The sequence below is a fragment of the Chenopodium quinoa genome, unplaced genomic scaffold (assembly GCF_001683475.1).
Source record: "Chenopodium quinoa cultivar QQ74 unplaced genomic scaffold, ASM168347v1, whole genome shotgun sequence".
In the NCBI taxonomy this organism is placed as follows: Eukaryota; Viridiplantae; Streptophyta; class Magnoliopsida; order Caryophyllales; family Amaranthaceae; genus Chenopodium; species Chenopodium quinoa.
Window position 1 is genome coordinate 209,320 of NW_018745651.1, and position 68,735 is coordinate 278,054.

General features: G+C 36.5%; 4 protein-coding genes, 1 non-coding gene and 1 pseudogene across 9 annotated transcripts; 3 read left to right on the forward strand and 3 right to left on the reverse strand.

The window, feature by feature from the left end:
• Positions 1-9,259: 9,259 nt before the first annotated feature.
• On the forward strand, positions 9,260-12,964 carry LOC110717090 (BTB/POZ and TAZ domain-containing protein 4-like). 2 transcript variants are annotated; one of them, XM_021895735.1, is made up of 6 exons: positions 9,260-9,710; positions 10,147-10,415; positions 10,728-10,858; positions 10,977-11,283; positions 12,057-12,370; positions 12,765-12,964. In XM_021895735.1, the coding sequence occupies exons 2-6, from the start codon at positions 10,167-10,169 to the stop codon at positions 12,892-12,894; spliced, it is 1,131 nt and encodes a 376-aa protein (XP_021751427.1). In that variant the 5' UTR covers positions 9,260-9,710; positions 10,147-10,166; the 3' UTR covers positions 12,895-12,964. The 2 variants fall into 2 exon arrangements, with proteins under 2 accessions (XP_021751427.1, XP_021751426.1); XM_021895734.1 differs by having other exon boundaries at positions 10,150-10,415.
• Positions 12,965-18,001: 5,037 nt separating this feature from the next.
• On the reverse strand, positions 18,002-24,725 carry LOC110717105 (formin-like protein 6). The gene is made up of 4 exons (XM_021895752.1): positions 20,252-24,725; positions 19,951-20,153; positions 19,014-19,255; positions 18,002-18,939 (listed from the first exon to the last, which is right to left on the reverse strand). The coding sequence occupies exons 1-4, from the start codon at positions 21,826-21,828 to the stop codon at positions 18,148-18,150; spliced, it is 2,814 nt and encodes a 937-aa protein (XP_021751444.1). The 5' UTR covers positions 21,829-24,725; the 3' UTR covers positions 18,002-18,147.
• Positions 24,726-31,715: 6,990 nt separating this feature from the next.
• Positions 31,716-33,698, forward strand: LOC110717077 (glucan endo-1,3-beta-glucosidase 12-like). Its single transcript, XM_021895720.1, has 3 exons — positions 31,716-32,047; positions 32,149-33,261; positions 33,354-33,698. The coding sequence occupies exons 1-3, from the start codon at positions 31,987-31,989 to the stop codon at positions 33,383-33,385; spliced, it is 1,206 nt and encodes a 401-aa protein (XP_021751412.1). The 5' UTR covers positions 31,716-31,986; the 3' UTR covers positions 33,386-33,698.
• A 214-nt stretch (positions 33,699-33,912) lies between these two features.
• On the reverse strand, positions 33,913-33,984 carry TRNAM-CAU. The gene has a single exon. It is a non-coding gene; the product is annotated as a tRNA-Met (tRNA).
• Positions 33,985-35,018: 1,034 nt separating this feature from the next.
• On the reverse strand, positions 35,019-39,208 carry LOC110717089 (annotated as a pseudogene).
• Positions 39,209-44,994: 5,786 nt separating this feature from the next.
• On the forward strand, positions 44,995-50,931 carry LOC110717057 (BTB/POZ domain-containing protein NPY4-like). Of its 4 annotated transcripts, none has more exons than XM_021895693.1 (5): positions 44,995-45,268; positions 46,028-46,569; positions 48,046-48,115; positions 48,532-49,710; positions 49,903-50,931. In XM_021895693.1, the coding sequence occupies exons 2-5, from the start codon at positions 46,508-46,510 to the stop codon at positions 50,470-50,472; spliced, it is 1,881 nt and encodes a 626-aa protein (XP_021751385.1). In that variant the 5' UTR covers positions 44,995-45,268; positions 46,028-46,507; the 3' UTR covers positions 50,473-50,931. The 4 variants fall into 4 exon arrangements, with proteins under 4 accessions (XP_021751385.1, XP_021751388.1, XP_021751386.1 ...); XM_021895696.1 differs by having other exon boundaries at positions 46,478-46,569; XM_021895694.1 differs by lacking the exon at positions 44,995-45,268 and having other exon boundaries at positions 45,316-46,256; positions 46,478-46,569.
• The last annotated feature ends 17,804 nt before the right edge of the window (positions 50,932-68,735 follow it).

The window sequence follows — 68,735 nt, forward strand, 5'->3', positions numbered from 1 at the left end:
TAGTTGTGCGTATTTGTAAATGCATGGTAGACGGTTGGATTCGATATTAGATTTTAGTATTCATAATATACTTTAATACGAGTATGTATATTGCATCTTATGTTTAAAAAAGGAGAATTGCAATGCAGTGGTTGACTAATTCATGTGACTATTTTAGAAGTTCACTAATACTTGACACTATATGGTCAGTATTGAAAATAATTATAGAGAATATTAGCTATTAAGCTATTTTTAGCAAAGTATATAGAATTGATTTGGATTTTGGAGAATATCTACAAAGATAAAGCATGAATATTCATAATATTTTAATAAAAATAATAGATAAAATGAACTTCACAAGGGTTCTCAACTGAAAAACATGGCCTCGTCTCTTTTTGGAGCAAAGTCATGGAAATGGATAGTTATTACTTTATTAGGCCAGCATGAAGGGGAAATCATACAAATTACAGTAATTAAATCTATTTATCTTGTATTTTTGTTAAATACACACTAATCTAATCATCTAATAGGTGATTAATAAAGTTTGACGATCGGTCAAAGAGTATTTTTCTAACTTACTTATAAAAGAGTCTAAATTCAAAGATATAGTTGAAAATGGTAATTTAATTGTTTTTTTAATTCTTTTTTTTTTTTTACTTTTATTCAAAACAAAAATTCAATAAATTTACCATTTTCTGCTAAGTATATCTTTTCTAATGAAGATAACAATCAGATTCCTATCACCTTAAACAAACTATACTCTCTTAACCTCTGTTTTCTACTCCAAATACTATAATATATCCATGGATAAATTCGGATTTAATCAATTCTAATTAGTAAAAATCATCATGATTGGTAACTTATTGAAAAACACAAAAGCAAGGGAAATAAATAGTAAGAAAAATATACAAATTAATTAAAAAGATTCCTCTCAAGTTTCCATATAAAGAATATTGTTTTTTAGGATAAGAACTCGAGATGATTTCATGTTAGCCACATAGCTGGTATCTTAAAGCTGTATCATTTGACAATAAAAATATTTATTTGTTGATGTAAAATAAGAAAAGTTGATCAGGAAAAAAGAAAAGTTAATTTAATTATCTGATGATACATACCATTTAATCATTCATACATATTTATCGAATTCGAACCTATGAGCTATGTGCCTGAAGCATACTCCCAAAAAAAATCATAAGATTTGGGAAAGTATTGCATTCTTTCAATTAAACATTGCTAGGGGGCGTTTGGTATTAATATTGGAAATGAAGTAGAAAGGAAACAAATAAGAGGGATTAAAGGAAATAAATAACTCTTACCTTCATTTGTTTGGTTTTATCATGGAATGGAATCACTTAGGGGTCGTTTGGTTCAGGAATGGATTGGTATGGATTCTATATTTCATACCAATCTAAAGTTGTTTGGTTTAATCATGAAATAGATTCTCATACTTGAATAATAGTATGGATTATGAATTTTTAGGGAGGAGGTGGGTATGAGATTCCAATGGAATGGGGTGGAGTTAGAATCTCCCAGGTATGAGATTTCATACTTAAATAGCCCAACCAAACAAATAAAACCATTCCAAGAAGTTCAACCAAACAACCCCTTATACCTACCTCTTTTTCTTTTTTATTTAAGGAAGGTAAGGATATTTGTTACCTCAAGTTTTAGAGAGGTAATAAGTAGGTGGAAACCATTACCCCTAGATAATGGTAATGGTTACCTAAACCTTCAAACCAAACACTTGGTAACGGTAATGGTTTAATTGAATCCATTTCCACTCCAAGAAACACTCTTACCAAACATGCTTTTAGTCACTTTTTATGAAATAACGAGTAGGGGTGAAACTAATGCGGTTTAAAAGCGAACCAAATCGCAAACCAAACCGAATTAGAAATGTGGTGCGGTTTTTTTTTTTTTTTTTTTCTAATATGGTTCGGTGCGAATTGAGGAATCCCAAAACCGAATTAATATGGTTTGGTTTCGGTTTTAAGATTTGAAAACCCAAAAACCGAAATCCAAACTGAATTGTGGCCCGCATCCAAATTATAGCCTAACCCAATACTAATTTCTTTCCTACATATATAGCTAAAAAATAATAGAACTTGTGTATTTTTATATCCTAGAATGTCAACCAATGTGGGTGATGTGGAGTGAATGACCAACTAGATGGAGCAAAAAGAAGAGGATGAAAAATTTCGGTGTGATTCGGTTTTCTTTTGAAAAACCAAATTTAAAATGGTGTGGTTTGGTTCGGTTTCAATAGTAATATGGTGCGATGTGGTTTGAAAAATCCCAAAACCGAATTAATGTGATTTGATTTCGGTTTGGGCTATAAACCACACCGTAAACCAAACTTTCACCCCTAATAACGAGATGAAGAGATTAGAGCTACAATGAAAACTTGTATTGTAGTGATTTTTTAGTTGAGCAATTCTCTCAATAGATATAATAAATACTAATTTTTTTCTTATTATTTGCAACGATTATACATTTTTCACTCACACTTTATGTCAAATCGTTGCAAATAATATAAAACGTAAGTAGTACATTGATTTAACATTATTGTAGATTTTTTACTTATAAGTTGTGTTATGTAAAATACATTGTACTTTCACTAAATATAATTTTAAATCATACGCATATACGAAGTAGAAAAGAAATTCTTTATCGAACGCTTTTTAGAATGAATACACCAATTTCATTATTACCTATATAAAATGTAGATATTACTCTTATTATACGAGTAGTATTCATCAAATTATACTCTTATACGAGAAGCGAGCACAGATGAGTTTAATTAGCAAACACGAGCATCATCCCCGTGGGAAGAAAACAGAAAAAAGAGTGGGACCACAACGTCATTCCATGTTATAATTATTTTGCTTAATTTGGCGCCAAAATAATGGAACATTTCAACTATCAATATTGACTACTCTAATTCCCAACTGGCAAATACCCCTTATAAAAATAATCACACTTTGCCAGTTGGTATTTGTTTTCCTCTCTGGTTGGTTTGGGACTGCTGCTTCCACAATTTCACTACTATTGTGGACTTTTCACTCTATCTTTTACCACCATCCAAAATAGCATAATCCAAGAAGGGTGCATCTCATTTCCAAAGGTCACAAATGTTTATACGTAGTAAGATTTTTACTTTATGGTATTATGTGAGAAATTAACTGCTAACATTGTCATGGTTTGACCAAAAGTCAACCATAAACTATAAGTATGTAAGAAAATACGCATTTTTGCTAGCTAGTCAATCAATTTTGAACCGTGTATGCTATAAACGAAACTCAATGTTTAATTAATGTACCAATGAATTATGAATACATGTAGTTCAAGCCTACGTATATAAAGTATATCTCAACATTAACATGTCTTAGTAATTATTACGTCTATATCTTACTTTGCACAATCGTCTCCTGAAAAACTAGTTTTTATTGGTGTTTATTAACTGTAGGATGACTAAGGTTGTCGTTTGTTGTCTCAGTATGTGATATGATTATTCAGCTTGATTTATTGGTACCTTTGGGGAGAACACACAACCTGGACATGTGAGAATGTGGTTCAAGCTCCTTTTTTTTTTTTTTTTTTTTTTTAAAAAAAAAAAAAAAAGTGCAGTATCTACTCATCCCATAATCATATTTAAAGTTGTATGAACCAATGCCAAATAAAATGGACGAAATTCACAAAAGCATAATTACAGAGTACATCAAAGTAGGAAATATATTTAATATTTACGCATAACTATACAAGAAAGTTAATATGACAACCAATTAGCGGGGACATAACTCTTTCTCTACTAACATTCTCTACATTTAAGATGTAGTAAGACTTTTTAGTTCGTTAATCCTATGAAAAAGCAAGCCATTCACAACGCTTTTCTTACAAATTTATTTTGTTATACTAGCTTTTTCATTAAATCAAATGTGAAATCTACTTAGAAACCTAAGGATTTTTAAGGAGCACTAGTATTATTGTTTAGTAAATTTAGGTTCCATTTTTATAACTAGATCGAAAATTATCCCTAAATCGTGTCTCAATTTTGGCAACAAAACATTAAATTGTTACTTCAAGTCACCAACCCAATTTTCCAATTTCCTCCCTACTTAAATTTAGATGCTACACTATAATAATTTATTGCAATTTTATTAAATTAGTGTATTTGAGTCCCCATTTATCTTCCAACCCACCTAGCCATAAACGTGGCTGTCAATATATAAAATTAAAAAACATAAAAGTAATAAACGTGTGACATTTATACTATCACTCACTTCACAAAATCAATTTGCTGTCTACCTAATTCTTAAGCTACAGTATCTCGTGTCTACCTAATTTAACTAAATGAATATAATAATGTTAGTAAAAAATAACACAAGTATAAACACAAGTATAAGTCAATGACACAGTTGCTAGTTGATATTCGATCTGATAATTAAAGCTTATAGTAACTCTTAAGATTCCAAAAATAGAAGGTAACAATGTATATAGCTAGATTAGAATTAGGTGGGTAAACATAACACTAAGAAATATAAGGTAATTTTTTTATTCTTTTTTGGTTGTTTAGAGAGCCACAAGAGCGGATGATGAGAATCGATTATAGAATTCCCTGAAATCGAGATATTTATTTGAGCTATCACTCACTCTTTAAGAATATGATAATTTAAGTTATCTTTTGTTGAGAAAGTAGGTTTATCAAGAGATTCGAAGAGGAAAAGGTATGACTCACATGAGTGCATTGGATCCAAATTCTTCCAGGTATCCTAATCATGCCCCCCTTTTATTTTTCAGGATGTTTTCATTAATCATAATGCCTCTATGTTAAACAAAGATTAGAAGACATGTCATGCATCTATTAATGATCCCCTTGTTGAAATTTAATTAAGGATGTTGAAGGAATATAATTAATTGACGTACAGTTCGGAAAGGGATACAAACTTGGTCGATCTACCCTTATTTAATGATGTATACACACATTATTTAAGAATAATACACTACATCACATGCACCTATACGAGCACTATATATCACACCCTTATACGAGTTCTTGAAAAGGCATATTACAATAGTTCTCAAAAATTTAAACTAAAAAGACGTATACATTGTAAAAATGTTAAAACATATATGAAAAAACGATCAATGGACATGAAAAAATAGGATAAGAAACGTTCATGTAAAATGAGAGAACATTATTTACGAAAACAAGAACCTACTATAAACATTGTACTCTTGGATATATAATTTAACAATTTTTTTTTTTTCAATAAACCAATAAAGGTAATGATATATGTAGCCCTTAAGGTTACACATAAGACCTTAAGCATGTAATATCTTTCCTAATATGAAATTAATTTAGAGATAGAAGACAAAATTATGCGTAGATCAATGTAATATATGTAATTTTCATGTTTATTTTTTTATTTTTTATTTTTTATTTTTTTTTATTTAGCTTCTTATATATAGCCTTGAAGATTTTATATACTCCCTCCATCCCTAAAAGAACGACTCATTTGAGCATTTTTCATGGGTATTAAGAAACTTAAATGGGAAGTACAAGTGTATGGGGAAGCTTAATAAAAGTTTATTAAAAAGGTAAATTTACATAAGATTTGCCAAAAAAGTAAAGAGGGAAAGTATTAAAAGTACATGGAAAAAACAAAATTTACATGAATCGGAGAAGCTAATTTTGCACAAATATTATTGCAAATTTGAGGGTATTTTAATGCAAATGAGATGAACATTTTGGGATTAAAATTTAGCCAAAAAGTCATTCTTTTAGGGACGGAGGGAGTATCATTTTTCATATAATACTTATACACATCACTATTATTATTACTCCGTATTATTTATTTCTCTAATCTCTGACTCTCAGTAGTTGTAAATTGTAAAGTGGCGAAAACGATGCAATGTGTAACGAGCCCCGTGCATCGAACGGCAAAGATTCAATTGTCAGGTTGTCACCCTTGTAGAGTCGTAGTATCATGATATGGAGTTACTTGGGATTATCCAGGAATGAATGAATGAATGAATTCAATTACTGAAATACTCCAACATTGAACTATGCACCTTTGACTTGACCTTTTATTTTATTCTATTTTTATGTTGGAGATAGAGCTATAGTTGACCATAAATGACCTTACCAGCCCACATGTTCAGCGAAACCCATTAACGGCCCAATCCACCTTTCAAGTCACGTTCTTCAACTTGCCCCCCAGACTTTGACCCAAGCCTAAGTAAATTATGTATTCGTGATTAGGCTTTTAAGTTTAGGAACTTCGGCCCACCTGTAGTAATTGGGGTACACGTGCTCCTGGCCTTTTGGGCTGAAAACCAAGTATTTATGTTTCTTCATTTTTCTGAACAAAACTTTATTTTACAAGTTGTATCACTTGTATACCAAGCTAAGCTAAGCTAAGCTTGGTATAATGGAAAAGATTGCACTTCAATCTCTATTAAAGACACTTGAGGGTGAGAATCCCTTACCCTTTCCTTCTCACTCTCAAAGTGTTTGACCTGCAAATATCAGACTAAAAAAAAACCGTGAGGGTTAAGGTACGATCAGGGTTCTTCTTTTTACCTTTTAAAAGAAAAATTGTATGACTTGTATGTATATCAAAATATGTATATGATCAATTATTCTTTTTTTTTTTAAATAAAATTTATTTAAGCATATTTCAAATGACAGTCATATGTGTCTTGTAGGCCTTTTAGCTTTCAGTAAAACTAAGTCTAATAAGAGTTTAACAAAAAACAAGTTTAACATGGTTTAATCCTCAACTCGTGACAAAATACTAATGAGTAATAACTACTTCAAAATCTAGTTGACCACTAGACTACATGCTAATTAATCCCTTCTCCATTTTCATGTGGGGGTGTTTAACCTTAACTCACATGTTATTTTGTTAAAAAATTAAGACAATCAATATTTATGGAACATGGTTTAGTTGTTAGGACAATAAAGGAAAAAAAGAGTGACGATAATGTTAAAGGACCAACTCATTTAAAAGCTAAGCTGATGATTGAATCCCAAAATCAGTTCATATATTCTATCGCGCCCCCTTACATGAGAGCTCATTGGGTTTGAAATATGGATGCAACATGGGCCCCCATGTCCAACGCAAAATAAATTCCACTTAAAATGAGGGGTGGAGAAGATTTAAACACGTGACAAAAAACTTTTTTATCACGCTGATTTTTGAAGTTTAAGTTGATGGTTGAAACCCAAAATCAGTATATATACTTTATCGGAGACAATTTATGTCATTACATATTTCATCGGTTCCTCAATTTCCTTGGTACATTTATGAAAACTTAAATTTTACAACCATCTCAATCCAACTTCAATGTGGATGTTTAGGATGTATATATCAAAACCACCACCATACCTAATTTTTTCAAACACAGCTTCAATGATTTTGGTTGTAGTGACTTATAATTAAAAAAAAAAAGTAGATATATGGTGTCATCTTACGCAATTCTAATGACAAATCTCTCACGCTTACATCTATTATTCAGTTAACACGAATTGAAGCCATTCATACCTAAAGCTTCGACTTCTTTCACACTATTCGCAAAGCGACGTCTATCAAAACTGTCCAAATTAAAGATCTTGACAACATTTATGAATCTGTTTTTTGGAAATGCATGTGTTACATGAGGCAGGTGACCGTGTGGGCCAAGGGCAATCCCTAAGTAGCAGTGCAACGTAAAATACCTGTATGAACAATTGAACATACGTAAGGCGGTCGAACTCTCCTTTCCACCGTCCATCTTAAAGAACTACTTCTATTTAAAAATTGTTAAAAGTGCTGTTGTTATATACTAGTATAAAATAAATTTATAGCCCGTCTTGTGTGCAACTGGTCACACCATGTGGCCACTTGTAAAAAAAATAAAGTAACCCCCTAAAATACTGATTGAGTAACCCTTGTAATATTGACCGAGTAACCATATAACACTGACGAAGTAACTCCTGTAACACTGATAGAGTAACCCCTATAACATTAACAAAGTAACCCCCCATGATGGCTGGCCACGTTGTATGACAGCCACATATAAGAATTTGTGATATATCTAATATTTAAAAAATCTCAAAAGATAGCATGGAAATATTATTAGGTGTTGACAAAATAAAAATTGTAAGGTTGCAATGACTTGGATCCACGCCAACATGATGATGCTCAATTTCTCGTGTACTATCATACCAGAAATGCTATCCAGTATCCACACATACAAAATTAATTAATTATAATTAATCTTTTAGCTGGAGCAGCTTCTAACTATAAAACTTGTGACAAAAAAACTTTATAAAGTAGTTTAATTAATTATCATTTTTAATGGATAAACGTAATATAGATTATTTTGTCAATTTGAACGTACCTTTTCGTCTACTAATACGTGTACTTTACTACTTTAGCATACAATTTGTTCATGACTAGATTATGAGTAGGATAATCCTTTTTCTTATGTGGATAATGAGGACCAAGCACCTTTTGGAAACAAATTAATTTAAAATAGTATAGTACCAATAATAAGAATAAGAAAAGTAAATACTCCCTCCGTTCACAATTAATTGCAACACTCCTTTTATCACGCTTTTCGATGAGTTGATTAAATTAGGTAAACGAATTAATTAAGCTATGAAATTTTAACCGTAGCAACTTATCCCTTTCTTCTTATCGGTGGTAAAATTTTGTGATTTAATTTATCCGTTTACCTAGTATAATATTTCCCTTAAAATGCGTGATAAAAGGAGTGTTGCAATTAATCGTTAATGGAGGGAGTATATGAATAAGTCCACGGATAAATTATTGAAAAGTTCGTCAATTTTAGAGGATGAGACTTTTTGAATCTTTATGTCCATTATTGTGAAATTTGAAGTGCTCTTGTGAGTTACAATTTGAATTATCTATCAATAATTAGTTAATTACGGATAATGGTATAACAGGTCTATAATAAACTAAGATATATTAAATCTACTACTCCGTAATATAGATATATATAGGTTGGATAATTTTTTGACAATGTTATCCAAAAATTGGGATTAAATCGTGAGATACATTAAATCTAAAGAGATTAATAGGCATATCAATCCTTTCATATTTAAACTTAAGATGTAATAGTTTCACACTTAGTCCATTTTTTTAATACATACGGAGTACATCACAAAATTTTAACTTATTTTGTAAGTAAATCGAAGAGATTATCATGTTGTTGATTTTTTATGAACTTATTAACCCTTATCGTCTAAGTAGCTTATTCAATTGAATCACGGGAATACTATGAGTTAGGTTTTACAGCAAAAACGCAAAGGACAAATAAAGAAGCAGCAGTAAAATGTGTAGGAATAGCCAAAACAAAACCCAGAAACAGCTAAGAAAAAGGAAGCTGACAGGAAGTAGACGGGGATCATAAAGTTTTCTGATAAGTACCCTGTCTTATGACCTTTTATCTTGTATTTTCCAATTCAACAAAATGCTAATAATGGATTTAATTATTATTATTATTTGTTAATTACACAGTCAATTCATATCCATGACATGACCCACCATCACAGATTCAATCAACCCCACCCTCAAATCTCCCTCAACTACTACTCCGTACTACTTAAGAGAAGAATGAGGAAGAAAAGTAACATTACACTTTTATTTTCTGGGTTTATTCTTCTTCATCAAAAATAGATAGCAACTGTTCTTAATTCAGGGATTCTTTTTTGTCATCAAATTGTAAGTTTTCTTCTTCTTCTTCTCTGTTTATAATTTTAGTTTTAATGGGTGTTGATTTTTTTGTTTTAGTTGAGCTTTGTCATTCATCTGGGTATCAACTATCAATGTCTGTGAAATGAGTTTTGTTTCATAATTTTTGTTATTTTGGTGGTATGATCTTATATGAAGTAATTGTTGGTTCAATTATGCTTGCATTTAACCCAAAAGGGAATTTATTAATTTTAATAAAATTTGTAGATTTATAATTTGTTGGGTGAGAATTAGGGAAGGTGAAAATAAAATTTATGTTAGACTAAATTTAGAGATTGATTTTAGGTATTGTGTTTGATTGGAGCCTTATATAGTCAATATAAGTTGTAAGTAGAAGATAGAAGAGTTTTGAATTATGATTGAGAAATTGATGATTTACTAAAATTGAGTAATATTTCATTATTAGCAGGACTAGAAATTTCAAAAATGTGTAAAATGGAAGATGTGGTAGACAATTCAGTCAATGGGACTCCTCCACCAGCACCTCCATTGCCCTGTGCACAACCTAAGAGAGTTTTGGTTAAGTCTAAGGGCATTTCATCTTACAAAGACCAATGTTCTGTGAGCACTGCAACAACGGATTTGTATGACCGCCTTTTTGATGAAGCTTATCGAGCTGATGTTGTCGTTCATACAGATGATGGCGGCCAGATTTATGCCCATGCTAACATTTTGGTAAGATCTTTCATAACCCATTTGACTTTTTGCATTTTTTTTTTGAATGGAATTAGACAATTCTCTTTTCAGCTTTGTAAACTTTGATCTTTCAATATATAAATATTGTTGAAAGAACACGTGTTTTGTTTGATGTTATTGTCAATGCATGGTCCAATATATCCAAGTTTCCTTGAATTGCTATAGATTTAGTTTATCTTGATGGAAAAATGACTTTATTAGGATAAATTTTATGCTGTCATTCAAGATGTTGATGTTCATGATTCAACAAGTTTTTTGTAGCCTTTGCTGATGATAGTTGTCTATGGACAGGGCATGACATCTCCAGTGATCAGACACCTGGTGAAGGAATCCAAAGGCAAAAATCGACGAAGATCCATCACAATTCGTGGTGTTCCACATGACGCGGTTCGTGTTTTCATTAGATTTCTCTACTCTTCATGGTAATATATTGCAGAGTTTCATTTTTTCAATTGTATATAATACATAGTAATATTGAATCTCGTGAAAGCACATTAGTTTATGGATGCTGATTGCTGATTTTCTGCTGTCATTCTGCAGCTATAACCCAGAAGATATGGAGGAATATATTCTGCACCTTCTGGTATTGTCTCATGTGTATGTGGTTCCTCACTTGAAAAGAGAGTGTGAGGTACAGCTAGAGAACGGCTTGCTTAATATAGAGAACAGTGTCGATATTTTCCAGCTTGCTCTTCTATGTGATGCCCCAAGGCTCAGCCTCATTTGTCACCGGATGATCTTGGACAATTTCAAGGCTGTCTCCGCCACCGATGGCTGGAATGCGATGAAAGAGGCTCACCCAATCCTAGAAAGAGAGATTCTAGCGACTGTGGCCGAAGCTGATAGAGTAAGTATACAGCATACAACTTTATGGCTGATCAATAAATATTATCTTTAATCTTATATGGTGTGCTCCATATCTGTGTACCGTAATTTTTATGTATGGCTATATTTTCATTTTGTGGAATAAGCTCAAAGTTTGATCTCTTATAAGTAGTTAGTTTATATGAAGGGATCTGGAGAAAATGGGAGGAGAGGAAAATTAAGGGATCAATTTTCCATTGATTGGGATATTGTTCGGTTAGATAAGGGAAGGGGAGGGAAAGGAACGGGATGGATCCATTTTCCTAATTTAATAAACTAACATCTTCCAAACTTGGAATGACTTGGAAGTATATAAACACCCCTTCGGCATTGCCCATTAGTCCTCTGGAGTCCCATCCCATCCCCTCACAAAAAATTTATCCAAATATTGGCCTGGCAACTTGGCTATCATCCTTTTTTCTGATGCCTGACTTGAATAATTAGATATCCAGGCTGTTACAACCACCAAGTCGCCAACAATGAACAGAAAACATAACTATAGCATTGACTCCTCATAGATCTTGTCGTTGGAAATGTTGGGGAAACAGCTTTTCTCTATTGCCCTCAGTAAAACATTTTCAGTAGAAGGAAATTAAGCCTATAACATGTATATTAGGCTGTATTGCCTGTGTATTTGCAGCAGTAGCTACTCACCCAGATCAAAGCTTAGGGTTTTTCATTCGTAATTTAGTTTTGCAATGTTTTCACCCAGCTTCATGTCCTCAATTTATTCATTGTCATTATTTTCTCCTGCAGAGGCAAAGGGTACTCTGTAGAAAGAGGAAGGAGAAGGAGATGTATGTACAACTGTACGAGGCCATGGAGGCTCTAGTCCATATATGCAGAGATGGATGCAAAACAATTGGCCCTCATGATAAAGCACTAAAGGAAGATGAACATCCTTGTGGGTACACGGCCTGCAAAGGACTCGAACAATTAGTCCGTCACTTTGCTGCATGCAAGCTTAGAGTTCCTGGTGGTTGTGCTCAGTGTAAGAGGATGTGGCAGCTCTTTGAATTGCACTCCCGCCTTTGCATTGACTCTGAAGCATGCAGAGTTCCCTTGTGCAGGTACTTAAGATGTTCCTTTCCATATTCCTTTTCTTATAAGCTAGTTTAAAAGTAAAACTTGTTGGTTATTGTTAATTGTCAACGAATGCACTCTTTACATTGCACCTTGTTTGTTATAGCTGAAATAACACACTCATATATCAAGAAATATACAGTATCTGTTCATAACCATTATTCAGCTCATATTAAAAAATACTTATGAACCTACGAGCAAGTTTGCATGACCAACTGTGATTTTATTTCCGGGATTCAATAATATAGAAAGCAAAAACTATGATATATACATAGGACGGAGAAGCATTGTTCTTTTACTTTTCGATTGTTACTCTACATTCATGTTCATTTTGTAATTACCCACTGCTTTACTAATTAAAGAAAAATTTGGTGGTTTCAGGAACTTCAAGGACAAAAGTATGAAGCAAAACAAGAAGGAAGAAATGAGGTGGAAAATATTGGCAAGAAAGATAGTTAGGTCCAAGAGTATCTCCGGAGCGCCATTCTTTTCCTTGGCTAGCTCCACATGACAATGTAATGAACAACTTTCAGCTACTTGACAATTGAATATATAAAATTCTTTATTCTTTATTCTTGGCACGAATATTGTCTCTTTATTACGTGAGGGGTTAGAATATTGTTCATTAAAAGTGTCAACTTTATTCAAAGGGCGTGGGCAAAGATATGCTCTATTTTATTAATGGGCGTAGCTTCTTCCTCCTTTCCCCTCAGACCTTGTAGGATAGTGAGGGATTTCATGGTAGTTGGATGATTAACAACTGTTCACGGCTCAAAATCTTGTGTAGGAGCCTTTTGTATGTGAATGTATATGATAGAGCATCTACGTATCATAGTCTTAGTTTTCCTTCCTTTCCTTTACATAGAATTTTGTAGGGTATGTGCAATTTATTACTCCATAGCGCGGGATTGTGCATTTGTGCAAACAAAAGATGAATACTCCGTACTTGAAGTAATTTGAAGTTACCATGGTTGAGAATTAAATATGTAGTCACTGACAGCCAAAGTGCGCGCCGCATGATCCAGTGTCAAAACTCTCGGACCGTGACAGTTGGTATCAGAGCCAGGTTGCTCGAGATATGCCGAACGAAGATGTGCTATACGTTGGAAGAAAGACTTGCTTGGCTTGAAGGCAAGTCAGAACACTGGGCTATGCTGGAAGAAAGGATGCCCAAGCTCGAGGATATTGTAATAAAGCAAGCCGAGCAAATGGAGAGGCTCGAGTCGACGGTGGATGGGTTGACGGAGCAGCTTAACTTTGTGCAAGGCTTAGCTGATGAGGCACAAGACAAATGTGCCACCTTGATGCGTGCCCAAAGAGGGCGCGGGGATAATGGAGGTACTAAAATAAAACCTCCTAAACCTCGGACCTTTAATGGCACGAGAGACTCGAAGGAGGTTGACAACTTCATCTTCGACATGGAATACTTCCGTATATGTCGGTTGGAGGATGAACTGAAGGTTGATACTGCAACGATGTACTTAGTGGACAATGCTAAGCTTTGGTGGCGCACCAAGTACGCCGATATTCAAGCTAAGAGAACGTTGGTAGACACTTGGGAGGATCTAAAGAAAGAGCTGATGGCTCAATTTTACCCCGAGAATACTGAGTTTGTCGCTTGCACCAAACTTGCAAACCTGCAACATAAGACCTCTATTCGGGAGTATGTGAAGGAATATTCGGCGTGCATGTTAGAGATTCATGACATGTCAGAGAAGGATCGCCTATTCAACTTTGTGCGAGGTCTGAAAGATTGGGCTCAAGGGGAGATATGGCGCCAGAAAATTGATACCTTATCGGGTGCTATAGCTACAGCTGAAAGGTTGATGGATTACTCGTCAGACAAAGCACCCATCCAGAAGAAGGGAAATAGTGGGTCAACATCAAGCACCCCAAGGAGCACTAGTGGTAATTCTCGGGTTAGCTCGAACAGTGTGGGGAATAGGTTCAGGAATGGGGGAGAAGACTCGCGGAAGAATGTCTTCACCGCATCTACAAACAGAGGTGGGTCCTCAGGCTCATCATCATCATGGAACAAACCCCTCACCTGTATACTTTGTCGAGGGCCGCACAAATGGTTTGAGTGCCAGCATAAGTCAGAAATAGACAACCTCTAGAAGAAACTCTCCTCAATGTCCTCTGACCCTCATAAAGGAGATGACAAAGAGGAGGATGTGGGAAGCGAAGAAGAACCCTCTAAGTTGGGGGCAGTGTATTGCATGTACGCTATGGGAAAAGAAACGTCGGAAGATAAGGGTCGGGCTACCAGCCTGATGTACGTAGATGTCTGGATAAACAGGAAGAAGGCTCGGGCGATGGTTGATACAGGGGCCACTCATAATTTCATCACGAAGCGCGAGGCAAACAGGTTAGGGTTGAGAGTCGTGCATAGTGGTGGTCGCATGAAAGCGGTGAACTCCGAAGCACAACCAACTTGTGGCGTGGCAAAGAATGTGAATACAAGGATTGGGGAATGGAGTGGGGGTCTGGACTTTACGGTGGCAACCATGGACGATTTTGAACTGGTCCTTGGGATGGATTCCTGCACACCAGCAAGGCTGTTCCGATGCCCCACCTAGGGTCCTTACTTGTGACAAGCCACCAACCATGCCTCCTACGGACACACGCTCAGCCTGAAAAAAGGAAAGAGTTGAAAGGCCCCATGCTATCAGCAATGCAACTCAAGAAGGGGATGAGGAGAAATGAACCCACGTTCCTCGCCATTCTCTCGATGAAAGATGAGGAAGTCGAAGCTGATATCCTGGAAGTGATAGGAGAGTTACTTGGGGAATATGCAGACATCCTTCCTAAGGAGCTCCCAAAATCTTTTCCTCCTCGAAGGGCCATAGATCACAGCATCGAACTGGTGCCAGGCGCTAGACCACCCGCGCGAAGCCCCTATCGGATGGCCCCTCCGGAACTCGCAGAACTGCGTAAGCAGCTAGACGGGTTGTTGGAAGCTGGCTTTATCCGACCCTCTAGAGCTCCCTATGGGGCACCAGTCCTCTTCCAGAAGAAACAAGATGGGGGTTTGAGATTTTGCATCGACTATAGAGCCCTAAACAAGCTGACAGTGAGAAATCACTATCCAATACCGTTGGTGGCAGACTTGTTCGATCAGCTGGGGGACGCTGTGTACTTCACAAAGCTTGATCTAAGGTCTGGCTACCATCAAGTTCGAATTGCTCAGGGCGATGAACCAAAGACGGCCTGCGTCACCAGATATGGCGCGTTTGAGTGGTTGGTCATGCCGTTTGGGCTAACCAACGCGCCTGCAACATTCTGCACCTTGATGAATCAAGTATTCCACGACTACCTTGATAAATTTGTGGTCGTTTACTTGGACGACATTGTGATCTTCAGCAACACCCTTGGACGACTACACCCTTGGACAACTACCTTGATAAATCCGCCTCTTTCTCTATGTATCCCCCTTTCTTTTTCCTTGTATTTTCCTTATGTAGTGTCTTCTACGTCTTTCTTTTTGCTTTCTAGGCTCTAGGGGAAATTATTGTGTTACTGTAGTTCCAGCGTTCACTAGTATTTATCCATGTAATCAATATAAAGCTCTTTATGGGGCGAATGGTTGAATGAATGAAACCTCCTATCCGGGTTGCCTTTGCTTTAAGACTTGTGTGTTGATTTAAGCCTTTATAAATATTGTGCTTGCCTTGTTTTAAAGCCTCCCCACCAAACCAAGAGAACCTCAAAAGACGCCTTCCTTATTGTCAGTCCCGCTTGTGCCCGCTTCGAAATAAAGCCCCGACTCAGCACTCGTTGTTGACGAGTGCTTCGTTGAGATACCTTTGGTCCGTGCTGCTGTGTGCCACGAACCCCTTTCGCTCTAGGCTTGCGTCCTTGTCGTCAATAGACAAGTGCGCGTCGCACGATCCAGTGTCAAAACTCTCGGACCATGACACGAAGACAAATAGGGGCATTGTGAAAAGAGTACGGTGTACTATCAACTTATCAAGCAAAAATGGTAAACTAAGATTAATGAAAACTTGCGCATCTACTAGCTCATGTCCGTCTCACCCTCGAACTCAAGCAATGTGTATGTGTTCGTAGGTGCACATTACATTGTGAATTTGGGCGATTTGGGTATGTGATAGAATTATATTGTGCAAATTGGACCACAATGTCTTCAATCTTCATGCGTTAGTGCATGGAAGATATACGCCTCCTTCACTGGTGTGTGTGCGTCGTGCATTAACACATGAAAATCATGCTAGGTGTTTTTGGGTCCATTTAATAACTTATTCATTATAGTAGCATATGCTAAATTTTATGAGTAATTCAAGAATCAAGCAAGTCCACAAGGTTGTTGGGCTCATTATTCCTAATAATTGGATAAACCTACTAATTGCCTGAACTTAATTTTGCTAAAAAATAATTCTTCCTCTTTTCATTTTTCTCCCAAAAATTATACATGGTATTCTATACTTTAAATGTAATAAACTGAAAGAAAAAAAGAAAAAAAAGAAAAAAAAAAGAAATTACTCAGTAACTATAGTACAATACCAATCAACAAAAATGTTTTTGATAGACTCCCCACAGTCATCAGAACATCTGTATATGCACTCGGGTAAAGGTGTTAATTCGGATGTTTGTATCTAGTTCAGTAAGGTCGGGTTTATTTTTAAATTTGAGTCGTGTTAAATTATTGTGTATACACGAGTCAAAATCTGAATCGGATATAAAGATATTTTTCGAGTCGGTTTTGAATTGGGTCGAGTCGGGTGTGATTTTGATACCACTGCTCTCCGGTATGCCTAAGTTTAGGACTATAGGTGCACTCTCCACGAGAGGGTGATCTCATTCCCTTATGCATCAATGCATGTAGAATGTAATCCCAAAATAAATGGAATTTCGTTAATGACATAAAAGGCTTCATCAATTCATACCTAGAAAGCCAATCAAAGTGAAATCTTTCTTTTCCAAACCCAACCACTTAATTTGAGTATACAAAGCCTAAATTTTCCAGTTTCTCTTCGAAAATCCAAACAGAGTTCAAAAAGAAGTTGTATTTGAAAGCTCCCGCTAATCGGATCCAACTGTCACCGGCAAATTCCGCAGTTTCCGTCGCTATTTAGGTATGCATTTTAGCCTAAATTTCCTTAATTAACGTTTAACTTTAATTTTCTGGGTTGAAATTTACAGGTGTCTGATCTCAGAATGCAAAATTTTCAACTTTATTATGGTTACTTTCATATCTTTTGATTCACTGCTCATTCAGTCATTTTCACAAACATGTGGTGTGCACTTCTTTAAATACCATCAATCAATCATTGTTCATAAATTGCACTTCTTTATGAACAACTTTAGGATAATATTGTACAAATTGTAACAAATCATGCTTCATTTATTAAGATATTTTGGTAGAATAAAATTAATAATAATTTTACATGGAATAGGAGGAAGCAAACCTATTTTCAAAGTGTAGGTTGTAGAAAAAAAACACTAATTAACCTGACTACTGTATAATTCCTTTACTAAAGCTCAAAAAATCTGAAATTATTGAGCTTTTGATTGTTGGGTCTTTCCAGAAGATGCTTTATAAATATGTATTTTTAATAGATTCTTGTCAATGCCCCTGAAGAATTGATTTGTCGACCGACTTTTTTTTTGTTGTATACCGTTGCTTGCCTCTCAAATGGAAATATATGAATGACTTGTTGGGCATGGTTGCCTCGTTTTTATATTCCATTTTGATTATCTGACTCATATACAACCTGTGGTTGTGTGGAGGCATTGTTCTCTTGTATCATGAGGACATGCTTTCGTCTCCTGAACTGTCATCTCGTCGAACATTATACTTTGTGGGGACTGGTGCTGTTGCATATGCTGATATTCGGAATGATCTAGCCGTTCCCATTACACTTCTGCTTTCCATTGTTCCAACTTCCTTGCACACATTGTCCAGTACGGCGAGGAAGTCTCTCACGATTAGAAAGATTCTGAATGGGTGTGCTTCTTCCTTTGCTGTGTCACCGTGGAAGTATTGAGTCACTTCTCTGACATGAGCCAATGCTCTCCTTTCGTGAGCCTTGACTCGTGCAATTTGTTCTTCGGATTCCTTAAGAAACTTCTTCATTGACTCGAAGAATTTCCCTTGCATATCTGGTGTTTCAAGTTGCAATACTAGCTTGATCTTTTGGAGCCCCATTTCTAGCTTTGACACATAGCTACTTAGGACATCTGAGTCCATCCCAGCTGCACCTTTAACACTTCCTAGCTCTCTACTTAGTCCTGACACAATCTGCAATCCTTGCTTCCTGAACGCTTCTTCCTTCTTTGTGGAGCTCAATTGATCAGCTGTCTGAGGATTGACATCAGAGCCAATGCCTACAGACTTTATGATTTCTTGGACGACAAAGTGGAGCAATGTGGTCTTTCCATCTGTTCCCTTGATGTCTACTAATTTTAGGAGTGTATCAAGTTTAAAGGCCTTCACATCTCCACGATTTGTTCCTGCATTCATTCTGTTCCCTGTTTGCAGAACAGCTTCGAGGAGTTTAAGGAAGAGTCTGCTACTTTTCAATTCATCACTTGCTACCTGTAACATGTCATTTACTTAGGGCATTTGTAAAAAGGAGTCAAACTAGAGGGTAGAAATTTCTGGCACTTTACCTCAAGGGTTTCAAATGACTTTGTTAGGTACTTCACTTCTGAGTCAAAGTTAGCTCTGTAAATCATAGCTTCAACTCTTTTGAAGGCAAATGGTATCTCAAGTATACCCTTGAGAAATCTCTCAGCAGCACCTAATTTTGAGATGTCGCCATTGTAGTCTTTTAGTTTTATTTCTTCTTCCTTCGTAGGTGCCATCTTGACCAATGTCTCAAAAAGCTCCGCACCCAAGCCTTCTAAATTGCCTGCTCCAAGAAATACAGAGTTAATGTTATAAGGATTGGATTGCCAGGAATTCTTTTGGTTTAGTCATCTGTGATTAACTGTGATTGTATTTGGTGGGTATATCATGCACCCATTAATTGGATTATACTGGAGGTTCCTTATTTTAACCTCCCTGAGCTATATCATAAATACACGTAATCAATTTCATGCATCTCCTAATGTTGTGAATTACATGGCTGGTGTCATTTGGGAAGTATTTAAGCAATATAGGTAGAGAACTTGAGACAGTAAACAATTTGCAAAGCTCACTTGTTGACTTAGGAAATAGGATTTATGACTTGAAATACTTAGCATTTTCTAAGAATATGATCACTTATTTGCACTGTCATTAGGCATAATTAGAAAGAATCTCAATTATATGAGCATGATTATTGAGATTAGGCTCTTCTACTTCTGCGAGTATCAACAAATTCTGGCCCGTATATCTTCATCTCCGTGATTCAGCTAATGTAATCAAGGGATGAAGTTTTATATGACTCTATCAGACTATTAGGGCTCAATCATGTATGTGTTACTGCCAATTTCTCAGAAAGATACCTATGTGATCTAGTTAACCTACTTATTCTACGGGTAAGAACAAGAAAAACAATTAAGGTCTGGAAATAAGGCAGGATGGAATTAGCCCAGAGATTATTTAGAAAAGAGTTATTCATACCATCCATAAGTGCTTCAGCAACCTCATCCCGAGTCACATTCAATGCTCTTAATAAAATGGCAATGTTCTGGGACTTCTTTGGGTCTAAAACACGGTTCTCTTTCTCAACTGGAGGGAGAACTGATCTTCTACCTGTCTCTTTCTTAACCGTCGTAGGGGCCGTATTGCAGCCAAATAAACTCTCCATCATATCCTCATTTAACCTACAATGAATTGGCAAGATGGTGAAAGCTGTAAAGTTTGGAGTGAGTCATAAGATGTTTTGGAACCAATACACAAAAAAAGGATATTGTGGCCTTACTGAAAGGAGCTTGATTTCAGCTGGTCCCACACGGTAGCTCGATCCGAGGTTGCCCTTACTTTATCCCAATGCAAGGGCTTCAGCCTTGGTCTTCTTTCATCTAAGTCGTCTCCATTAGGCCTTCCAGTAGAACTGCATCCATTATCAAGCTCTTCACCTGTTTTTATTGTTTCTTTTCTTAGGCCATCTCTTGAGTTAGGACTTTCCAATTGTGCCTTCGGTGAAACTTGAGAAGCCCCTGTAGACCCATTTTCCATCTTATTAGATACTTTCTTCGGTGTCAGTGATTGTGCCCGTGGAGCAGGTGGTGGTGGAGGGGGTGGTGGCGGAGGAGGAGGTGGTGGTGGAGGTGGTGGATTAGCATTCTGATGAAATGGACTACTACTGCTGAATTTTCGGAGGAGTGCTAAATTCGGTGGTGGTGGAGGAGCAGCAAATTTAGCCCTCTTGGGTATATTTGACCTTGTTTCCTCCTTTCCTTGAGTCTCATACTCCTTTTCATAATCTGACTCCATCTCTGCTCGTGGCGGGGGTGGTAGTGGAGGGGGCGGAGGTGGGGCAGTGGCCTTAATGGATGGAATGATAGCATGCTTGATAACATCAGGAGATGATGAAGCTAAACCCCTTGATTTAGGTGAAGTCCTCCTAGAATGAGGGAAGGAACTTCCACCATTGGTTCTACTATTTGAACGTGTAGCTTGAGTCCAATACCCATCATCACCACTAGCAACCGAGCCATGAATCGAGCCATGAATTGAGCCGTATGGAGTATAAAACAGAGTATCACTTCTGTCCTCATCAGAAGAAGACATAGTAGCCGTTGGGGAACCCCTCTGTGGCACACTCCTTGGAGGAGCTCTATTCAACGGCGGCAATGGCTGCAAATCAGGACTAGGCCTATATCGATCTGACCTCTTCATTGAACTATCATTATTAATACTATTACTATTATTCAGCTTATGGTAAGGTGATCCATTGGCTATGTTATTCTCATTGACTGGTACTGATCTCTGATTTGAAGGCTCTACTGTCCCTATATACAGGAAATTTGAAGGGGGCACTCTTGGTTCTTCTGTATGCCTCGTCGAGTTATTCACACCACGGCCACCGCCACCACCACCAACCAACTTCTGAGTCTCAACAGGGTTCTTCACCCTGTGTTTATACAAGAAGAATGCCAATGCTGATAGCATTCCTAATGTTACTATTACCACTGAGACTGCAATTGCCACTTTCTTGGTAGGTTTTGCAGCTGGCTGTGTTGCAGTTGGTATCGGACTTACCCCATTTGACGCTACAGGAGGTGGAGGTGGTGGGTTCTGAGTTGGGGTTGACCCTGCTGGCACCTCCGGGAAGAAGGGTTGGTCCGGCGTGTCCCCGGAATTATCAGCTAAAGGCGGAGGTGGTGCCAATGATGACGAATCATCGAGTCCAGGCGGAGGCGATGAGCTTTCTGGGAACAATGGTTGATGCAGGATTCTTCTGATGACTTCAACATTCCTTAATTTCTCACCATTGGCTACAACAGATAAGGTTAGTGAAATGATCAATATCAAGTTTAAAGAATGGTTTTTCATTGTGAATTTTGGTAGGATTGTTTTATTATGTGTATATTATCCCACCAATTCATGTCTAAATTCATTGGCTATTTGGCTTTCCAATAATCTCGGTTTGTGGAGAAAGAAGAGAGAGAGAGAAAGAGAAAAGAGTGTGTGTGGAGGGAACCTTCTTTAGGCTGCAAGATCTGGATGCCCAGAACTCTGTACTGAAGTGAAATGATGTCATCAACTTAGCCGCAACCCTTTTTTTTTTCTCCTTTTCTTTTTTAAATTAATAAGCATCTAAATCTCGGTCTAAAAATATACGGAGTAATAATCATGTACTCGTATACTTGTATTATTTTAAATCATACAGAGTAAAAAACTAAAAAAGTAGACACATTATTTAATACGAGTACTCCAAACTGGATTTCTAAATTGATTACTCCTTCCGTCCCAAGGTCGTCCTATAATACTTGGGACGTTAGGTTGGATACGTAGTTTAAGAAAATTACAAATAGGTCTATTTAAAACATTTGTTTATTATATAAAAGATTCTTTTTTGTATTTTTATATTACAAGATAGCAACAAGTGGGGTGGGAGTGGGATAGGTGAGGAGAAAGAAAATGTAGGAAACTATTTTTTTATTAGTGGTCTCATTTTATATTTAATACGTGTTAAGTATTATAAAACGGACGAAAATGGGAAATGTGTCAAGTATTATGGAACACATTTTTTATAAACTTAATTTGGATCAATTTCATTAATATTACTCTTTATGTCACATCCTCAATTTTTAAAGTTAAACATTTCATGATTTTTGTTACTGATCTAGCGTAGATTAGTGGGATTGCTGATTTGCTGTTCTAAAGAGAGATCTACTGCCAAGTGGAAAAAGGAAGAGAATCTACTTTTTTTTTTTTTTTTTATTAAATTTGTTTCTTTTTCTTGTTTTTCTACAATGAAAGGAAGATAGTGAGAAGATAGTGCTAAAATATTTAAAGAAGCAATTTTGCTTGGTTGGTAGAACTGCTAAAATCGAAAATTAAATAAAGTTTATTCGTCCTTGCTGTGTAAAATATTCTTTAAAAAACTAATTTGTCTCTTTCTTTTTTTTTTCTCATTTAGTTATTCTTTCTTTAGTCATTAAATGCTTCGGGATCACTTCTTCATAGTATTCCTTGTATACTTTCAGTGGGGCGGCAATCTCCTGTTTTTATGCCTAGAGCTTCTAAACTTTTCCTTGACCTTTGCTGATTCATTCATTCCCTTTGATTATGAGATAACCCTCATCATCATGTTTTACCATCAATCGAACAGTCATAAACCATGATTCTATGAAAATGGCCATCCATATCGAATTTCCCAATATGAAGTTGTGGTGTTGGAGTAGTAATATTGCTTTCCACCTCATGTGGTTTAGGATCAAATCTTATAGGAATTATTTGAGGGATTTCCCTTCAATTGAGTAAAACTTCCCAATATAGTATAAGTGACTATAATCATGTAGAATATCAGTTTATCTTTAGGTCGTACTCTGTAGCATATAGGTTAAGAGTGTGTTTTATAATCCTAATTTAGATATTAAAACAATTCTCTATGTTTAAACATAAATAGTTAGTTTTGTGCTTTAGTAATACACCGTATAAAACTTCCAATGTACTGTCACTAACATGATTGAGCTCTGTCATATTGGACCCTAGTTATAGAAGTAAGGGGAAAATTAAATCAAAGAATAAGAACAAAGGAAATTTGGCCACGTGCTAAAGCAAAACGTCAATATTAGTACGAGTACTAATCAAAATTGATACCCTACTTCCTTCTCCCACGCTAAATGCTTGAGATCTAGCTGTTGTTAGTACACTGTCGCAGGTGGTGAAAAGGCTTTTATACCATTCAATGTGGGAGGTTTAGGGCTTTACATGAATTCCAATTATTAGGCCCATGAATTTATGGCTGAAAAAGCAAAAGAATCAGGGCCATTCTATGCACAATAAAGGACATGATCAACGTGAACATTAACATTATCTCAATACTCGAGTACTGAGTATGTTAGTAAATCTTTTTGGTACATAAGAAAGTTGTTTCTGATTGACCTTTAGTCCATAAATTGAGAGTAGCATCGATCCTTCTCTAGACCAATCAATGTTATGTAATATAGATGACGTTTGACAATTCTCTAAACGACCCGTCTAAACCGTTGATTGTATAATGGTAAAGTCGTATTTGTCAAAGTCTTTGTAGGAAAAAAAAGGGTGGTGTGCAATGTTGGAACATTATTTATGCCTTTTGATTTGATACCCTGCCTGGTCCAGTGAACCACCAAGTCATCGACTCATAAGACAGTATGACAAGATGAAGAGCATATTGTCACGTGCCGACTGCTTTGCCCTAGTCACGCACCGTGCGCCACCCGCTTACAGTCCGTCGTAAGCCGAGTCAGGCTTTCTCCTTGGCACTAACTCCTTGTGCCCACGTAGCACAACTCCTTGTGCTGTTAGTATAAGTTTGCTAGTACGATCCCTTTATGCTAACAAGTCCCCTTTAGTTGAACTAAGCACTCACCCTTAGTGCCTTAGTCCGAATTTACGACTAAGTGTCGTAGACAATTGAGCACCCAAGCTATCACCCTTGCTGGTATGCCCGATCACTCACTTGGCACCCTCGTGCCTTAGTTTTCCTCACACTCTCTAGGTGTTGGAAGGAAAGGATTGAGTTGCAAGAGAACACAAGTGCTTAAGAAAGGCTTTTTGTATTGCTCTCAACTTATAGCTCTTAACTTGTTGATCTCCCAACTTAAATGTACAAATGAGCCTTGGAGCCTATTTATAGTGCTCCATCCTACTTACATGCTTCTCTAGAAAATTCCTAACCTCCTCAAATGGAGGGTTCTAGACTACAACAATCTAGAGTGTTCCCACCTCCAAAGGAACATACATACAAGGAGGTTTCTACATACTTCCTACCTAGAATGCTAAGGACTAACCTAGAACATTCTTAGAACTTTACAAGAGTTATGTACATATATAGGGAGACCTAAAAGACTCCTAATATGTACCAGACCTTCCTTGATTATTCTAGAGTCATCCACTCTAGAATAGTCTTCAAAAGAACCTTGTAGATAGCTCCGGAACCTTCTAGAAGCATCTCGCGTTTTCCGGACTACCTGCTTCCAAAACTCGTATTTCGGGACCTTGTCTCGGAAAACTGACACCACCATCGTCTTCCTTGGCCCAAAATACGGTGGACCCCCAAATTTGGGCCCATTTGGACTTCATTTGGGTCTCCAAACGACCCATTATTGTGTTACTGTCAAGTGGGTGTTCACTAGGATTCTAAGCAAGGTGCAATATAAAGCTCTTTAGGGGGAAGTGCTTACCTGAGCACCAAGGCAAGCCCCCAAGCCCCGATTGTTGCCTTGCTGCCTAGTGACCCTCTTGACGCCCATCCTTGGTGTGGGAGATGACCCGTGACAATATGCTTTCTTTAGACGTACAGTACATATTTCTTGCTTTAATCTTTAACTTTTGTTGGTGTTGTTGGTACTTGGGTGAGTGTGAGGCTCAGTGTTCAATTCCAAAGTAGAGTGTAAAGACAATGCTATCCTTTTCCAACCCTTTAGGTTTAAAATCCTTAATTCTTTTTTAATCGTTTAATAAAAGCAATCTTTACTCTTTTAATATTGCGTGTTTGTATGACTAACTTTAATCATTCTAAAGCTTTTTATTGCTTTTCATCATACAACTTCTAGCTACAATAGCCTACAAATGACCGTTTTTAGATCAGGGTTTTAATTTTCCTTTGCTTATCTGGAAAGTTGTTGCTCATTATGAGTGTTTGCTACTTATTCTTTTTACTTGTTTTTCTTAGCTTAACTAATCTATTAATGAAGGTGGTTAACATGATCTACTTGTAGCTTTACCCGTTATTACCTTTTCTCGAAATGTGTCATACTGAAGCTTTAGAGCTAGATAAATTATCTTTTACTCCGTAATTTACTTCCTCCGTTCATAAATAAAAGTTATGCATATTTGGGTAGTAGTTCTTTTGAATGTTTATACTCCGTCTATAAAAGTTGTCATTATGAGATAAAGGAACATTTAACCAAGGATGAAAGAATAGTGATCCCATTTGTGGACATAAATGTACAAGTTCCACCTATCTTTTTACTTGTTTTTGCTTAACTAATCTATTAATGAAGGTAGATATTTTAATCTACTTGTAGCTTTACCTGTTACACTGTTAGGAGTATTACACTTTTTCTCATATCGGAATGTGTCATCCTAGAGCTAGATAAAATCATCTTTTACTTCCTCCGTCCATAAATAGAAGTTACAGAATATGAACTGTTTAGGTAGTACGGAGTCCGCATATAAGAGTTGTTTAACTATTTGCCATTCAGATGAAGGAATATTAATTTATATAAACTCTCAATCAAGGATGAAAGAATAGTGATCATATACTCATATAAATGTACAAGTTCCAACTTTGTTTTTGGGGGATTTCTTAAGCTTTTGTATCTGTGCTTAATTTGTCCTTTAGGTATAGAAATAGTTCGAATTACTTCCCAAATATGAACATAGGTCGGATCTTTTCAACGGGTGGAAATCAGGCCTTTGATATAAAATACTACTTCGTATATGCATGTATACATACTGTATAATTTTGTTACGGTTTTTATAATGAGTTGAGGTCATTTACATTACGCACATGCCACTAGTAAAGGAGTTTCTATTAGATGTTCATTACCAATAAGGATTATTATTGAGTCTAATCTCTTAGTATCTAAGGTGTTGTTTGGTTAGAGGTAAAAAGCATGGGAAATTCTATTTCCTAGGAAATGGATATAACATGTGTTGTTTAGTTGGCACAAATTATCAAAGTGGGGAAAATGAAAATTTCAAGGGAAGTTTCAATTCCCATGAAATATGGGAATTCACTTACCAAGCCCCCCGTAAGTCACAATTTCCATGATTATTGTGGGGCATACTTGCATTATTATCACTAATAATTTAATCTTTCTTTCTCTCTCCAAATTTGTTACCTTAGATAAAAAATTATCAAATTAACTAATAAAACATAGGAAATAAATGCCTAGGAAATCAAAGTTCCTATATCATCAAACCAAACAAACTTAATGAAGTATAATTTTCTATGGAAACTCATTTCCCATGTCAACCAAACAACACCTAAGTTAGGGTCAATTACTTGCCTTCTAGCCAAACTTGAAAAAATCTATTACAAAAACCGAAATTGGATTATCATCATAATTAACTAAAATGGGTGGTTTTCATGATTAGTACATTATTAATGGGTGATAGTGGCATGTTAAGTAGTAATTCTGAAGCCCCAAAGAGCAACATTAGAAGTGGTAGAGATTTTATGTCCATCACTAATAATAGTGGCATGTCAAAACCAATTTCTGCCTTTTCATGATTATTTTTTAGCAGGCTCTGAACTTCTATTTTACATTGCTGTACATATATAATTGCAGTACACTTCCATTAATTCTTTTTCTGTTTTATATAATAAATAAAGTTTGACAGTTAGGAGGCATTTTATGTAGAAATTACCTTACAGGCTATCAATCCTTAATTGTTTCAGATATAAATAGATATCAATAATCTTGTACAATTGAAAGTCAACTGTCAAAATTTCCAGGATTTAATAGATGAACAATTTGGTTGTCAGAAAATAAATAAATAAAAAATTGGATGAACAATTTGGTTGTCAAAAAAATAAAAATAAAAATGATAAATAAATTGGATGAACAAGAGCTGGTGAGTGGTGATAATATGTAAATAGTGTTTTAGGAAATTTAGTTTAGTAGTAAGTAGTAACAAATTTATCATACTCAATATCCCAAATGCAAGGAGTATTAAGTATTATGTATGAGTGTCTCAATATATTACTATTACAATATGTCCCTTGGCTCCTCCTTTGGCCTCTTAACTTCTTATAGTGAAGCATTGTTCTTTATGTTATTTTTTCTTTTTCCTCTTTTTATTTTCTTGCATTTGGTTCTAACTATTTGTAAACAGAGGGACTTTAAGTTGGATCTAAAACTTGTTAGATGTCGATTCATAAAGTGTGTCGTGTTAGACATGTGATAGGATTTTTATGCCCTGACCAACGTCTGTTGTGTACCATTAATGGACAAGGGGGTTGATTAAGTATTGTTTAAACGCCCTGTAAATTGTTTGAAGTTGAGATTTTATACTATTGATATGTGTTTAGATGATCGATAATTTACTGACACGGTAACACGTACTTATCACAATTAACATTCATCTTTGATGCTGATTTATACCTCCAAAAATTGGAAAGAAAAAAGGGAAATAAAATTTTCAATTTTTGTCAAACTTTTTCAATGTGAATTTCCATGCAGCACCTATTCTTACTCCTTTTGATCAAGTTTTGTTTTATTAAAGTTGTGAAACATGCCCCGTACTTCTCCATCTGTCGAAGAAAAAATGATAGTCCAAAATCTTAAAAAAATGTAATGTTGTGATAATGTTCCATGATTGTGTCTTACGCATTATTGGTTATAAGCTTGACAAATAAAAGACATGCTAGTAATCGTAGTAAACACCACCAATTAATTTATATTAACACGTCAAGTATCATAAACCTTACTTTGTAACCATGCAACCAACATTTGCCACACTTCATATCTTCTACATACGACTACAATACTAAGAAATATTCAATATACGAAGTATAAAAAAATGTTCTGTATTACAACGATAATAATCAAAGAACTAATTCTAAAAATGAAACCGACTACATAAACCAAGATTATATCTCTTGTACAATGTACTTGTCAACCATAATACTTTCTTTCTAGTTACTTTACTACGAGGTACTTCGTATAAAATAACAATAAAATTAAAATAATAATAATAAAAAAAAAAAAAATCAACTCCTATATTGGGACATTAGAGGGTGTAGCTTCAGCCCTCTACTGAAACATCTCATATTGGGACTATATAGGCTATATTACTTGTAGAAAAGATTGCCTGATTCACCCCACTATGAATCTAGTACGTACTTTGTATTATTCACCTTCCACCGACACTATAAGCCAAAATTCCAACATGACTTTCATGAGGGTTCAACTCTTATTTTAGTACCTGGCCTGAGTTGTTGATCACGTAAATAGATGACCATAATCTTATTATGGATTTGTCTGTTCCTGCTTACTTTTTTCTTCGTTTTCATATAGGGCATGCTCCCGTTATTTGGATTTAGTAGTCACATTGATGATATATATGTCGTAAACAATGACTACTTTTATTAATTTAAGATGTCTAAGAAAAGTTCTATTCATACACTTTAAAGGTTTGTAATTGACTTTTCCAAATTTCCTTACCAAGAACATCATAGGCTATTTGAATGATTACATTTTACGATTAATACATAAACTCCAACTTATTTTCCCGAGTTTGGTCGGAGACTGGCCTTCTTAGAGTCATGAATCAGCTAATCAACATAATTGAGAGGGAATAAAGCTTAATTAATACACCGTAATATACTAATATAGTGTTGCTAGCTTGTTACACGTTGGCTAATTTTGTATAACAGCTGACTAATAAGATATACGGAGTAGTTCATATGGAATATTACATGCAAGCTCTGGAAATCGACAAATGTACAGAAGAAGGCAGGGGAACAATTTCAGACCATTAAACTGAACAAAAGTGAGTAAAATATTCAACAACTCATATTACTATATTACTACGTACGTACGTATATTGCTAATGCTAACTGTATTATACATTTGTCTAATTTTCTGTTTACAATTGGACATTTTCTGTGCGGTAGCATCCTATGCTGCATTATTCATGTGCCACCTTATTACCATCAAGTTTAGGCCATTAGAGGTGTCTTTTCTTATTCATATGAATAGTATTATTTATGAAATTGGATTTGATTACTAAAGAGTCAAACACGAGGCATATTTTAGTGATTAGAACTGTATTGGACTTATTCCTACCTGCCTAATTGTTTCTCACAATTTATACTCCCTCTACACCTAATTGTTTGCGTCCATAAGAAACGAAGGTGAAACTCTATTTTGTGGTTTTCTCATACCCTACATACTACTCGTACATAATATTAGTTTACTTAGGCAATCATTAGAATTCTTAATGGAAGACAAAAAAATCTTTAAAAAACGGAAGGAATATGAGTAAAAGTCTACAAGACCTACAAGTGTTAACTACTTCCTCCGTGTTTTATTAGATGTATCACTTTTTAAAATTGAAAGTTTTAATTTAGATGTATCACTTTATAAAAATAAAAGTTTTAATTTAGATGTATCACTATTCCTTTTAGTTAATAAATTATCTCCTATCACATAGGTCCTCCTTATTTTTTCTTACTATCTCTCTACTCCAAAAATCGTCTAAAAAATTACAATTACAAATGTGATGAAATAAAAAAAACCGGAGGAAGTAAATTGAACTAAGAATAGCACTCTGCATTATTAGCTGAGAATTGGGGCCATCAGACCCACCCACGAGGTCATTACACTGCGAATTTGCAAAAATTGCAGAGGATACTGTTGATTGTTCTGGTACTAGTCAAATCCTTTTATATTTGACGAGATTGTCACCAAATTTGTACCGCATTTAAATTAAGGCCCGTGACCCATATACCAAACTTCCACGTTCGAATAGCTTGCTAAATTGGGTTACTACTTTATAAACTAAAAATAGTCACAAATATAAAAGAAAAACTATAAAAAAAAACAAAAAAAAAAACAAATGGGCTCCACAATTTAAATGTCCATTGGACAGGTTTGTTCCAATGACACCACGGGTTGTTGTAGCCCATTGAGAAACTACTAATGGGCTTATGGCATGTTTATTGATTTATCAGCCCATTCACCATATAATCGGGCCTATATGAACAAGTTGGTCAAGCTCATTAAGTACCTAGCACGATTGTTGACTGGTGAGGGTGTTTGACTGTTTGGTGTACGAAGATTGAGGTAATGAATCGATGAATGGTACTAAGTTTTAATCCGCTTGTAACATAACCTATGTTTGTTACTTGTATGATAGAAGTATAAAAAAAGGGGATAGGATCATAGGCAGGGGTGGTTCTGAGCATGTGTAGGGTGGTCGACCGCACGAGGCCCCTAAGTGAAACTACTATAAAAAGGCCTCGATTTTTTTAATTTAGTAACATACTTTTCCTTAAAAAATTAATTTTAGGTCCCTAATTTAACAAAATTGCACCGGGCCAGTTTCAGTATTAGCTTTTGTAGCCCCACCTCTGGTCATAGGAATATAAAATAATTTTGGATCTATTCCTGCCACTTTAATACAATAATGACCATAATAATTGGAGTATGGTTATATAGATGATGGGAATTGTTTGATGTGGGTTGACAACATTATTTTGCCATTAATGAAAGGAATGTCCGAATAAATATTACCAAGTATCAAGGATGAGCAACTAAAATTGTATTTTATCCCTTGCATCTACAAAGCTAGGGTGCATCCCTATTTTTATGGTATGTTAATAATTATACTGGTTTTTCATCCTTATACATCTATCTACTAAAGGGTTTTTTTTTTTTTCCTTCTTTTACTTTATTGTTTATTCTAATTCTATTTGTTTTACAAATTGTAAGTACATTCTTACTTCTACCTTTATAAAATTTTACTCCTTTTTTAAATCATAAAAAGTTTGCCTCGGTTTTCTTTAAAAGCCGACTTCAAAAGATATTTCGTAGTACATGAGAGACCATAGCTTTACACTCACAAAAATTACTTTAAGCTCACCATGTTTCTCTATTATTAATTTCACTTGATCAAAAGTTAATCAAATAAAATTTGACAATAGGGCAAACAATTAGATAAAACGGAGTACTAAATTGCTATCTATTGTATGAGCAGGAAAAAAAAAAGTCTCAGTAAAGCAACAATAGGAAAGGACATTTAGAGCCGTTGGTAAAATAGTAACTTGGGTAAAAGGACTACAGAAATGGACAGAAGGAAAATGACAGGGGAGAACCAAAAACGGTTGGCCCATTCTATGCACTCACTCACTTTACATATTTCAATGCTCACTTCTTCACTCTTCACCACTTCACACTTTCAGAAAGCCTTGACCAAGACCAACACTACTCAAGATTCTCACACACACTTAGTGAGTGAGTGAGTGAGAAACAGAGCACCTCAACAATGGTGGTGAAAATGGCATGCCTATTTCTCACTTTCTCTATCCTCCTCCTCTGTTTTACTGGTAAATTTTCTTCCTTTTCTCTCAATTTCATACAATTTTATGCTAATTATGTATCATAAAACTTAACTATGTACTTTATGTTTGTTTATTTTTTTCTGCAGTTGCAACCATAAATTCTGCTGAAATCCTGACAGTCCACTCAGACCTCAGTACTGCTGCTTCTGCTGCAACCTCCATGGCTGTTTCAGTCCACAACCAAGACCTCACTGAGGTTTCTAACAGTGTTTTAATGGCGGAAACTTGGCTCAGAAACCATGTCCTGCAATTTTACCCTACTTACAACATTACCCACATTGTTGTGGGACATAATCTCCTCTGTTCTTCCAAAACCCAGCAACAAAATCACAATCTTGTTTTACCTGCTCTCAAAAATCTTCACCATTCTCTCACTAGATGGGGTTTACACTCAGAAATCAAGGTTTCTACTTCTTTTTCTTCCCATTGTCTGGAATTAACCTCTGATTCTGCTTTCTCTCTCCTTCAACCTCTTCTACAGTTCATCCATTCCACCAATTCTTCTTATATGATTAACCCATCTTCTGATGAAACCCCAATTTTTTACCCAAAGTTTGAATCTTTAGCTTTATCCCACTTGAAATCTTTGAAAAAGTTTGGATTTTCAAGCTCAGAAGATCTCAATTTCATGGTGGTTTCAAGCAACCCAACTCAAAAACTCAACCCAACAATGAGAAAATTGACATACATTCTCCCAACTCCATCACCAGAAGAACTACCCACTGCCAGAGGCCCAGGTTCACTTCCTCCTCTAGTTGGTGTTCGGCCTACAATCTCCCCACCAAGCCCAAACCCTGGTACCCCACATTTTGGGCTTAGCCCAACCCAAAACCCTCCCTCTCACCCCCACCACCACCACCACTACATACCACCCTGCTACCCTGCACCACCGCAGGCGGCAACACCACCAGCACCGCCACAGGCTTCGGCACCAACTCCGGCTTTCGAGCCGAGAGAGAAACTGTGGTGTGTAGCAAAGCCAAGTGTTCCTGCAGAGACATTGCAGGAAGCAATGGATTATGCTTGTGGTGAAGGAGGAGCAGAATGTGATGAAATTCAACCAAATGGGAATTGTTATTTTCCTGATTCTCTTGTTTCTCATGCTTCTTATGCTTTCAATAGTTATTGGCAGAAGAACAAGATTAATGGTGGTACTTGTGACTTTGGTGGCACTGCCATGCTCATCAATTCTGATCCTAGTATGTTCAAGTATTTTTATTTATCAAATTATTACATTAGTTTCTTTTAATCTTTATGATGTTAACTTTAATTATTTTTTTCTTTTTGGCAGGTTTTCTTCAGTGTAAGTTCATTATGGTGTGATTTCAAGGAGCATTTTTTGGTCTGTCAGTGAAATATGAATGCCAAAGATGAACAGTTCTAATGGTGGTAGCATTATCATGATTATAGGTTAAGTAGAAAGTATGGTTAATTTGTGTTGATTAGGGTAGGAATTAGGATTAAGAAGGGGCCTTTTTTTTGTTAAATTGAAGGTTACTAAAGCTTTGTACTTTAGCAAGGTTAAATTACATGTATGGTGCTTGATGGACAAAAACTTTAGTGCCTTTTGAATTTGTATGGGAACAAAAGGAGAATTAAGAGTATCTAATTTATATAGAGTATCTATTTGCTAATACTTTTTGGCTCTTTTGTTGATTATTATTTTTAATTATGGGGTTTGTGTCTTTGAAATTAGGAAGTATTCACCTGAAAGGTTCCTTGAATCCAGAGTATCCAAGACAATTACTTTATGAACTTACTATTTTTATTATGTTGTTGAATAATGGAAAAGGTAAAGTTGATTGGAAGACACTGGAAAAAAAAAAGGTTGCAGGAAGCTTTCTCTAATTTATCAGAGCCAGGTTTCGATCCTGGGACCTGTGGGTTATGGGCCCACCACGCTTCCGCTGCGCCACTCTGATTTGTTATTTTCAGTGTGAAATTATAATTTATATACTATATGTAGTATGATATAAACACGCCGTACTATGTTCTCCTTGAGCAAATTACGAATAACATGGAAATCACCAACTTCATGCAATTCTTAACAAACTTTTGATTGAAATCAATGGGTAGCATGTCAAAAAAAAAGAATTAGAGAATTTTAATCAATAAAATTAAATAAAGCTACTACCTCCGTCAAATATTAGTTGAAACTTTGGAATATTTTATATCTCACAAATAATACCCCAAAGTTACAACTAATATTTAACGGAGGTAGTATATTGGTAGGTAGAGTATCAAATTCATTACTCTATAATCTATGTGATACGGAGTTTGGAACTTAAAATTATTATATAGTTATTTACAACTTTGGGCTCAATCATGTACATATACTCAGTTTAGTACTCGTAATGAAGATAAGAGGCACAATGAATAGGAACTTCAATGTGCCAGCAACTACCACATCTGAACAGTGGCTGATCTTGTTCAAAAATATTAAAGGGGTTGGGATATAGATATTTTACTTCTCGCTCAAAACTAATCACTATGTCCTAATATTTATAAGTAAAATGAGGTTATAAGGTTATTTAAGTTTATTAACTAATTAATTACAATAATTTTACCGGGGTCGGGCCCTAAATGACCCCGATAGAAGGTCCCCCTCTGCATCTGAACTTGGAAGTGGTAAAGATAATGAAACATCGGCAAACATACCATTCATGTGACTAGTAGTCGGTATAATAGATCAAGAGAATTCATGCCGCCTAAAAGACAATCTGTCGCAAACCATATGACATACGAAACCGAGTAGTTTGATTAGTCATACTAAGTATTACTTCTTTGGAAATGATTTGGTATCCCGTCGGGAGTGCCTAACCTAGGAAGTCCCTCCATTGATGGGAAACAGTACTTCCAAGAACGTTGCACTTGTGCTATTGCCAAACAAACTGCACATGTTTCTACTTATGAAGAAACAATTTAACTTTAATCTAGATTACAAATCAAATCGATGTAAGGACATTAGAAGCTAAAAGTTTAAATTTTATAGACAATGAATAAATCTCTCCTATAATATCCTGTTAGAGTTCCTTGACTTGACAAAGGAATTAGTATGCTCCTACGCCTATACAGGAAGCAAAGGGATAGTTTTGGGGGAGGGGGGGTCTAAAACAGCCAGTTGATGGTAATGTTGCCAAGCCACAAGAAGAGAGGAAACTGAGCTAATGCAATCAAGAGCAAAAGAACATGATGCTTGCCTGAGTTGTGACTCCTCACCTCTGCATACAAAACTCTCTTCATCATCTTCACTAAGAAGATTCCCATGCTAAGGTAGCTCAGGAGTAACACTATATAATAAGAGTGTCTCCAGAATAATTTTCCAAGTAGAGCCAAAGATATACCCGTAAATGCATAACCAGCGTATGCCACAATATCTAACAATGGTGCTTCCCCAATGCTGAGTGACATTAATGACACTTTGAGACCTACAACCTGAAAAATCCAGCCTACCAATCCTTTCATAAGCAGCCAATTCACCGTCTCTGGGTTAAACCTGGAAGATTTTGGAAAACAATTCTTCAGAAAAGTCTTCTTTTAAAGATTATAGCTACAGATAACAGCAGTTTTACCAGTTGAATTATCAACATGGTATAAAGTAAACACAGGCCTGAGGCCTCCATTACAATCAAGATACATTCCACTATGCTAGTCAACTCAACAAGTATCTAAGAAAACTAGTCTCACGCTCTCACTCACATTTTAGAAGATACCTCCAGCCCCAGGTTCCGAAGCTATAATTTCACCAACAGGTGTTATAAATACAAGCACTCTCCTTATTCCCCTTTAATTAACCTGGAAGACCTGGTCACTAATGACCTAACTGGTTGGGTTGCTACTTGCCAGAAAGTGATACAATCTTAAGGTGAAAACAATCTCAATACACTGATTCAAAATGAAAACTTCCAGAGATTTTCTGACCTTAGGTATAAAAAATATATATACATGTTAAAAGGTTGTTTCAAATGCTAGATAAAGAAGCAATATGTTGGCCATCTCAAGTTGTTCCCAGAAGTACCATATTGGTGATGAACCATTTTTTCTTCTTAAATAGGAAGGATTTGGGCTTCTATGCACAGGAGAAGGGACCAGCCCACACATGGAACTCACACCTCACAGAATCCACAATAACCCCCGTCTTACATCATATGATTTGATTGTAGAATTGTGGATCCCAAACAATCATATCATATTCAATGATATTGAAACATCAATAACCAAATGTATCATATTCAATGCTTTTACAGCAATTATACTGCATTCAGTAGGAGTCAAAACCTGGAATAGCAAACAACCATTGATCCAAAGCAAACTAAAGTACTTACTTTCCACTCAGTCCTAGGGAAAAACCAGCAAGCACAACGTAGGAAAGAAAGGCCATCATAGGAATGTACAGATCTGGTGCGTTAATGTTAGATTGGGGGTTTATAGGAAATTTTGCCTGCCATAGGCTCAGTTATCCTCGTCCAGTGTCCCTATAGCAAAACAGAGATTCAAAGAAACAGAATATAAACTACATTACTGACACATAAAGAAAATTTTAGAATACCAAGACAAAACAAATAAAAAAATAGAAAAAAATTAACAATGTGAGGAATGCTTACCCGATGCAGAAAAGGAGCCAGAACAATCTTTAACTTGTTCCTCACATAGTCATCACTCACTTGGAAATAATATTGGGGGTCAGCAAAATACCTACTTATCAGTGAGATTTCATAACCACGGAGAATAAAAATGAAAATTCTTTAATCCTAGATTCTCAGTGCCACAAAATCAACTCAAAAAAAGGACAACTGCAAAGCACCAGGGATGAGCCACGAGCCACCAAAATGAAAATGGCCCTAAGAATTACTAGTCATTAGGTAGCACATGTAAGAAAGAAATCAAAGCTGAGTAAAACGATAGCTGACAACCCCATATATACTTCATTCATTGATTCATAGTTGAAACACATATTTGTTAGTGTACTTTTGGGGGAGGGGGTCAAACGTAGAATATGAGGTGTCATCATATCTAAGGAACTCACACATACAGTGTGTTTGGATATTAAAAAGGGAAGGAAAAGAAGGGGAGGGAGGGGAGGGAAGAAAGATGAGTTTTCCTTCCAAATCTCTCCATTGATGGAGAGATGAATTTCTTACAATTAAATCACTCCATTTCTCTCCCCTCCAATTCCTTTCTTTTCTCATTTGTTATCCAAATAAAAGATAATCAATCCCTTCATTTCCCTTCTCTTCCCTTCCTTTACCTCCATTTCCTCCAATCCAAACACACCGTTAGTACTTATTAGACAACAAGTATTTTCTCAACGAAGACCAAGGTTCTCACTTCTTCAAATGATGAATATATAAATAGAAACAAAGTAATATAATATCTCATACTTGTACTTGCTTCCTTCAATATAATCATATATACAATAATGTCAGGAACTACTTAGATTGCCTAAACCAAGAGAATTTAGAATTCTGTAGCCAAAGATTTAAGCCAAGTTTAAGAAATTTGGATGCCAAATTATTACATTTAATAAATCACGTACATTTATAGGAAGTAGAAAAATTCTAATAAGGATGGTAATATCCATTTCAAGCACAACAGATCTATAAGATGACAGAATATTGGTATAGGGTACTTACATTGCTTTGCACATACTCAAAACTCGAACCGAATCTCCCTGTATACACTCAATCCACTGCTAATCAACCCAGAAGTTGCCCCAGAGAATGCATTACCAAATGGAATAGCTTGAGGAAAAGAAGTTTGTTGGCCCCCAGGCTGAGCTCCCACATTATTGTACATATTGATTATCTGTAGTATTTTGGCCATAAACCATCATGAATAACATGGACAGAAATGCTAGCAACATATTCCTATAATCTAATCTATTCTAACAATAAACTAATTCCTCAAGAAAATACAACAAAAAATCAAAAATCACTCCTGCTGAATCTGTATTTTACTATGCAATCCCATAAGTAACTATCTAATTCAATGTGTTATCTGTCTCCTAATAAATGTATTCTCCTTCCTTAATAGCTATATAAGGAGTGTTACTCTTGAGTTTCGAGCATCACTGCAACTGCTAAATCAATTTGCATACCTTTAAAAGGCACTAATTAAGTAATGTAGACATAAAGAACTTAGATTAAGGATTAACCAACACCATGTTCAATCTAACTTTTTCGAGTGACCGCCAATTGTAAATATCAATATCAAAGGATCACCTAGATTACTGTTATAAATTACAGTAGTGGCGATTTAGAAATTAGGATGTGGATACAAGATCGATACGAACATACACAAAATGCAGAATCCAAAATCAACAATTTGAATTAGAACAAATTTCTTCTTATTCAACGTACCAAAAATTCAGCATTTATAATCACATTCCTTTATAATACGAAGCGTCGGTAGTTCGATGATTATAAAACCCTAATGAAAATACAATCAGAAGCCGAAGTTATTAGCACCCATTAAGTTGAATTGTTGAAACTCAATACAATTACACGTGATAACCCATATTCAAAACCAAGACAATCCAAATGTGAGTGAAATTCAAGACTATTTGCAAATAGTTATATAATGATCCTTTTTTTTTTTTTTCTTTATTTGCCAATCAATCAAGATCCCAACTCACGAATTCAAATAGCAATGACATAGATTATAGATTTATAGGTCGCAGAAAAAAAAAAAAATTGTAAACGTTACCTAAATTACGAGGAATTCCAGCAACCTGGAACAGTCGGAGAAGTGCGGAACTGGTCGGCGGGTGCAGCGGCGGTCGGCTAGCAGCACGTTAGAGAGATGGGAGGGTCGGGCGAAGGTGAGGCCGGAATGTCTAGGAAGAATCATTATTGCCTTTAAAAAAAAAAATGGAAATTATCAATAATACCCTCAGGTATTGGCTTTTATCAATGGTACACATCATTAAACTTTCATTATCACCGGTACCCCTAAACTTTTTCCTAATTTACTACAGTAAGCTTGCCGTTAATTATACTCGTTTTTGGTTTGAATTTACTTGACTAAAATGCCCCCCATTCAATAATCCTCCCTCCAAGCCCAACCAACAACAATTAATACAAAAAATACGATCATTCATCTTCTTCACTCTCTCCCCTGTTCTACTTCTTCTTCTGTAAACCCTACTTGACGCCTTTCCCCCATTCTTCTTCTGGATTGAAGCAAAATCCTTGGAATTTTAGTGACACTGTGTGGAAATTTAAAGGTTAGTGCTTTCTGAAATTTTGGATTTTGATGGTTTAAATTGTTAGGTTTAAATGAATGTATGTATACATGTGTAGTTTGTTGTTGGATTTTGCTCTTACTTAATCTCGATTTCCATACGATCATGTTTGTGTGCTACATTTTGTATTTTTTAGACATATAATTCGATTTCCAAGTCAATGAATTTGCATGGTACAGTGTAAATGTTGAACTTTAGTGTAAATTTGTGTTGTAGTGTTTTAATGTGCCCTGCCAGATGAACCCCTGGTAGACGAAGCCATTGATTTTTCAGAGAAAAATAACTGGAATCAAAAGAAAAGAAGAGCGTTGATGGAAAGGTGAAGAGCAAACAAGAAGGGAATGTGTTATAAGTAGGGGAAATTTCACAAAAAAGGAGGGAAAATTGGAAGGGAAAATTGGAGGGAAATGAAATGAGAGGGGCAATGTTGTATTTTTAGCCTCCTGACCTTTAAAACGTTGAAAACAAAGTATAATTAACGTTTAATTAACGGCAAGCTTACTGTAGTAAATTAGGGAAAAGTTTAGGGGTATCGGTGATAATGAAAGTTTAATGATGTGTATCATTGATAAAAGCCAATACCTGGAGGGTATTATTGATAATTTCCCAAAAAAAAAACTCTATAATTACTATATTTTCCTACCTTTTAAAAAGTACTCCCTCCGTTTTTAAATACTTGCTCCACTTTTCATTTTCAGCTGTATATAAATACTTGTTCTATTTTCTTCTTTGAAAAGCTTTTACAATATTTATTTCGTTTTTATCAAATAGTGGACCCAACATAAATCATATTTTATTAATTTTATATTCTCTCCTCCCATTCTCTCAATTACTTTTGTTTTTTACAATTTTTTATTCTTTCACCTATCCCGCTACCTCTATATTTTATTACTTTCTCCAATTTATCCTAAAACTCCGCGCATGGAGAAATGAAACAAGTATTTAAAAATGGAGAGAGTATGAGATAACTCTTATAAATAGTGTTTGGACAATTATATACTTGAAAATGTTTATTTACTTATTTATCCTCGTTAATGTTAATTGCCTTTTTATTAAACCCTTAAGTATAGTGTACTAACTTTTAAACCCCTAAAAACATTTGTTTACATATTTATCCTCATTAATGTTATTAACAACTAAATTTGTGACATAAAGTCAAATTGAAAGAGCTTCCTGAATGTGATTAGGTATAGCGCGCAACACTAACGAGCCTAGTAATTTTAATAATTTTTTGTCAACACCCATATCAATAGGCCAAGAGGCCCAACCCAATTTTATCGAAAATGGGTTTGTAATTTTCTTACTGGATTTCATGGGCTAGTTAGTAACCTATTAAGTTTTTTTAAAAAAAAATTAACTATTTTTTTTTTTTATAAAGAGAGAGAGAAAGAATGAGGTTGTCACCAGTGGAACCTTAACTATCTGTTTGAAGAGGAAACAAGTTTCCAGAGAGTTGTAGTTAGATTTGAAAGTAGTTGTCCATGTCCCATAAAAATGCCAAAGCTGGCCCATTGCCCTATACAAACAGACCTAACTCTAGCTTCCCTACCTCCCACTTTCTTGCCTTTCAACACTATTTGACACCAATATATAGATGTGGATTTTTTATTTGTATCAAAAAGTTGTTTGTACTTCATTCAAGTTTGTTGTAGTGGATACGGATTACTTCCTCCATCTCTTCTCAAAACAAATGCGTCATTTGGGTTATATGTTTGTTAACTCATGAGTAATTCAAACGATTAATATCCAAAAATGTTTTACATAATGAATGATATACGAGTATTAGTGTATTACTATATTTATATAATCAGAGTGAAGTACATGAATATTTTTTAACAACAAAGGTTGTACTTCGTAATATCTTTGAAATATTAGCAATATTCTCGAACACTAAATATATCTGACATTATAACATGTATTGGATATCCACATTAACATAGGCCCTGTTCTTTTGAGCTGTTGTGGTTTGCTCTGCTCTGCTCATAAGCTCAAAGAACAAGGTCATACGCTAGACTTCTAAAAGGAGTCCAAATAGTAATATTTTGACAAACATATTATTATGCTTTTATGGGCACTTATCAAGTACTTGTGACATAAATCTTTGCTAATCCTTGGCATATCCCATGTATATCATATGCAACCGCACACAATTTTGTGAATGAATGATTGAAGAGGAGACCGTATCTTCCTATCATTTTGGAAAATTTACCATACTTTGCTAAAATAATTATTTTTTATATGAAAATTAAAAAGGTACTCCATACAAATAAAGGCAAGCAAAATCAAAGTGAGAAAAAGGTCATGCTGTCGGGAGTTTCCAAAAATAAGCCAAACGAAATATGGAACAACCACCTTCTACCATTGGACATTGTTTTTGACTTCTTCCTACTCATTTTTATTCCCTCATTCATCAAAACATTCATTATCTAGTTATTTTCGACATTATATCTTAGAAGAAATATATGTTACGAATCTTTAATTTCAAGTATAGCAAGATCAAGTATTATATTGTTGGTAGGTTGATAATTTGTTAAATACATGACCATCTAATTCCATGGCAAAAATAAAATAAAATAAAATACAAAATATATCCCTCTATATTGAATTAATAAATTGACTTATTTATAAAAAATAAAAAAAAGAAGACAAGGTTAATATTGGATTTTGTTTATCACATGGCATGCATGCGTAGAAGTAAGTGGTTTATGTAATGAGTGTCGGGTTACACACTTGTGTAAGTTGTGTTGTTACTTGTTAGGTCACATACAAGTAATACAACAACAATACACATAATATATTTAATTGAAGTATGATACGATTAGTATGAGTTGAGTCAAGGTTATGCTAATATCTTGGATTCAAATTACTTTGATCAAACAAAAAGCTAGGTTGAATGCTAATAATGCAATGATGGGATTTTCGTGCTGTTAATTACTTAATTGGGTAGGAAGAAGAATGGGAGCATCTCATGTGAACTTTGATACGAGTATAAGAAAAAGATTTGATTGAGGGAAATCGAGGAGATTACTATAATAGATTAATAGTTTATATTATTACTAGCTTGATGTGGTTATAATTTGTCCATTAGGTAATGGAAAGATATAGCATATAGTTTGGATTATGTATAATATTATTTAGATTTGGACGAGTCAAATTAAGATATGTGAACATCAAAACCAACCGGCCATGTTTCTCGATCTTTCAATTAGATGAAGGCAATCGTATACATTGTTTTAATTTTGTAATTGCGCCCACATTAGTAAAACACCAAAGATTTGTGGACTGATAGTTGCTTGCCTTGGACGTCAAGTGTCATTTAGTTTTTGTATCGTTGTGTGTCATTCAATTAGAAAGGCCTTAATAATGTCAAAAGGGGCCGAGATATATTTTTGAGATCGTACTATATGTATGAAGGTATATAAGTTTTAATGATTAAGTAGATGTCTGACACAAAATCATAATATGTCGTTGAATTTGACTCAAATCAAGTTTATAGTATGACTTTAGGTAAATAATAAAAGACGGTATGTTTATGCTTAGCTTGTTCGAGTACGATAAAAAATATACGAAGTATAAGTAATGCAAGTAATACATGTCATTAATCATTGATTAGCTTGAAATAAGTGGACCTCTTTTAAATTTTTAGGTACCATGTTTCAATTCCAAATCTTGGTAACTTTTAATTTACTGGCAAGTAAATTTATATAATTAGTAACTAAATTTCCTTGTCAAATATTATGTAAGTAATTATTTGATGTCTAGACATTGTCTCCATTTTGCCATAATCACCTTTGACTAATAGATGTGAAACCATTTTTCTTACTAAAATGGATAAAAATAATAATAGAAACTAGATATGGATGTTGGGTAGGCAATAATATGTAGGCTAGAAAATCACTTTTCTTAAACTTAATGCAAGTGTTAAACAAATGAATTTTGCACGTTTTATATGCATGTAAAAGCTTTACTAATCACTGCACAAATTCAAAATATTTGGTCGTAAAAAGGATAGCTATACATAATAATCAAACACTTTTATAGAAGAAAAAATGAAAAATCAATTATCGAAAAGTAACGTTCTCAGTTCTCAATGTGCTAATTAAATTATGACGAGTTTAATCCAAAATTGATTTATAAGGGGGAGAGGAAGGTTGAGAGGTGAGAGTGATGTATTTTAAGGGGATATTGCTACAGATTTTTTTTATTTTTTTATTATTTTTTTTAGAGAGTAATTTGAGTCAAGAGATAGACGTGTAGCATACAAAATTCATGTTATAAAATGCAAAACTACAATATAAACCTCGTGATTATGTTTTGATAGAGTACTCAAAATTTCATATATATTTTTCCTTGTACAATTATTGTAACTTTTGATACATCTAAAGTATGCATACATTATACTTAATCATGTCATATTGTCATAGTAAGTTTTTACTTTTTAGGTACATTTACAAGATAATCTATCATATTGAGATTAAGCTTTTTTTTCTTTGCCTGTAAGTTTAGATAATCAGGTTCATAGCCCATAATCAAAACTCAATTCAAAGATACATTAAATATATAGGTTTAAAGATGTTGCAATTGAAGGTTAATAGTTGAAATAAAAGTGAACTTTATGCTCTTATCTAAACTAAACTTAATCATCTTTTTTAAACTTATTTTTTGTAAAAATAATCTTAGATATGTTGAATTGAACACATCCTTCATCCTTTTTAAATCACTTGACTTGTTACAAATTGAATAGAGTAGTAAAAAGTGATGGAGAAGGATAAATAATATATACCAGCAAATGATGAAAGGGAGGAAGGTGGCCATTTAAAGGTTTTGTTCAATGAGGATAGTATGGTGGTAGGCCATGTGACACCTACACAAGTATATATTATGGTGTATACCAAAAAAGTGTTTTAATAAGTCAATTTATCATCTATGTTACACCTCGGTTTAACAATGAATCAATATCTGGTTAAGGACTTAAAACATTTAGACATGACACTTAACATGTCTCTTAAACTAATAAAAAAAAATACATTTATTTTAAAAGATTTTTCTTAATTAGACTGTTGTTTCATATAAAAAGTCAAAACAAAGACTTTTAGAGACGAATGAAATATACGAAGTATATAAATATATAAATCATCTTATATAAGATAACAGATACATAATAAGAAAAAATACTTGGTCATCTATTTTTGCACGACCCTATATGTGTTTTAATTTTTCATGCAAATATCCAATATATCACTGATGTTGTTAATCTACAACAAAACTAGTCGTTTATCCCAAAGCAATTCCCGCTTATTAAGACTTGAGTGCTTGTTTTTCCTTCTAACCATTCTTGTTAATTATTCCCGTTTTTCCTTGTAACCACTCCGTTATTTATTCCCGTTTTTACTTTCTTCCAAAAAAAAAATCCAAAAACAGAAACAGTTCCTCAGAATAAAATTTTATTTAATGAGTACAAATAGTAAAAAATGGCCAAAAGGAGGGAAAAACGAAATGGATTCCAGCAAATAAAAATTATCAAAGTAAGAGAGAGATGAGTCATTTTCTTTGAGTTCCATAAATCTAATTCACTAATTAAATAAATCAAGCATTTTTTTTAATATTAATTAATAAAAATAAAAAGAAAATGTATTTGTGAGAGGGAGCAGCCATGTTGATAATGTCAGGTTGGCGTGCCTATCACTGTGACTCTTCTTAGGAGAGAGAAAATATTTAGAGTGGGCATCTTCCATTTTTGCCCACTTCCCCATTTTTTCCTTTTATTTCAATCAACCAATTATATTCCTATTTCTCTTAATTTTGCTTCAAGTTTACATTTTTTTTAGATAGATATTCATACGTAGTATTTATTTTAAAAGGAAAAAAAAAAAAAAACATTCTTAGACATAGCTTTTCGTGTAGTTAAGGTGGCTGACAAAAGCTTAAAAAAACAACAGCTCATTGTTCTGATTTATGGAATGGTATACCATTTTTAATTTCTTTATACCATAATCTTTTGTTTCCATTTTCTTGATTTTTTTCTAGTGTTTTATACCATATGTTGTTTTTTGTTCATTAATTGTCGCTCGAATAGACATTCGAGTTGGAATTGTTCTTCGTGTCTTTACTTATGCTCGATTAATAAATCATCATACAAGTTCACTAGGAAAGAAAATCAGGCCGACAACTTAAATCGTGTTAAATTAGTAAAATTACCATACAAAGATTGATTCTTTATAAAGATAATGTTGGTTATTGGCTTTCACAAAGAAGAAAAATTTCTCTCTCTAAAGGTCAGTTTCAAACACACTTCACTAGACTAGCAGCCTTAGACCCTCTGCTTCTAATGATTACTACTATTTCCTCTCAGTTTTCTTCTTTTTCTTTTCCTCTGTTTTTCTGGGTTTAACTTTTTTTTTTTTTTTTTTTGCTTTCTCTAATAAGTTTAATATTTTTGGTAGAGTTGTATTTAAAAACCAATATTTTTTAGTACAACATTTTTAATGGGTTTCCATGAAAATTCGTGTCCTATGAATATTCTCTTCCAAATCTAATTCCAATATAAAAAAATTTATACAATAAAGTACTCATTTATATGTATAAAAACTGCAAAATCCTTGTATTAAAAACCTGCACATTATCAGTGAAACAACTTTGTTGGTAAGAGAGATTGTTTGTCCACATGAAAAAAGTGTGGGAGATGCTGATTGTCCACCCTATGTTTTGTGCATTTTTTGCAGGGCTTCAATTTCAATCTCAACAACAAAAAAGGGGGGTTTTTCTTTTCTGTAACCCTAATTTAATTTTTTAATTTCTGGGTTATTTTCCTTTTAATTTGGGGGTAATTAATGAAAAAGGCGGTGTAATCTTTGAAGCAAGTGGAGGAGAGAGAAAATAATGTTATGGGTATGTAAAAATGTTACATTGGGTTCCCAAATTATGTCCGGGCTCAGTGCACTGTGCTGTTGAGTAAGGAAGCATAATCAACTTAACCTCCACCCTTTTCTTCATCAATTACTATACTTTTGTTTTCTCTCTCTTCATTTTCACTTTCACTTTCTCTCTCTTAAACTTTTGCTTGGAGGAAAGAAGAAGGTGTTTGAAGGAGGGTCGTTTTTAGTTTTTACTTTGATCTTTTAGTCTGTTTTTCATTTTTACCCAGATTTCTGTTTCTGGGTTTTTGATTTTAGTTGGTGGGTGCTGTTTAATTCTGGGTAAAGATGAAGTTTATGAAGCTTGGATCTAAACCTGATTCATTTCAGACTGATGGTGATAATATCAGGTCAGATTATTTCCTCTTTTCTGTTTTTGATTAAGCTGTTGTTATTACTGTTTGATTAGAAAGCTTTGATTTTTGTTATTTCTTGTTTCAATTTTTATTGTAATTTCTTGATATAGTACAATGAATTCTAACTTTCTTATTATAGAAACTTCATTATCAAGGAGTACAACAAGGTTTAGTCTTGTTGCAAAAATGGTGATTCAATGTTTGTAAAATGGGGCTTAGTTATTTACTTATTTGTTTCAGAGAAATGTAAATAATTTTAATGGGTGTGTTTCGGTTATTTCTGACATTTTAGAGGCGAAAGTTGGTAGTATAGTGCTGATGTTTTTGATTACTGATAAGCTGCCTACACTAATTCATGTTGATTGTTCCTTGATTTGGAGGTTTGCTCTGACATTGTGAGCTGGATTTTGTAAATTTGTGGGGTCCTTTGGGTCGTTCTTGTAGCTAGCTAATGAACATGAGTTGAAGATCATTCAATGGATTTACCGCAACTTCATAATAATAGTCTTGTCCCTTTGCCATTCATAGAGACATTGAATGAGGTTTGAAAACACTGATTGCTCTATTATCTGGTCTCCTTGTCTCTGCTTAGATAGCTCTGTGTTATTCATACTCTGTATCCCAAGACGGGTTAGGAGCAATGTTCTATCTATCTCTGAGATGCGACGAAAAGGTCCAACATCGGTGACATTACATTTTTTATATATCCCGTGTATAAATTATTGATATTTATAATGATGTTTTCCGGGTTTTCTTGAGTGATTAGAGGGCGATTTTTAATAGAAAAATACGAGGTTGGATTAATTTCAGATCAATCTCCGATATAGGACTCTAATGTTCCTCTGGGATGTTAGTATAGAAATAAAGTTTTGCACTTGTATAATCGTACTGAAATTAAATTTGGGGTTGTAGCAACATTTGCCGAATTCTATTACTGTCTTAGTCACTGATTCTGTTACCTGTGTTTATGCCTACGGAGTAGTTGATATTGTTAAGCTTTTCTGCTTATATGGACTACTTTTGTTATTGTCATAATGGAAACATAAGTCTCACTCTGAATACTGGGAAGTCGGATGCTAATCTCATTGAGTTACTAAATTTACATGGACATACACCAAGGCAATATATGGAAAGTGCCCTGCTTTGATGTTATCTTTTCTGTTACTCATTGTGTGTGTGTGTGTGTGTTGGGGGGGAAGGGGTAAATCCGGGTGATGGGGCTAATTGCTATTCTGCAATGATTGCTAAGATAAAATAATCAATTGGTATATGGTTAGAGTCCATCAGACATTAGTATGTAACTATGTGTCATGTGGAGTTCGTGACTGTTAGATTTATGATCTTGTGTGCATCGTTTAATAGAACTTTTTTTTTTGTTATGCTTGTCCGAAAAGCTTATCCTTTAATATTATTTAGATTGGAATTTATATTCTATTACCATGGCTTAAACTTGAGAATCCTCGCTTTCAGGTATGTGGCAACTGAGCTGTCAACCGACATAGTTGTCAATGTTGTGGACGTCAAATTCTATTTACATAAGGTATGAGAATCTTAGAAGTTTCACATTTGTAAAATATAAGATTGTATAGTAATACAATGGTGCTATATATCCTCTATTCCTAGCTAGGTTGCTTGTTTCCCTTTTTTTCCTCTGACTTTTTGGCCTCATTACTAAAAAAGAGGTCGGCATATGAAATTCTTGCCTGTTGATTACAAGTATTTCTTATCTTATGTTGTCATCAGTACATGTCGTAAACATATTACATGCTTTGTTTATTTAGATGACAGGAAGTAGCAAGGTGATTTTTTTTTTTTAAAAATCCATAAAGATGTCCCAAAACAAACTTCCTTGAAAGCATAACTTACACAACAGAATACATTACCAATAGTCTTCCAACTTGCTTCTATTGTTATGCTTATATTATGTGCTATGTTTTTTTTTTTTTTTTTTTCCAGTTTCCCCTACTGTCCAAGAGTGCTCGTTTGCAAAAGCTTGTTGCAATGGCAAGTCAAGAAAGTCAGGACGAAATATTCATCGAGGATATCCCTGGGGGACCTGCTGCCTTCGAAATATGTGCAAAATACTGTTATGGGATGACTGTCACACTAAACGCCTACAATGTGGTTGCAGCTCGATGTGCAGCTGAATTTCTCGAAATGTACGATACAGTTGAGAAAGGCAACCTCATTTACAAAATTGATGTCTTTCTCAACTCTAGTATCTTCCGAGGTTGGAAAGACTCCATCATCGTTCTCCAAACAACTAAGTCTCTACTTCCATGGTCTGAAGAGCTCAAAATAGTTAGCCACTGCCTCGATGCAATAGCTTCTAAAGCATCCATGGATACTTCCAAAGTTGAGTGGTCGTACACCTATAACAGGAAGAAGAACCCATTGGAGAACGGAGGGGAACAACATTACAATGGTGTGAGGAAACAGCTTACAGTTCCTAAAGACTGGTGGGTAGAAGACTTATCTGACCTTGACATGGATCTGTATAAGCGGGTAATAATTACAATTAAGGCAAAAGGAAGGGTTTCAAGTGATGTCATCGGTGAAGCCTTGAAAACTTATGCATTGAGAAAGTTGCCTGGTTTCAGTAAGGGTTTGGTTCAAGGTGGTGATATGCAGAAGAACCAATCATTAGTTGAGACTATAGTTAGACTTCTTCCAAAAGACAAAGGCAGTGTCTCTTCTAGTTTTATGCTTCGATTGTTGAGAGCATCAATGTCTTTAGGTTGTGGAGAAATGGTTAGGATGGAGTTGCTGTGGAGAATTGGGTTACAGTTGGATGAGGCTTCAGTGGCAGATTTGTTGATCCGAGCTCCGCCTGGTGAAACTACTGTTTATGACATTGATTTGGTGGAGAATCTGGTTAAGGAATTTGTGATGCAGGATCGTGTTGTTCAGAGTAATTCTCATAGTGAGATAGATTTTCAGGAGCTTAAGAAGCCTGTGGCCATATCAGATGCTTCCAAGGGAATGGTTGCTAAGCTAGTTGACAGCTACCTGGCCGAAGTTTCAAGAGACCCCAATCTACCACTGTCTAAATTCATTGGTATATCAGAGCTTGTTTCGGGATTTCCAAGATCAACCCATGATGGGATTTACCGTGCTATTGATATGTACTTGAAGGTAAATTAGAATGCTGTTTTGAAACCAGTTTCATTCAAGAATGTTTCTACATGTTAGTTTAGAAAACTTTCTAAAACAACTCAATCACAATGTCAATTTGTTGACAATAATGACAAATTGACAACCACTCCTGATTGTCAGTTCTTCATTTTTGTGCTATTTGTTACTCAAATGAAATTTGATATTCTGCAGGAACATCCCGCTATAAGTAAGAGTGAGAGGAAGAAAATATGCAAACTGATGGATTGCAGAAAGCTCTCAGTAGAGGCCTGTGCACACGCTGTGCAAAACGAACGCCTTCCCTTGCGAGTTGTAGTTCAGGTACTCTTCTTTGAGCAAGCACGAGCCACATCATCGTCCCCAGGAAATCGGACCCCAGACTTGCAGCGTCCTGCCCGAGCATCCCTTCCTGGTGGATCACACGGAAGCTCAAGGTCTGCAACCACAAATACGGAGGATGACTGGGATGGGGTCCCCACGACAGAGGAGCTGAGGGCTCTGAAAGGTGAAATAGCCAACCTTAGACTAGGGGGTGGTGAAGGGACTAGCGGTGATGGCCCTAAGAATGATATCGAGAAAGCTGCTGCCAACAAGGTCAGAGGCTTGCTAATGTCAAAGAGGCTATTCTCAAAACTGTGGTCCAGCAAAGAGAAAGACGGAGAGAACAGTAGTTCTGATACCTCTGAAAGCCCTGCATCGACGAATAATGCTGAAGAAACTAGATCTACCCCTACCAGAAATAGGAGGCATTCACAACCTTAATCACAATCTTGTTCAAGGTTTATAGTCAAGAGAATAACGGTGCATTTTAGTGTGCCCCAACAACGTAAAATTAGCTCACTTTTTTTATTTCCTATGTAGGAATAGGTAGGTCGACTGACAAATTCTATCTCGCCATGTACAATTCCAATGGACCAAAGTGTTAAGAGGTTACCCCTCTGGTTCGTCGGTATAGGAGCTAAGGCTCGATGCAAGTGTCAAGGTATTCGAGTTTAGGTAATGTGTCAGTTTTAGGTTCTAACACGAGATTTTTCCCTATATATGAAAGCGGAAATGTATTTCCCTTCTATCAGTTTGTTTTTTTGTTGGCTACTTTAAGCAACAAATGAAATCTTATTGTAGATGCTGAAATTTAGATAGTTTAGGATGACTGAGCTGTAATAGTAGTAAAATGTTCGCTACTCAATCACTCGTATATCATATGGAGCCGCTGTTACAAGAGTTGAGTTGTTTAAAGCGCTATATATAGGTAATACTTAAACTTTTTACGAGTGATTTTTTATGAATTGCTGAGAAATGGTCTTAAGCTCTCAAAATGTAGTTTCTTATGTATATTCATATATATCATCAATATATTTATTTACGTTGTATTCCCTCCGTTTTAAAATAATAATTTGTGTTACCTGCTCGTACAAAATACTCCTCCTGCAGTCCAGCTTAAACTTTTAAAGCCGACAGACAGAAAGTGGGCTTCGAGTAAAAGTAGTGGGTAAAATGTGCAGAAACTAAAATGCACGTGTTTTATTTTATGGTAGTAGTTGAATACAAATTTTTACGGCAAAACTCCCTACACCCCCTCAAAACGGCGAACTCACGTTCGCCTCGCTATTTCTAGCTTCACGATAATATCTTAATAAGCAATTGATGATCCTAACTCACAGAAGTCACAGGCAATCAACTCACTAAGCAAATTGCTAGCCTAATCAAATCAATTACAAACAAATTGCAATGATGTTGATGTTGTTGTTGTTGTTGTGGCAGCGGTGATGGCGAGATGATGGTAGTTGTTGTGCAGTGGTAGCGGCGAGACAACAGTGGTCATGTTGGCAGCGGCGGCAACGAGAAACGATGGTTGTTGTGGCTAAATTTGAGTGGGTTAGAGAGGGAAAATGTGAAGGATTGAGAAGCAGAGAAAATAATAAAGAGTGAAGCTCGATCAAATTTCCATTAGTGAAGTCTGTGATTTTACCAGGGATTATATAACCCTTCTTTTTTTTTTCTTTTTTTTTTTTTTTTTCTCTCTCTTCTTTTAATATACTACGTATAAGGGTGTATAAATTTTACATACAAATGAACATATAACGATTTGTAAATGAACATTCAAGATAATCCTACTACCGGAGGAAATATCATTCAAGGAATAAAAAATTATCAATTCAATTTGCTACTCATGTTCTTTTTACTAGATGATATAGTGTTTGAGATTTCAATGAACTAGTAATGATCGATGTGATAATGAACGCGGTCATTTAATATAATTTTATATAGTTTACAATTTTATTTTACTTTTAAACAATTATACAATAATATCTAGCAAACAATACCTACATATTAATGTATGGATTATGACATATGAAGTATAACTTGTTTATCGAATATTAATATAGTCAGCGGAGGTTTTAAATTGACAACTTATGTTAATGATCAATCACCAATGCAAATCACGTTTTGAACATTTAGCTTTTTATTCATGAACATGTTACTTTTCTATTTTCTAATATGAACACTTTATATATACTAGCAAGATGTATGCATCTGAAGGATGTGATGATTCATAGTAGTACTAAAGGAAAAATAAACTTCCGTTTTCTTCTTAATAAAAAAAAAAAAAGTGAAATTGTAAATGGCGAAAATTGAAAGATTAGATATCAAAATATACAATACAATTCCGTATATATATAATATCAAACACGATAAACTTCTCGATCCAAATTCGAAAAATTCAAGCTTATGTTATCGATTCATGTTGTTTGGTGACTCCATGTCTTCTTAGTTTATTTTCTTTTTGTCGTCTTCCTTTTTTCCTTGTTATTGAGTGGTCCAACTCACTATATCCACGATTCTTTTTCTATTTGATAGATAAAACATATAAAATATTGGATTTGAACCAACAAAATAAGTGTTGAAATGAACTGATTTTCCTATGAAAACGAACATGAATTTGTATAACAATCAACACGAATACATGATCGAAGTAATTTAATATGGAAATGATCATATATAATTATATAAATGAACATTTATCAATTTGGAAATGACCATGGCAGATAATGATCGATGAACATGAAATATATACGTGAGTAAAATTGTGAAGCTATCATTAAGTGATTGTCATATATTCATATGAGATTGAACATACGTTGAATTTCAAACTTATTGAAATGAACATTATTTTTTAATGTGAAAATGAACAATAATCCAAGTGAATATATATCAATATGTGAATGAACATTTTTTTAAATATGAATAAACAGATAAATATATTAAAGTTAAATTGAATAATAATTTAATAATATGTGAATGAATATATATTAATGTTGAAATGAAGATCTAACTAAATGGGAATGTGCATCTATTAATAGATGAGCAATCAAAACATATATCAGTATTGAACATTTTTTCTAAAAGAGAATGAATATCTAGCAATAATTGACTATTTACTTATCAAAATCTAGACAATTGTACTCAACCTTTTATTTTTAGGCAAACAATTTAATAAAATAATAAGAGCACACGACAAATTAATATAATTCAATTGTGATTGTAAAAAGAATCACTTCCATGAAAACTATAAGTAATCACAAACTCTTACTAAAATTTCCTATTACATCTATGGAAAATATTAAAAGAAGATGGACATAAATATAAAGACTTATCAAAATTCTAATAATCGTATGTTAATGTGTAAATGACCGTATACCAGTATGTGATTGAACATTTACCCATATAAAAATATACATTCATACAAAGAATTTTCCATTCTAAACAATAAAAAAGAAAATATAATGAACATTAATATATATGTGAATGCCCATGTACTAATATTTTTTTTTATTTTTTTTTACAGGAAGAAGAATATTATCATTAATAATAAATAGTCATACGACATCTACAATAATAATAAAGATTTGTAAACCACATATCTAGGGAAAATAACATAACTTTTACAATCAAAATCATAACTAGTTTGCATATCGAGCATAGCTCACACTCCACCACTTCAAACTTGACGTGAGCAGTGATTTTCGATGTCTTTGCATCTTTCTAAGTAGAGAGACCTTCGCAATCTGCATTGATGTTTTGATCGTAGAGTTGATGACGAACCCTAAACCCATATGAATCCAAATCACCTTCTTAATTATTATTAAAACCCTAAAAATAAAATTCTCATCCATAGATGAGAATTAAAATCCCAGAAAATTGGGACACTCTCACAAACGGAGAGAACAAAACAAATCAAATAATAAAAAAGCGAATTAAATCAAAGAAAAAGGGTTGGAAATAGGCTAATTTCCGACCTAAACGGCCAAGAAAATTAAAACCCTAAAGAGAGAAGAAAGAGAAGAGCATTATTATTTGCCTATGTACTAATATACAAATGAACATTTATATTAATCATTGATTAACATGTGAATGACTTTGTGCTAGTCAATATATATATGAACATTTATCAAATTGAAAATGAACATACGTAAAAAAGAACTTTCACTACTATTAACTAAATTTATCTTTCTACAGTCATATGAAACTGATCAAATCATTAGAAAATTGCAGCAATTGAACTTTGTTTTCAATTTTTTATCCAACAATATTCTTATCTAATAACACACCAAAAAAATTAATTCGTTGCAATTGCCTCTTATTGACACATATTCAACTGATCGAAAAATTCGTAAAAAAAAAAAAAGAAAAAAAATTGATTGAAATCGAAACTTTATTTCCTAATATGAATTAAGCCTCGAAGAGAAAAAATGAAAGAGAGAGATAATGATGGTGATTGTGAATGTATTTTTTTTTTATTTTTTTTTTGTAATTTTATGTGGCTTGGGGTAGGTAGCAGTTGGGTCACTTGGGTGCGGGAGAGTGTAGATGAGGCCCATGAGGGGGGTAGGTAGATTTCCCTAGACTTGGGTGTAGGGTTAATAACTAGTAGTTGTAGGCCTTGAAGCTTCAACCAGATTTAGTGGGCCAGCCTGTCTTGTCTTTTATGTGTAGAAGATGAGAGGCCCAGCCCATTATTTCCATTGGTGTGGCCCATCTAAAATATTTGGACTAGTCGGTCGGTCTCGGAGCCCCTGTTCAAAATCAGGTCTCGACATAAAACACAAGAATGAATCTCGACCACAAATTATAAAGTTTGATACCATTAATTAGCCCAACATAAGCAAGCCCAGTTAGACCCACCAACTAATGGTACCACAACTCATTTTGCATTCTTCCATTGGTTGCTTAATGTAAAGAGTACTAGTTAAACCCTGTTTTTTGAATAATTAAATGATGATTATCTTAAAGCAATTTTCCACAATCGTACTTATATACTCGTATTAATATATGTGTGTACGACAAATATTTGCCTATGTATTAGTCAATGTGTTCCATACTCAATATAAAGTGAGCAAACAAATGAAAACAGATACAAAGCGCTCCTATGAGTTAAGAATTAGGATATAGTCATGTCCGTCAAGAGCATAAAGCCTATATTCCAATTGATATTCTATATCAAGAACAATAGATAATGAGAGAATAAATATAATTTTAATCAAGGCTAACTTACATGACGAATAAGTACACATATAATTATAACTATGAATTTCAATCATGCTATTGCACTTATGCTAAACTTCAATTGTTAAGTTACCTTCCTTTTAGGCTTTTACTACTACGTCATCTCATACGTACAATGAGGGCAATTGTTGAAGTGTGCATGATGGCCAAACAACATTTTTTAATTTTAAAAAAAAAAAACGCATGCAAAGCTTAATTAATCATTCATTACTAAAAAAAAAGAAAAAAAAAAGGAAAAGAAAAGTATAATTAATCATTTTGTCTTCAACTATATAGTTGATTGATTTGTTACATATATAAAAATGCGTGGCACTTCATTATCCTTGATTAATTGATTTGATCAATATAAACAAGAGTGATTAACAATAATACAAGTGCGATAAGACTAGCTTTAATTATGGAGTATATGACATTTACCTACTTAATTTTGCTTAATATGACAGAAAATTAGGCTTAGAAATGTTACCAATTAAAGAGGTGCAATTCATTCCCAGATTTTTTGGGATAGGAGAGGTAAGGTTACCAACAAAGAAAGTGTGGAGACCACTAAACTTTGTGCATTAAACATGTAGCGCAGGCAATACATTAGTTAAATGGTCCCCTTAGATTGTTTCTTTTAATTATTTAATTTTTGTATTTTTGTTAGCATCATGTCTTGATAATGAGATTTCAACTTTAATCCCAAAGCTAGCACCATTAAGTGCAAAGTGACTTGTCCTTTTACATATCATATTTTAGACTTCTTCCATTTATAACTACCCAAGTGGAGCTTATTAATAATTATCATCACCACTCAAACATCATTATAATTGAGATTACTCACACTTAATTATGGTAAGTGATTAAGTATTCATTTACAACACATAATTAATGTCTATTAATGATATGAAAATTTGTTTTTATGGTTGATTTTTGAACCGTTTACAATCACTAATACAAATAAAATTGCGAAAAGAAATGAGACTATACAAAGTCGATCACTTTTTACTTTAAACAACACAAAAGCGAGGAGATGCACAATGGTATAACTTGGAAATAATTAACAAGACAGGTCCGATTTCAAACATGTTATATTGATTAAACAAAAGCAAAATCAATACATATCAATCACGAAGTACGTTACAAGTCTATCTTATTTATATATATTCTTATTGAATAAGAAAACTTAGCTTGGACACATTAAGGTGTTTCATCTACTTCAATATAATAATTTTCTATTTATAGATAATCAAATGATTGTATCAATACTCAAAATAGTTAGTACACCAAAACAATTAAGAGAGTCAAAGTGAAAGAATAGGCGGTGAGGGTATTGCCGTATAACTGTATAAGTCTAAAGTTGTAAAATACTGGACTACAATTGACCGACTTATCAACCTGGGCCCAAATACAAAAGGGGCAAGCTTGCAACAATTAGGGCTGAAAAAAGTGAGTTTGTGGGAGGTAAAATGGGGCCCACAGGGCCCACATTAAGCAACCTGACTCACAAACCCAAGATGAACTAAAAATATGTAGGACCTAGCTTTAAAAGAAGAATATAGATATACATAAATAGACCGTACCAAAGTTTAATTTGTCATTTAGTGATGGCATAGTATTATAAATTTATAACACTTTGATCATCACTTGCAAAAACTTTGTTCCATTTTTGTCTCATCTATGATTCATACTATGAAAAATCCCCCAATATAAATTTATATTATAATTACAACACTTTGTGCCGACTTACTATTGATAGGTGGATTTAGTAAGGAGTCTGGGTGACACATGCTCCACCATTTTAAAAATAAAAAGTGTATCTAATACAAAAAAAGAATATCTCATACAAAGTTAAATATGCAAATTGCAAAATTAGTTTATTTCATTGATTTAATAATCCTAGATTCATGTTCATTGTTACTCCTAAGTCCTAATAATTTTATATCAAGTGCTCCATATTTGTAAATACTTGCGTCAATAAGCATCATGCATGTACATCATATAATTTATGGACAATATGGTGCATATAATCATATGTTATCATCCCACCTATTGTAGCAAGATCAGTGCTTAATCCATGCATTGATTTAACTGCGTTTACTTTGTTTGATTGTATATATCATGCCTACCTACTTTCTTAAAAGATAATAGGCCCCCTCCAAATTCAATTGTAAGGCCCAAACTTTATCATAAAGGTATATTCTACTTTCTAATACCTCTTACTATTTGGCATAAATGCATAATTCATAGACTAACCAATGTAATAGTACAATACTTTTTCCTACTACGTACAAAGTTTGATTAAATAACTTTGCAACAAAAAAAAAGATTGATTATATATATTAGCTTGACTATCATAAATATACATTCAAACAAATATTTTCTTACTCTCTTAATAACACGATAGTTCATTTCAAGTCTAGAGTTACACTATATTTTAGAGATGAATATATTGTTTTTAGAAAATTTCTCCGCATGTAATAGAATTCTTTCCTTTTCTACGTTTTATCAATTGACCTACCACAACTTTTTTACGATTTGACCCTTTGAGGAGTAGAGAGATGGATAAGGGCAATCCCATATATCACAAATAATGCTTCTAATCACAATTAAGACCCACAAAATAATCATAAAAAATTGCCACCCTAACTAACACTAAGCAAAACAAGGGAAAAAGGAATGAATGTTAAATATCTAAAAAATGAAATAATGTTGTTGTAAGACGCCACTAGCTAGTAGCTACAAAATATTGTGAACCACTACTTAACCCATTCAACACCCCCCCCCCCAAAAAAAAAAAAAGAAAAAAAAAACCAAAGGTGCATAAAGTTATAAACGGGCTAGGGCAAGTGGAGGAAGTGCAAAGTAACGTAGTTAGTTGTATACTTGTATGCTAATTAAGCTATCTTGAGATATCCAACTAAGAGATTGATCATTAACTTGGCCCTTTTATCGAATTACGTTAGCACTAACATCATTAGAGTGCTTTTAATCTACACGAGGACCATTTCTTTTTATATAAAATTTAAGGTAAGCCGTGTTTAGATCAATTCACCTTAATTTTTTATTTTTTTTCTTAAAGATGAGTTTAAATGAGTTTTGATAGGTTAAGGTTGGGTAAAAATAAGTTCATATTGGTTTTATTCAAAGAAAAACCAAAACTAATTCAGTTTAGAAAAAACTTAGGGTACTCAAGTTCGATTTTCACCTAAATGTTGGTAAGTTCGGTTTTGAAAAAATTATGCATGTTATATAAGAAAAGTCAATATGTTTATCATACGGAGTAAAGCCAAAAACAAGTTCAAAATTATGCATGTTATAAAAGAAAAGTCAATATGTTTATATTAGTTCACTTCAAGAAAATTTAGGCGAACAAGATGAAATCGGTACGGTCTAAGTTCAATAGTAGCGTAGTACAATGTTGGCAAAGGTTATACTTCTTCTAATTCGTTATGAATATTTGCTTTGAGTTTCTTCAATTGTGACTTACCATTTTCACATTTGACTATAATATAATGATCATGAAAATAACCATATAAAGTTCGCGAGTAATAGTAGCGTTGACGACCAATCAATGGTCGATTGTATTTCGCCTAAAAATATGTGGAGGTATAACGTGAATCATAAAGATTTTTCAAACACTAGTGGAGTGATATTGAATGAAATGATTAAACACTTTTGGTGAAACTACCAACGGTATTTTATATCTAGAGATAAGATTTTCTTTTTCATGTTTAATCGTGTGGTCATTATCAATGACTTGTTATAGTAACGAGTGTACATGAAGAGTGTTTGGGATTGAGACGGAATGGAGGGAAGAGATCAAGGACATGTGTTGTTTCGGGGTTTTCTGATGTCCTGCGGGAGAGCTACAATTCCGAGACTGGAACCGGACGCCTGTACCTGCAAAATAACGGAGACTCCTGAGAGCTCCGCCTCCAACGGTCAAGTTAGTACCTGATTAAGGAGTAATTAATACAGAAATTAAAGTAATAAGGTCTCTCTAGGTGAGAGTATTTAATGTAGGTAATCTGCTTTGCTAGCGAGATCAGCCGGTTATTAGTGTGTTCCGTAATGTTTCTCCTCCGTTCCGTTAATTATTCGGTCCCTTGATTAATGAGGATTAATCGAGTATTTATAGCCTTGGGAAGCGTGCAACTCTCTAGGTTTAAGGTAAACCTAGGGCCGAACGGGCTTCTAGACTGAAATGGGCCTTGATGGCCGGTTGTCCCATTTGGCATGGGTGGACACGTGGCGTGTCTTAAGTGGTCCGTGGAGGACGCGTGGCGGAACCTGGTTGGTCCACTTGTCAAACGGCGCTTGGCGGATAAAAATCCCCTAATCATTTGCCCCTCACAGGTGGCACGCGACTGGTCACGTGTCGCCTGTGACAGGCGTCGCACGGTGACAGGCGACGGCCCGTTACAGGTGTCACCTTGCAGACGGCCGGGAGATCCTCCCGCCCAAATTTGAATTCGGAAGCGACCCTTCGCCTTCTCATTTTGCCTATAAAAGGAAGTGCTGACTTCGGTCATTTTCACATTTGAGAATTTTTGCGAGAACATTCGGACCCCTGAACTTGATCTGACATTTTCGGACTTTTTCTGCCTACCGCCTGTTCTGACAAGCCGACTGACCCGAACTTTCAGGACTTCATCAACTGTCATCCGTTCAGGTAACTCAGTTCTCTTACTCTTAATTTTCTTTTTATTTTTTGAAATGGCACCATGGAAGCACACGACACGCCCTAAGTTAGTGATCAGCCGGTCACCGGGGACGGCTGAATCTAGGACTAGGAGTGCCGCCTGCCCTTTTCTGGACCCATCTTTGCCCTTTATACAAAGTCCGACTGAATCTGTGTCTATGCAGAACGTGATGGCCAGAACAAAAAAGACTGCTAGAATATCAAACTCAGACGGCTCCTCCCAAAGGGTACTCCTTAGCGAAACATCTGACCAGGCGCCAGATGTGGAACGAGGCGACTGTCAAGCTGACAGTTCTGAGAGAGGGACCAAGGTGTTCCCTTCTCATCTAACCGTGGACATGTCTAATTTACCTTCTGCTCCTTCTAAGGGAGAGGAGGCGGGCCCCTCTAGGAGAGGGGAGGCGTCGTCCTCTTCGGACTCGTCAGGGGACGAGTCCGATTCCAGCTCTTCTGACCATAGTTCTTCTGACCATAGTTCTTCTGACTCAGAAGAAAAACATAACCGCCTACAAGAGGCGAGAAGTTCCCATGCAGTGGAGAAGGGGGATAATTGGGCAGAGCCGTCCGCCTCTTACAGAGAGGAAAACACCCCCTACTACTGCAGGGTGCCCCGGGGCCGGATCGCAACCATGCGAGACAACGTGGCGAGCTTTATTGCTAACCACAAAATGGGCCCGGAGTATTTACTGTTTGTGCCGGATCCAGAAGATACTGTCGTCTGGCCGGCTGGTACCAGCTATGGTGACGGCTGTTTTGGCTGCTATGTGGCGGCCATCAAAGCTGGTCTGCGCTTCCCATTACATCCGGCTGTTCAGCGGATTTTAGATGGGTATGATCTGGGGTTATGGCAGTTAGCCCCCAACTCTTGGGTAAACGTACTCGGCTATGTGGCCGGGTGCGAACTGAACGGGGTGGAGCCAAGTTTTGAGGCTTTCGCCCACATGAACTATCTCAGCCGGACCCCTAAGTCGGGAGGTACCGGCTGGTATCAACTAACAAGCCACAGGGGTTACCTCATGACGAGAGGTAAGGCAAACAAATGGAAGGATTGGCGGAACACCTTCCTTATTATCGAGAGTTCAGACACGGAGCTGAACAAACGTTTTAACAAGTGGAACAGGGATCCGCCTCTTCTTGCAGGCGGCCGCAGCATGCCGCCTGTTCCCCCAAAGGCTAAAAGAGAGATCCTAGACAAAGGACTCTTCAAAGTAGAGACTAGGGTGAACTCTACTTCAGGGGTACGAGAGCAAGTACCCCTACACTGCGTCCCGAGCTTCAAGTGGCTCTATGATGAGTACTTCTTGGCCGCCTGTGGCCTCGGCAGTCGGTGCTCTAGAGGTAGCCGGCCTGACGAATACTCTGTTTTCTCACGCCTTGTTTACTTGGGATTTTTACTAACTTTGCTGTTTATTTCTTTCAGCCGACGCCATGAGTAAAATAACAGCATCTAAGACTGCGGCGGCCATGCTGCGGGTTTCGCTAATGAAGCAGTCGTACGCCGACTCCCCCAGCAAGGAGGCACCCTTGGTAAGCTTTGAAAACTCTTCCCCTTTAAGTTGTATTATGCATATACTAACTCTTTTTGTTTTCAGTCTGGCACTCCAAGGGCTTCTTCCTCGCAACAGCCGGACCCCAAGGCCCGGAGAACGACTGTTGCAAGCTCTCCTGGGTCTTCCAGGAAAACAGTGGCGGCTGAGAAGCAGCCGGCCACTTCTTCAAAAACCCAGGCGGGGCCGCCTAGATGTATGGACACTTGCTTGTAAAAACTCACTCTTGCTTCCTTCTTGATTAGGTCTAACTTGTCTTTCCTTCTGCTTAATGCAGCCGGCCCCCAGGGACTTGACTTGGTTGAGGTAGCCAAGTCAATGGTTAAAGTAGTTCCTCCCTCTGACAGGGAGGCGGTCAAGGGTGCCGGCACCCTTGACCTCGATGGAATTTCGGGGATCCTAGCTGAGGTATACCCTTTTGAAGTTCCAGGACGCCTGTTAACCCTTATGATTGGAAACTGACGCCTGTTTTTCTTTGTACTTAGGCCCTGCTCCGAGTCAACAGCCTTCGCAAGCCGATTGATCGGAAAAACAAAGAGGTAAAGGCCGCAAAGGCTATGGCCGCCTCCAGCTGTGATAAAGCAATGTTTCAAATTGCCCAAAATGAAGTACTGACCATTGATCTTCTTTATTATCAGGCGCAGGCGACCGCCGCTGTTCGGACTCAGCTAGAGGCGGCCCAAAAGAAGATTGACGAGCTGGAGGGTACCGTCGCCAAATTTAAAGCCGAGCTGAAACCCCTTCGCCAGAAAATGCACTCTTACGAAGCCATGGAGAAATCTTTGGCTAACGTAAAAGAACGCCTGGTGAACCAGGAGAAGAGTCTTACCCAAGAGCTCTCGGACAAGGCCGAGCAAGAAAAACAAGAGCTCGTCCGGGAGATGGTGGAAGACTCCGCCCAAATCCAACGCATGACCTGGGAACGACTGTTCCCCAGTGCCGACTTTGCCTCATGGGAAAGAACGTACCGCCAGTGTTCGGAAATATATAATCAACAGATCCTGGCGGCTGCTGAAGAAGAGGCGATGGACGTTGCGTTGGAGGAGGAAGAGCCGGTTGTGGCGCTTGTGCCACTTGGGGGAAAGGCATCAAAAGATGATGCAGCGAAGGCCGAGTCCAGCAAGAAGAGTGCTGACCAGGCGGCTGCTGCTGATACTGAACTGCCCCCTTCTTAAGCTTTAAGTATATTTTTTCTTTTCACGGCCTGCGTGCCGTTTGCTTTGTAATTACCCGACCAGGGGGCCGGGGTTTTGAATATTCTGCTGGTCTTTTATGGCCGGCTCATTTTAATCAAATTTTTTGTTTTTGTTCAAATTTGTCTAAGTATTTGAAATTTGCTCACTAGACAGACTGTTGTGTATGGCCGAACGTTAAGACAGGTACAAATAGTAAGTATGCCGCCTATGCCCCTGGACGACTGGTTGTCTGTTTCCAGGATAGATGATCAGTCGGCCATTTAATCAATCGGTATTCGAACTCTTTATTCAATTTGACCAAGTAAATAGAATTACCAAGTAGCCAAGGAATTTAAGTAGGAAAACAAGCGGCGGGTACCGGTTGTTTCCCTTTATTGCCAATGTTGGCCTCTAATTTGTTATTTGTTAACCTAGCAAGAGTATTGGTTGAGAGCCTTTGTTTATTAAAAACAAGTGGACGACTCGTACCTTTTAGGCTCAGTACTAAGTTTGAGTGACTATTAAGTTAACATAGGAGTTACTTAGTCTTCGTCACAATCTTGATTGAGTAGTAAAGGTATCAGGCGGCGTAGGCCGGCTAGACCCCTTGATTTACCAATGTTTGTTGGCTATTTACTCAATAGGTTATCCAGTAGGAATAGGGGTTCGAGTGCCCTTGTTTGTATAAAACAGGCGGACGACTCAAACTTTTTAGGTTCCATACCAAATTTGAAGGAGTGACTATGAGTTAACTTTGGAGTTACTCAGTCGCCGTCACTTTTGTTTGAGAAGTAGAGGTACCAGGCGGCGTAGGCCGGCTAGACCCCTTGATTCGCCAATGTTTGTTGGCTATTAACTCAATAGGTACCCCCTGCATTTATCCCAAGTAATACAGGCGGTCATCTGACTCAGATGTCAACTGCTACCACTGGTTTGGTTAGTGATAGAGTTATCCTTGTCTCAAAAACGGCTACGTGGTTGCCCTTTGGGACAGTCGTATAGGTGCCGTGTAATTAGTTTATAGAACAATGTTCCACCCAAAAGGGAGCTGCTCTCTGCGACGAATTTCATCCGAATGGATGCCGCCGGACGCCTGCTATAATGTTGGGACAGGTCGGATTAGTTTTTAAAAGTTAGATCAGTTGACTAGGCGCCTGGTCTGATCATTCGGCCAGTGGCCTTGGTATGTTCTTGGTGAACGTATGTGCTAAGTAAAAGAAGGGTAGCCGCCTGTTAGTTACAGGATCGGCCAGGCCCTAAACTTTTTAGCTAAGTATTGTGAGTAAAATACTCGAGGGAGAGTAGCCGACTGTAATGGAACAGACGGCGTGCCCCTGTAAAGATAAAGAGTGAAACTCAATGGAGAGTAGCCGACTGTAAAGGTACAGACGGCATGCCCCTCGTAATACAAAATTGAATAGTAGAGCTTCCGTCCACATATACCTTCCAGACTTGGTCTGGAACTTGAGAGTCAGGAGGACGAGTCATCTCTACAATAAAGTCAGCAAAGGCTTGCCCCTTCACTGCTTTTCTAGGCTCGAAAGTAACTTCGAGACTCTGCATTTCTATGGCCCATTTGATCATTCGTCCGGAGGACTCCATGGTGGTAAGGGGTCGTTTGATCGGTTGGTCGGTATACACGACGACTGCATGTGCCAGAAAGTAGGGCTTCAATTTTTTAACAGCCATGAAGAGTGCAAGACCAAATTTCTCCACTAGGGGATACCTCAACTCGGCATTTTTCAGTACGTGACTGACAAAGTAGACCGGAAGTTGACAGCCGTCCCTTTCAGCAAGGAGCACCGCGCTTAACGCATGATCAGAGACGGCCAGGTACATGTAGAGATTTTCCTTGGGCAAAGGGCTGACCAGCCTTGGCAAGGAATGCAAGTGAACCTTTAATTTCTGGAAGGCGGCCTCAGCATCCGGCCCCCATTCAAACCTTGCCTTTTTCTTAATTGCCTGGAAAAAGTATAGGCATTTGTCGCCTGATCGGCTTAGAAATCTTCCCAAGGCCGCCAGACAACCTGTTAACTTCTGAACCTCTCGGACGGTACGAGGCGACTGCATGTCAATGACCGCCTGTACCTTCTCAGGGTTCGCCTCTATTCCTCTCTGGTTGATAAGGAATCCGAGAAATTTCCCAGACTCAACTCCAAATACACATTTCTTGGGATTGAGCATGACATGGTGCCGCCTGAGTGTGGCGAAAGTTTCTCGGAGGTCCGTCAGATGATCTTTCTGAAGTTTAGTCTTAACAATCATATCATCAATGTATGCCTCGACGTTTCTCCCAATCTGATCAAAGAACACTGTGTTTATCATTCGTTGGAATGTAGCCGGGGCATTCTTAAGACCAAACGGCATGACCGTATAACAGTATAATCCCTGATCAGTGACGAAGGCCGTCTTCTCCTGATCTTTCTTCCACAAAGGAATTTGATGAAAACCAGAATAGGCGTCCATAAAACTCATCAAGGCATGGCCGGCTGTTGAGTCGACCAGGTTATCAATTTTGGGCAGAGGGTAACTGTCTTTGGGGCACGCCTTGTTCAAGTCTGTGTAGTCTACACACATTCGCCAGGTGCCATTCGGCTTTTTAACAAGTACCACATTTGCAACCCAATCTGGGAAGTAACATTGCCGAATGAACCCTGCATCAAGTAATTTTTTGACTTCGGCGGCGGCCGCCTGACCTCTTTCTTCACCATGGTTCCGCTTCTTTTGCCGTACCGGCTTCTTTTTCGGATCCACAGCGAGTTTGTGTACTGCCAGATCAGGACTAATGCCTGGCATTTCATGGACTTCAAATGCAAAGATGTCCTTGTATTCTTTCAACAGGTTGTGAAAGTCATCACCAAGGTTTCTCAGAGCAGTCGTCCCAACTTTGACTGTTCGGTCAGGGCGGGAGTCGTCTAATATCAGGTCCGTATGCTCACCAGCCGGCTGAGGGCGGAACTCATCCGGCCGGTCCTCTGCCAATGATTGCTATTTTCTTGCCTTTCTGGCGGACTCTGTCTGGGACGCCTTTCTTTTTCTGTCGCCTGTTTCTTGAACAGGCGCACTTTCCTTGACATTGTCAAGGTCTGTTTTTTCTCCACTTGACCCAGTGGCCTTAGCAGTGGGTTTGACATCCGAGAGATAGCACTCTCGGGCCATCCTCTGATCTCCCCTTAGGGAGCCGACTGTTCCATTGTCCCTTTCAAACTTAAGCAGCATAAGTGACGGGATTATAACAGCCTTGGCACTATTCAGGGTTGGGCGACCCAGAATCATGTTGTAGGCAGAGAGTTCCTCTACAACTAGGAATCGGACTACCATGTGTCGTCCTTCCCCTTTTTCGCCCAGGCGGACGGGTAGATCAACTCGTCCCAGTGGGTGGACGACTCCTCCTCCAAACCCTATTAAAGGGTGGGAGGCCGGATGTATGCAGTCCGTCTGATATTTCAGTTTTGACAGACATTTGCTGCTAATGAGATCTGAAGAGCTCCCAGTATCTATGAGGATTCGACCAACTCTCTGGTTGGCCACTTTACATTCAATAACGAGAGGGTCGTCATGCGGCCCCCTTATTCCTCCTAGATCCTCTTCAGTGATGACAATCTCAGGAAATGTATATTTGGACGGTCGTTCTTGGTGAACGGAATTTACATCTAACCGCCTTATATTATCTTTGTTGCCCCTAATAGTGGGGCCGCCTCCTGAGAAGCCGCCTGCAATGGTGTAGACGACTGCATCATCTGTATCGGAACTGTCGGCCTGTTGATTCTTTTTGGCCGACTGCTTTTTTGAGGAAGTATTCCCCGTAGATTTCTTGACATAAGTGTCAAGATCACCTTGATCAGCCAAGCGGTCTAGGTACCGCATGAGACTAATGCAGTCGTTGGTGTGATGACCAATGTCATCATGATAAGCACAGATTTTGTCTTGGTTCCGGTTGCTCGCAGAACCCTTCATGGGGAGCGGTTTCTCAATTGAGAGCCGTCCCTTTATTTCTTTTAGGATAAACTGGTTATCCTTGTTAAACACATACTTTGGGGAGTATGGTTTGAATTCCTTTTTCTTCTTGGCCGGCTGTTTAGAGGAATCAGCCGCCCAGACCCCTTTTCTTTTTTCATCTTTGTTGGACGACTGTTTCTGTCGTCCTTCTCTATTGTCGAACCTCTTCCCGTCCGACTGTTTCATTGTACACAGATCAGTCGCCTGTATATAGGCTTCTGCTTCAATCAAGGCCTCTTGAAGAGTCGCCACCCTTTTTCGAACTAAATCAAATTTGAAGGTAGACCCGTCTTTGAGACCTCTAAAAAAGTCAGTATAAGCTACCTCTTCCGGTAACCCTTGAATCTGTATTCTCATCAGGTTGAACCGCCTGATGTAGGAACGAAGCCCCTCCTTTTCACCCTGCTGAATTGTTCCCAAATCAAGGGTCGTTTTCTTCGCAGGGATGTTCATTGCAAAGTTGGAGGCAAATAAGTAAGCAAGCGTCCTGAAGCTGTTTACACAACCAGTCGGCAGGTTGCCGAACCATTGCTGTGCGATTCCCTTGAGAGTCGCTGGGAAACACTTGCACCAAGTAGCATCATCCAACCCTTGAAGGTACATCAGGTTGGTGAATGCCATCAGATGGTCTTCTGGGTTAGTAGTGCCGTCATAGGCGCCTACTAGTACATTTTTTACTTTGGCCGGTTGAGCGGCTTCAGTAATTTCCTTGGAGAAGGCCGACGGCTGTTCACCAAGTCTAAGCAACCGTAGCTGCCAGTCCATAGGTTGGACGTTTTTTGCTGCAGGTCCACCAAATGGAGGTGGCTGCATAAAATATTGTTGTTGCGGCACAAATGGCAAATTTGGTACCGCCTGCGCACTATGAAAGCCAGACTGACGGGAGGTGCCGCCTGACTGACTCTCATGGTACGACTGAGTTGGCCTCATCGAGGCATTTCGCAAACTGTCCTGAAAATTTGAAGTAGAAGCCGACTCTGATAATCGGTCACTCTTCTTCTGCTCTAGCAGGTGCCGAGCATCTGTGAACGTTTGCTTTGACCCATCCGCCTGAATATGACGAACCGGTTTCCTATTTCCCGTAGGATAACGGAGTTTTGTGAAATCAAGAGCAGACGGCTCCCGCTTCTTAGATTTAGGATGGGGAGTCGCCTCTCGCCCTTGAACTGGCTTCCTCTTCAGTGAAGTGGAAGGTTTTTTGGCCGCCTGCTCTTTGACTGAAGCAGGCGGTTTTTTGTTGATCAACTCTTGGATCTCTCCCTTGAATCCCCTCATGAAGGTCATGAGTTCGTTCCTTGTGATGGGAGCAGACCCATCAGTCGGCTGTTGCCGAGCAAGCGGTGCGCCTGCTGGCTCGCTTCCTGTTTGAAGATACTCCCGTTCCCTTATTTCAGTATGACGGGTACGGCGGGCCCTTAGGGTCCCGTCTGGAGCTGTATGAGTTTCAACTTCAAATTCACTTTCGGTATCATGGTCCGACTGAACTTGAGGGTCGTCTAGGGGACGCCTCTCTTCTGGGGTCGGTACAGACTTGGATGCCATCTCTGAAGTACTCTCCCCACAGACGGCGCCAAATGTTTCGGGGTTTTCTGATGTCCTGCGGGAGAGCTACAATTCCGAGACTGGAACCGGACGCCTGTACCTGCAAAATAACGGAGACTCCTGAGAGCTCCGCCTCCAACGGTCAAGTTAGTACCTGATTAAGGAGTAATTAATACAGAAATTAAAGTAATAAGGTCTCTCTAGGTGAGAGTATTTAATGTAGGTAATCTGCTTTGCTAGCGAGATCAGCCGGTTATTAGTGTGTTCCGTAATGTTTCTCCTCCGTTCCGTTAATTATTCGGTCCCTTGATTAATGAGGATTAATCGAGTATTTATAGCCTTGGGAAGCGTGCAACTCTCTAGGTTTAAGGTAAACCTAGGGCCGATCGGGCTTCTAGACTGAAATGGGCCTTGATGGCCGGTTGTCCCATTTGGCATGGGTGGACACGTGGCGTGTCTTAAGTGGTCCGGGGAGGACGCGTGGCGGAACCTGGTTGGTCCACTTGTCAAACG

What these genes read in the sequence shown, in the direction of transcription:
- LOC110717057 (XM_021895693.1), top strand. Translation starts at nt 46,508, where the DNA reads ATGAAGTTTATGAAGCTTGGATCTAAACCTGATTCATTTCAGACTGAT. An exon ending in ACTGATGGTGATAATATCAG is followed by an intron (nt 46,570 to 48,045) that starts GTCAGATTATTT and finishes CCTCGCTTTCAG; the next exon opens with GTATGTGGCAACTGAGCTGT. An exon ending in CTATTGATATGTACTTGAAG is followed by an intron (nt 49,711 to 49,902) that starts GTAAATTAGAAT and finishes GATATTCTGCAG; the next exon opens with GAACATCCCGCTATAAGTAA.
- LOC110717090 (XM_021895735.1), top strand. Translation starts at nt 10,167, where the DNA reads ATGTGTAAAATGGAAGATGTGGTAGACAATTCAGTCAATGGGACTCCT. An exon ending in AGATTTCTCTACTCTTCATG is followed by an intron (nt 10,859 to 10,976) that starts GTAATATATTGC and finishes GTCATTCTGCAG; the next exon opens with CTATAACCCAGAAGATATGG. An exon ending in TGCAGAGTTCCCTTGTGCAG is followed by an intron (nt 12,371 to 12,764) that starts GTACTTAAGATG and finishes TGGTGGTTTCAG; the next exon opens with GAACTTCAAGGACAAAAGTA.
- LOC110717077 (XM_021895720.1), top strand. Translation starts at nt 31,987, where the DNA reads ATGGTGGTGAAAATGGCATGCCTATTTCTCACTTTCTCTATCCTCCTC. An exon ending in CCTCCTCCTCTGTTTTACTG is followed by an intron (nt 32,048 to 32,148) that starts GTAAATTTTCTT and finishes TTTTTTCTGCAG; the next exon opens with TTGCAACCATAAATTCTGCT. An exon ending in GCTCATCAATTCTGATCCTA is followed by an intron (nt 33,262 to 33,353) that starts GTATGTTCAAGT and finishes TCTTTTTGGCAG; the next exon opens with GTTTTCTTCAGTGTAAGTTC.
- LOC110717105 (XM_021895752.1), bottom strand. Translation starts at nt 21,828, where the DNA reads ATGAAAAACCATTCTTTAAACTTGATATTGATCATTTCACTAACCTTA. An exon ending in CTGAAATCAAGCTCCTTTCA is followed by an intron (nt 20,154 to 20,251) that starts GTAAGGCCACAA and finishes AATTCATTGTAG; the next exon opens with GTTAAATGAGGATATGATGG. An exon ending in AGTCATTTGAAACCCTTGAG is followed by an intron (nt 18,940 to 19,013) that starts GTAAAGTGCCAG and finishes GACATGTTACAG; the next exon opens with GTAGCAAGTGATGAATTGAA.